This window comes from Rhinolophus sinicus, linkage group LG05 (assembly GCF_036562045.2).
Source record: "Rhinolophus sinicus isolate RSC01 linkage group LG05, ASM3656204v1, whole genome shotgun sequence".
NCBI classification, from domain to species: Eukaryota; Metazoa; Chordata; class Mammalia; order Chiroptera; family Rhinolophidae; genus Rhinolophus; species Rhinolophus sinicus.
Genome location: NC_133755.1, coordinates 7,084,421 through 7,156,509, shown reverse-complemented (window position 1 = coordinate 7,156,509; position 72,089 = coordinate 7,084,421).

The following is a 72,089-nucleotide window of genomic DNA, read 5'->3' as shown; positions in this document are numbered from 1 at the left end:
TGTGGACCATTCAGTCTGTATTTACAGAGGTTCTGCTCAAGCCAGACTCTGGTATACACTGATGCTGCAGGTAATGTGTCAGAGGTAAGGCCAGGAGCTGAGGGAGCAATGGAGGCAGCTGTCCTGGCCTGACCTTCTCAGTAGTCAGAGGAGGCATCAGTCTTACTGATTTTATTTCCATCCAAGTAATAATCCCAGGACCACAGTTAACTTGTGCCAATATGTGTCTTGGAATGAGTATTGAACTTGAGGTCTAGAATACTGAGTTCATGTCTATTCCTCTAATACTAATAGCTGGACGAGTCTTGGTCATTTATCTTCCCTACAAAGCAACTAAAAATAAAAATATATATAAAAAAAAAACTGTATTTGAAAAAGCACTTTCTAGTTCTTAATGTGCTTTTGTATGCACTGACTCATCCATCTTTATAATAGACCCATTTACAGTTGCAGAAACTGAGCTTTGGAGGTTAAGGGGCAGAGCTTGAACTTGAAGCTGGGATTTTCTTGTCATTTCAAGTCCCCTGTGTTTCATTTCACCTTCTATGCCTGATTTCTAAGACCTCACCTAGCTCTAAAACTCTGTATTCTGTGACTTGGGATTTCTTATTCTCAGTGAAGTGTTCCAAACCCATCCTCACCACATGTTGTAAATTCAAACCATGTCTGAAAGACTAATGGCCTTGACAGATGTCATTTTTATTTTGTTCTGAACAGATATAATGATGGTTCTTCCTACTGACAATGGCTCCTCTCCCTGACCTCAGAAACGACAGACTTCTACCCCCAGGAGGCAGAGGCCCTGCAGACATCTGTCCCCAGGCAGTGACACATCTCTGCTCCCTGCCTGTGCACCTTCTACAGCTTTTGAGATATAATAGTATTCTGTCGTGTTTCGTGGTGACATTTGCGCTGTAACCAAGCCTTTTCTTTGTGGCTTTCTCACAGGTTAAGGGCTTGTGCTCTTCGGTTTTCTTAATGGCCACATGTGTCTTTTGGTTTGATGTGTGTGCTATGCTGTGTTGGACGAGGATGGTAGACTTGGAATCAGAGGACCATGGTCTGGGTCCTGAACTGACGCCTTGTGACTTGGGACAATTGACTTAGCTTCTTGACCATCTGCAAAATGGGCATAATAATGTTTGTCCTGTTTGCTACTTAGTGTACTGTGATTATCAAGTGCTGTAGAAATGGTGCACAGTTATTATTACCGTTGTTTCATTCACAGCTGAATTATTGAGAAATCAGACTAATATATCTAGAACAGAATTAACATGCAGTACAATTAATTCAAGCCCACTCTGCAGTGATGTGATATAATTTTCTTAACATGCAAGTCTTAGCACAAGGTGAATCTGCCAAGAGAAATTCAGCCCCTCTTCTGCAGATTTCAGGAAGGAAGGAACGAAATAAACATTTATGAGGCTCACTGTTTTCCAGATGTGTGCTAGGCATGCGACATTTAATTCATTCTGAGCAACAAATGCTACAAAGTCAGCATAAGCGTCCCTGTTTTATAAGTAATGAAACATAACAGCAGAGAGGTTGAGGATCACACCCGAGGTCAGTTTTCTGATACTTAGTATTTCATATATTTTCCATATATGTGTTTCACCTTGTGTAAGTATCAAGATTGAAATCCAGTCCAGGCCTAGGAACTCAGAGCCCAGTGAGGTGAGGGAGCATATGGGCTGCAGTCAACAGCGATGGTTTTGGGTGCTGACATCTGTGTTTGGATTCCATCTGTCCCACTTGATTGGTCTGAGATAATAATGGGAAACTTAGACAAAATTTCTAGGCTTCAATTTCTGTATTTGAGACATGGCAACAAGCTAACCTCCAAGCATTGCCAGAATGCAATGTCAGGCTCGAGTCAGTAAATTAGAGTTTCCTTCTTCCTGGAGCATATGCATCGTTCTGGATTCACACATAACTTAGATCTTCAGATTAAACATTTGGTATGAATCCCTGCACCCTGCTGTAAACTCCTACAGATCATGGGCTGTGACTTACTCATCCCACATCTTCACACAACCAAGCACTGTGATGGAGGCACAATATGTAACTGGGGAAACCTGGCCAGAACATTGAACTTGGAACCGGAAAACATGGGTTTACATTTAGGTTCCACTTGGTGACATTAGGCAAAGCTCTTCTCTCTCCTGTGATGGGTTCTTCTTCCGTGTAACAATTCCTCTATCACAGGCTTGTTATGAAGATTAAATGAGATAAAGCCCATTGCCAAAGTCGTTTGAAAACTCTACATTTAAAATAATATTATGAAAGATTGAGTAAACTTTTTGTTGTCATCTAAAATAACGCAGCTAATTTAAATTCCATCTAATTAACACTATTTCCCTCATTTCATCTTTCCTACCTATCTTTTATCCCTCTGCCTTTCAGTGGCATGATAGTAGTTTAGTTCTGGAAAATACTCAGGGCTCCGTGAAACCAGTGACTAAGAGAGTTGACTATATAACTTACAGGAAACTTGTTGAATTTGCAGATCGTGTTTTCTAGATCTGATTACTTGCTGAATGGGTTCAACTGCTTTCTGTGTCGTGGTGTTATCACATATTTGCACTCAGCACTCTCACTTTCTGGCACCATGGCTTTCTACAGAGCCTACTTTCCTCAGTAAATTAGGGGGGGAAATCAGGTGGTAAAGATAAATGTTGAAGATATATTTGCACCTCATTGAAACAGCCCACTATAAGCAAAGGGGGTAGAACATTTGGAATTATCTTATAACCTTAAAATGTTAAAACCCAATACTTATGGAACAAATAAATTCCAATAGACCTTGAGAACCTATCTGCTTTTAGTAGGGATGGTGTGTATTTGTACTGAACTTATTTACAGGCTCCGAGAATCTCAACAAAAGAGTCATCGTGACCTACCTACATGTTTTATGAAGTTGCATTGAGATTTTGTCATTGAATAAGTTTATACTTGTCAATTATTTTCATCATCAGTTATAAACGATTTACTGAAGAAGGTAAAAAGCAATGGTGATTGCTTTTTCTTACAATGATATCCAAGAATTTTTCTCAGTATTATAATCAAACTTTTACATAACCAACAAATCAATTTTAGTGCTGTGTGCAAAAGAATGGATTAAAGTCAACTTTCTTCCCAAAGTTATAAACGTTTATAAAATAGAAACATTGCCTCAGAATAAAAAATATATATATACACTTCCTGAAAAATACAAGGTATGTGACCATCTCTTAGAGAATCAGACAGAATCACAAAAGGCCTCTTTTTTTCCCTTCGCTGAAGATTGTTCCAGAACACTGATGGAAATTTTATAATCAGATATAAGATACAGAATATGCCCAAATTTTATAGGTGAAGAAACAATTGGAATGACTTGGGAAGAAAAACCGAGTGTTTGTTCAACAGCTGCCATGTGTTAGACACATGGGTTTGCATGATACTGTCTTAGGTATCTGTAAATGCCTAAGTATGTATAGTATTTATGCCTAAAAAATCAATACCAATATTTGGGCTGTCTTTACAGATGAAGAAACTGTGCCCTGGAAAGAGTACCTGGTCTCCTAGGTCTGTGTGCATACTGTCAGAGCCAGGATTAGAATGCAGCTCTCCAACATCAGATCCATTACTCCTTTCTATATAACATCACAATTGGTATTTAAACAGAGGAATGACTTAAACACAAATTTCTTTAGGAAAAGCATAAAGCACATGGTTGTAAGACTCTGCTTTCGATGTAGCAGGCACAATATCCTTTCTTTTTTTTTCCCCCTATAGTATTTGTACATCAAGTGGTACCTGAATCCAACAAATGCAATTACACATTTTCCCCGGTGCTACCAAACATTATGTGCATAATTATACCTAATAATACTGCCATACACTCTGTTTGATTGTTAAACGCATGTCCTCATTTTGCATATGATCTGTTTATGCAGCCTGCACAGCTTCATGAGCAATCTGAAATATGCCTTTGCCTGTCCTCTCCTATGCACTTTTTTCCTTTCCACACTTATTTCTCTGTAATAATCCCATGCTTCAGAGGCCAACAGCTCACCTGCTGTAATTTGAGTATGAGATAAATAAAGTCAGGCTGGGATATATGAATCATCTCTTCCATCCCTTTACGGGAAAATTCAAACTAAAAACCAAACCCATTTGGCACTGACTCAGAGTGGGACTTCCTGAAGCAGTGAAAGGAAAAGGAAAACTATTTTAAGTCACACCTTCTAAAATAGAGTTTAAACCCAGTGACCCCATCGGCTAGATAAGCTGGAAACCTAGCCTCCAGGGCCACAGAACTCTTTGGGGGGTGGGGGGATCAAGACACGTGCCTAGCCTATCGGTTGTGTTATTGACTTTGGTTTCTTTTTGTCTATATATGTATTAGGTGGTCAAAGAAATCCCACTCACTAAAATAGATGGTGCCTCTTCTAAGCCTCCCTTTGAAAAAGGCAATGCAATCATCATTTGACTGATTCATTAGTCAGTCACTAAGTATTTACTGGGAAGTTACCACCCTTTGTTAAAGACTTACATAATTGATATTAACTAGATGATGCTACATATTTAATTTTACCTAATTTTAATGGAAATTAGTACTTCTTTTAGATTCCCACTAGAGAACACAGGCTTCTGTTTCCTCTGTTTATCAATTTAGGATCAAAAAATTCTAAACAGAGGGTTCCACGAAGTCTGCTTATACTCAGAGTTTCGCATAATCCTGGGCACATAATTCAGACTCCAGGAGACGTCATTTCTGTTACCTGAACTTTCATTCTATGGCATCCTCTTTCCATTCTTCACTTTTCTCCTGCCTAGGATCTTGCCAGAGAGAGACCTCATTGAGATGCAATCCCTTTTTTGGATATAACTCAGGACAAAATTTCACTGACAAGATATAAAACGCATGGAGCTTATTAATTCTATTATTCATTACTCAAAAGGAAACTCCTATAAAGCCATAGAAGAAATCCTAACTTCCATTTATAGAACACTAAATAATTAATCAAGTACCTTTACAAATACTACCCTAGTCCAGACAAGACAGGCCGGGAATAGAAAACCATCTCAACTTGCTCTTGCGTAGGGCTAGGGAAATTAGTAACTAACACCAGGTGTTGGAGCCATCCTGATGCTTTGAAGGGAGTTATGGAACCCCTTACCCCACAGGAGTAAGCAAGAAGAGGAGGATTCAATGCCCGAGGTAGTTGCATCTCATGTCAAAACTTTACACTGGGTTCATTCACTGCTGAAAGCTCTAGTAGCACAGACAAGGCATGACTCCGAGCATGAAAAAGGTTCTAAAGATGCTTCAGTCCATGAAAAAGAGCCAGTTGTGAATTGTCTGAAAAATCCAATGTGCTGGGCATTTGTTTTTCTTGATTCCACAATGTTGATCATACATTTTTAATGGTGAACCAGACTTGAGTGTCACCTCTTCTCTGAGACTCTTTGGAAGTCTGTTGAGCACCTCCCTTCTCTGTTCTCCCACTAATATCTTGCACATAAGTCTCTTCACCCCTCATCGCACCCCACTTCTTCACGAGACCATGATGAGTGCCCAGTGAGGGTCTCCCGTTGTGCTGGGCACTGAGGATGCAGAGATTGAGGCGGGGAGTGCCTGCTCTCAAGGAGGTTGCTCTCTGGTGAAGGAGCCTGCAATACTGTTAACCATGGTGCTGTCAAGTCCAGAGAAGGGTCACGAATCCCAGCCTGGAGGTCAGCCAAGACTTTTTGGAGGAGCTGAGGCTTTGATGGCAGCTATGAGTGAGAAGAATCGGGGAGGCACAGAGGGCATTCCGGGTGGAACATGAACGAAGTGTGGAGAAACGGTAGAGTGCAATTATAGGGCCTCCTAAAGTACTGTAATCTTGGGAGCACTTATCATGTCTGGTCTAATTCTAGGACCTGCACAAAATATTTGCTAAATAAATGATTAGTGAATGAACCAATGCATGAATGACTCAATGAATGAGAAATTGAATAAGCCTCATATGTGGACTATAAAACAGAAAGAGAAAAATGAAGAAACAAAACAAATAAACCCATAGACATAGATAACAGTATAGTGGTTACCAGAGGGTAAGGGGCTGGGGAGAGAATTAAGAAGGTAAATGGGATCAAATACATGGTGATGGAAGGAGACTAGACTCCAGGTGGTGAACACACAATGCAATATGTAGATAATGTATTATAGAATTATATACTTGAAAGTTATATAATGTTATTAACCAATGTTAATAAATTCAATTTAAATAGGAAAGAAATTGAATAAGTCCCATGTATCAGTAGAATCCTTTGGTTGTGAGCATCAGAAATGTATTCTAGGTGACTTATGCAAAGAGAGAGTTTATTGAAAGGGTTGGGGGGAGCTTGTGGGATGGGAGGAAAAATAAAAACTAGGCCAGAAAGGGAAGAACAGGCTTCTCTGCTTGCCCGTGTACACAGGGGGAGGGTGCGAGCGCTTAGCTACAAATATCGTCTGTCTTTTGGTCACTCTTTCTCTTTTCAAGTTCAAGGAAGGGATACATGGTCAATAGTTATGTTGACAAATGCACGTTGACACCCAAGTCAGATTTTAAAGGATGATTAGAAGTGTTCAGGTAATAAAGGCCTGAAATGATTGAACTAGCAGGGGGAGACCATGAGGAGTGACATAAAATGATGGAAAAGCACAGAAAGGGAAGGCTGAGTTCTCTGCAGCTAGAACATAGGTTTCTGGGGTGTGAGGGCACTGAATCAGGAGGAAAAGGCAGATCCAGTGTCGTGGAAACTCTGTTATGCTAAAGGAAGTTAGATTTTGTTCACATGCAATGAGCGGCAGGACAGCTCGTTTGCTAGAGTCGCCATAACAAAATACCACAGACTGAGTGGCTGCCACAATAGAACTTCACTGTCACACAGTTCTGGAAGCTGGGGGTCCAAGATCAAGGTGTCAGCAAGGTTGGTTTCTTCTGCGGCTTCTCTCCTTCGCTTGCAGATGGTGTCCTCACGTGGCCTTTCCTCTGTGCATGCATGCCTGTATCCACGTTTCCTCTTGTCATTAGTGCACCAGTCAGATTGGATTAGGACCCACTCTAATGGCCTCAGTTTGACTTAATCACCTCTTAACTCCAAATAGGGTCAAGGTACTGGGGTCAGGACTTCAACATGAATTAGTGGCAGGGGTGGGTGGTGGGGGGCTAGGGGGTTGGGGGGGAAACAATTTAGCCCATAACAATAGAAGAGTCACCAAGAGCTGGGACTCTGAAGATTGACTGCCTGGGTCCAGATGCTTGCTTTCTCATTTAGCAGCTATATGACTTTGGGCAAGTTATCTGAACTTTCTGTTTCTCAGTTTTCCCATCTGTAAAATAGTATTATAACTCCCTGTTGGGTTCTGATGAATGAGAACAGTGCTGGGCATAACAATAAATAAAAAATATTCATTGGGGAGAGACATAATTAAAGGTCACCCCGGGGGCAGGAAAGGGGGTGGATGGGCTGGAAGTAGGAAGACTAGAGGCAAGGAGGCCAAAAGAAGAGAGATAGAATTGCATAACCTAGCTCATTAGTTCAGAGACAAGAGGGGAAAGAATTTAATATGGGTAGAGATGCTGTCATCACTGGGCTGGGGAAATCCATAAGGAAAGCATGTTTACAGTGGAGGGAGAGGAGCTCAGAGACACTGAGTGTGAGGCGCTTGGGATCCAATAGTCTGTCAGATAGTGGGACATGGAGGTCTGAAGCATGGAACAGAATTTGGGCCTTGAGAGTCATTAGTGAAAAAGTAGTAGTTGTATTTATAGACTGTGGATGAAACTGTCCACAGAGAGCAATCTTTGATAAGACTTTGAGACTAGAACCATAATTTGCCAACACGATCATCATGGAATATAAAACCAACCTCCACTTCTTTGCAAAAGGCTGTCCTATTGGTCAGAGCCCTGCTTAAAAACGACACCAGGATTAAGGTCTTGATGGCAGAGAGATCTGCCAGCCTTCAGCTTCCAGGAATGAGTGTCATGGAAGACAGGTGGCATGAGGACTCTGAATTCTAATTTCTTTTTTGTCTATCCTATTGTGTTCTGACTGAGTAAAATTTGAAGATCAGAAGTATCATTGATTTAGTGCACAGTTACATCCTAGGACTAAAAGACAAAGAGGATAATCAAATGCAATCTTCCTCAGAAACCACCGTCTCCACCATGTATTTGAATGTGACTTAGGGCAGGTATTCAGATCATTCTGAGCCAGTGCTTTTTTCTGAAAAATTACAGTCAAATCATGCTAGCCTTACCCTACTGCTGCCATCAGAGCGTATGATATCTAATATGACCGTGGTTTATAGGCCCAAAAGTTTATACCTGGGGGGAATTTTTGTGGTACCAATATTATGATTAAGCACTGACATAGCCATGCTCGGTGGTATTTCATTGTAAAGGGCTCCAGTGGAGCCAACATTTATCTACGGTGTAGCCTTTGAGTAACACGACTACCAGGCACATCCCTTGTCAATGTTCAAAGCAGCCATCTGGTGACGGCAAAGTGACAATGCAGAGAAATCTACTTCATCACAAACCATGTGAGGAGTCATTTGCGAAAAGACATCCCCTCACCCCAAGCATCCTGTGATGAAGGATAACATTCATTTCCATAGTATCCAGTCATGGGACCCAGAAGCTGAGAAGAAACTGGAGGCCAGTCTCCAAACCATCTGCCGATAAGCACTAAGGTCCTGCCTCATTAGTCACGCAGGAAACATCCAAGGCAGCTGGAGAGAGAAGTGACCTTGTTTAGTGAAAAGAACACCAGACTGAAAATCAGGAGACCCGGTCCCCCCACCACAAATAAATTGTCTGGTGAATTTAATGGCATGTGAACAAGCCATTTTTCCTCTCTGGATTTCAGGTCCCCCATCTGCAAAATGGGGAAGTTGAACCAGATTCTCTCTTAGGGAAAGGAACAGCCCCTTAACCAGCATCTAACATTTCCCAACAGTCTATGTATGTTACCAATGCTTAATGCACAATTGACAAGGTAAGTGTCATCACCTTTTCATGAATGGAGATGCTGGTGCTCAGACACAGTCACCTCAGTTGTAGCTTTTCTCCCTTCTCCTCAGCTACATGTCTCCTGTCCCACGCAAGGCCAGCTCCCTAAGTGCCTGGCTTTAGATGGGCTCTGGTTTAATGCGCTACTATCAAGTCTTGATATTCTCTGTAATTTTTGAAGAGCCTCACAGTTTCATTTTGCTCTTGTTCCCACATATTGCACGGCGGATCCTGCCTTGATACTATGATTCTGGCAATTGAGCCTCTTGGTGGTAGGTGCTCAGAGGAACAGACAGAGGTGTCTTCTGTAGCACTCATTTCTCATACTATGGACGAGCAGTGGTGTGGGCAAGACGAAGGTGACAGATGTGAGCTAATTAACACGAGTCAAGTACTTCTGGGGCAAGATACAGGGTCAATAGTTATGGAAAAAGAAAGAAACTCTCATGATTTAGGGAGAACTAGCTCCTTGCCTTCATTTATTCTGACACGCTGGGGAAAAAAATGATCTGTTATTGATTCAAGAAGTGGGAGCTGTGCGTGTGTTCAGTGTGGGGTGACAGGCTAACTTCCTTCAAACTTTTTATTTCTCTGAGACCTCAAGCTAGTGATCACTTGGGTAGCAGACGGAAAGGAAGACAAAAGCGAGACTCAGTTGATCACAATCGACCCTAACTGCCACCAGAGTCCTTCCATTGTGAATGTCTGAGTTCCCCACAGATCACACCCGCTGTCAGCCAGGGCCTCTCTCCTGCCTATAGAACAGCAGGAGAGCCCTGTGCTCTCAGCTGACAGCATCAGACCCAGCTGCCCACAGCTGTCCAGGATTTCCAACGGGCTCCACACCTCCCAGGATGAATGAGGAGGGCATGGAGCAGCAGCTCAAGAAATGTACCAGTGAAACATGTCTCAGCAAATCACTTTCTCTCTCTGGTCCTTGTGTCCTCATCTACAAATGATGAGCAGAGGTTGGGCAGCAGAGGCAGTGCAGCTTAATAGACCGAATGTGGAGTATAGAGTCCAGAAGTTCTGGGTTCTAATCCTGACTCCACCCTATCTATAGCTGTGTGATCCTGGGCAAGTTACTTCACTTCTCAAAGTCTACCTTTCCTAATTAGCACTTTAAAGCAGGGTTAATAATGTCCCTTTCACGGAGTCACTGTATGAAGTTAATAGGATAAAATGTGTCCGGGTCTTGCACATGCAGGTATTTAATCTTTGAAAACAGTTACTATTTATGGAGGCTTTGCGGCTTTCCTGGGGATTTGTGCCTATGTGATCAAATGGTGTTTGTCCTGGTGCCAAGAAATGGACAGCAGGACCCCGAGAGGGAGAGCTCCTGTAAGCATACCTGGGTCCAGTGCATATTTGGAGACATGGCAGTACAGTGGGCAGTGAGCCCCGGGGTTGTGGGGAGTACCAAGCACTCATGGGAAAAGGGTGCCCCAAGTCCCTCCTGCCTGGACCTGTCCTCTTCGGTGCTCTCCCTCTGGTTGGCCAAGAGTAAGCAGACCTAGATTACAGTGTTCTGTACCCCACAGGTCCAATCTGGACTCCGTCTAGACAGACAGCTGGAGAGTGGCAGCACAGGGTGCCAAACACTCCAGGGAGGAGGAGGTGCCACCGAAAATGTTCTCTTCCTGTTTCCACTGACTGCTGGCTGCCAGAAGACAGTGGGAGTAGCCGAGGTCTACTGTGGGAGCCTGGGCCCCCATCTATAGATCAAGGAAGATGTCTGGCTCTTGGTGATTTCTCTGCCTTGCCCACCAGCCTCCTAGGTAACAGGCAGGTCTGCCTCAGGTGTGTCAGGTCAGATGGCTATGGTGACACATCATCCTAAGTGTTCCCAGAACATGGTCCTGCCCTTCTCAACTGATCTTCTTATAGCCACTCGTACAATGTATCTCAGGCATCAGGAACCTGTCACTCAGGTCCAGCTGGACGTTCACCTTTGATAGCCTCAGTTGGTACAGAGAAGACTATGACCCTGCATACCTACCCCATTGTCTTTTCCTCTGCTTCCCACCTCACACTTTATAATTTGGAAACACCAAGTTTCACTTAGGCCTGTCCCTCCTTCTAGGCACCCACGCTCCCCATCTTCATGGCATCCTCACATACCACCAGTTGGACTGAATCCTTTATTCCCCCCCTAGGTACGGACTAGGGGCTACTTCTCCACACTCTCATAACCCTGAGTCTACCTCTGTTATGGTACTTGTCAAAATACATAACTCTCTCCCACTAGTCCTGAGGACAGGATATGAGTCTTATTCCTTGAAATCCCATTACTTAATGCATAGTTGGATCTCAGAGTATATATTTAAATGAAAAAAGGGAAACAGAACAAAACTTATACAAGTTGAATTCAATCTACCTTGATTCACTCTAAACACATTCCCTTGCCATTCATTATCCACAAAGTAGTCTAGTTGTTCCTTCTATGACCCACACCTGTGCCACTTCCATGCTCCAAACCTTCCACTAGCTTTGCCTAGCCCTATGATAAAGTGCCAAATCCTGCCCATGCCCTGTAAAGTCCTACTGGAGCTGACCTCTGCCTATTTCAGTCTCAAGATCCTTGTCTATATTCTTGGTTCCTCTATCGTTTAATTTGCTGCATAACAAACTACTCCAAATTCAGGGGCTTAATACATAATCACTGGTCTCCTCTGAACTTACTCATGCATCTGCCTCCAGGTGTGGGTCAGGTAAGCAGCTCTGCTGATCTTGTCTGAGCTCGCTTACATGTTAAGAAGCCAGCTTGCTATAGGCTGGTCGAGGATGACCTCAGGGGGACAACTGGGCTGTCCTATTCTCCAGCGTGCTTGCCTGCTTTTGTCTCTATGCTGTGGGCAGGGTTCTGACAGACAGCGGAGCACACACTTCTTGAGTCTCGAACGCATAACTGGCATAACACTTCTACCTCATTGTGTTGGCTAAAGTGAGTTGCAAGGCCAGCCCAGATTCAAAGATGGAGAAAGACACCCCCTCTTGATGGAAAAAGCTGCAAAGTCATACTGCAAAGGTCATAGACTCATTAAAGGGTGAAAAAGACAGCCATTTTTGCAATCGATCTACCAGAGTTCCCATCTCCAGGGTCCCTGATTCAATAATTGGAGGTGAGAATCAGGCATTTATATTTTTAGCAAGTATACCAGATGATTCTGCCAAGTCACTTAAGGATCGTCCTTGGAGAGAGAGCACTACTCATCCTCAAGCCACACCACCTTCATTCTGTCCTCTAAACATACCCTGCTCTTTCCAGTTCTAGGGTTGTGACATACAGGGGTCGTGCTGCCTGGCACTACTTCCCCTATCCTAGCCCACTGAATCCTTGCTCATGTTCTACATCACAGTTCTCTTGACTTGTCAGATTAGCTTTGCCACAACCACTCCCCTTTTTCATTTCTATAACACCCTTCATACTTTCTTCAAAATTCTGTTCACAGCGTTAATTGTTTGATGACTTCCATGATAAATGGTAGAGTCCATGAAGGCATTGGACATGCCTAATTTGCTCATCACTGTATCCACAGAATCTATTAGTGTCTAGCACCTAAGAGGGACTCCATAAATATTTATAAGGAGCAGGAAGGCTCTGCTCTAAATCTTGTATTAGAATCACTGTCAACTAAGGTAACTCAGAAGACACTTCAGGAATTGCTGCTTTGGACCCGTGGAGTCAGTGATGTTTCTAAGCCAAGGGAGGACAAAATTAGAGCAACCAGGGCATTTGTAAGATGGGTCGCAGGGGGAATGTTTAGGTCCCTGAAGGAGCTTGACAGCCACAGGGGAAGGAGAGGAATAGTCCCATGGGGGATGCCAAAGTAAAGAGTCGCACTGGAGATTGTGGGGTGTTACCCAGGTGGCTTACCCAAGAAGAAAACCCAAATGTGAACAGGAAGTGTGGCCATGGGCATCAGAAAAGGAGGGAAAGCGAGGCTGGGGTGGGAGTGCAAAACAGATGGGAGAACAGAGATCTAGTGAGGTCTCCATAAATGTGTTGACTGAATGAACTGATGATACAATAGTCAGGAGGGTTGGGAGCAGATCAGGAGCAGAGATTCAGGAAAAACAACAACAAGATACAATCAAAGGTGTCAGAGGCCCCTTTTCTGCCTGGGGTATGAGGCTGGACATGGATGCCTGGAAGAAAGACCAGCTGGGAGGCTGCAGTGAGAAGCCAGGAGAGAGCAGGGCAGGCAGGACTGGGATCTCCTCTTCTGAGACGTGCCCCGTCCTCCTGTCCATTGGGACTTCACCGACATTAAAAGGACACATGTCAGCCGCACATCTGACACATCTGCATCAAAGGCAACAGAGCCACATGTGGCCTGTTTTCCCCTGTACCCCATCTTCTCCCTCCCTGAGCACCATCCCACACAGACTCTCCTGCAAGTGATTAGAAAGAGGGTTTCTGCTCTCACTGTGCTGTGAGTCACAGTAGACGTCAATTAGCAGTGCCTCTTGTCACAGGGGAGCTTTGGCATGTTCTGGGGCTGGCGTGGAGAGTCTCCATTCCCAATACCATTCAAGGCCTGGTTTCTCTTAGCAACAATAAAGAAATAAAGGAGCAAATCCCTTCCAATATTCCCCAATCCCTCAACCACGATCTGTACATCCAGAGAGCAAAGAGCTGCCAACATCTGCACCCAACACCTCGCTCTTCCAATCCTGAGACTTGAAAGATCAGGATACATTTGCTTTTGACCATTCAATTATGAAGGGAAATCTTAGCTTTTTTTCACACTCACTCAGCTTGAATACTTTTCACATGTTTCTCCTTTTCCAACTCCCTTTCATCTCCCAAAATAGCCACATCAATGATGCATGTTTTCTTAAATAAACTGTCTCGTTGTGTTTTCATTACCTGCCCAGAGGGCTGAGTCATGGGGGATACATAGCATAATTCCGGGTCACATGTCCAGGTGGGGTGCTCCCACCTCCTCCCCATGTTCAGGCTGCCCCCCTTCAGCTGCCCTAACCCCACGGCTCTTTTGTCCTTCCTTGACAAGCTGAGTTTTCAGAGGAACCAGTCACATCCAGAGGCAGCACTAATTAATAGCTGGTCTCCAGTGAACGGTGAATGCAGAAATTGCCACAGATGAGGATGGCTCTGTCTGCGCTTGTAGCCAACTACTTTCATCTCCTGGATATGAGAACAGGAAACATCCACCAGCCAGTCCCCCCGTCCTCGTTTGAAAGAAATCATCTTAACGCTTAGTGTTTGAATTGTCCACAGGATGTTTGGAACTGGGACAAGATAGAACTAGATGGCTGAGGCTGGCAGACAGCATGTCACAACAAAATCTATTGCCAGAAAAATGGAATAAGATAATCATTTCACCTAATTTCACCACAGAACCTTTCCCATGAATTCTAAGTGGCCTGAAGGACTGGAAAAACACAGTGAGCCAGGAGGCAGTAAACCTTTGTCTACATTTTAGCTCATCTCCTTTCTTCATTATATACTTGGCTGGGATAGCATACATCCCCCGGCCTCAGTTTGCTCACCTGGAAAATGGGGCTAATAGTATTTACCGCACTGAGTGATTGTCAGGATCAGATACACATAAAGCACCCAGCATGGAGTCTGCTCACTAAACGTTGGTTGAATGTGACTCTAGTTGAGACGGGAAATGGATGATGGCAGGATGGATGGGGCCGTCCTGTGTGCGCCCCGAGGCGTGCCTAAGCAGATGCTGCCAGACGTTCAGGAAATGTGACTGGTCTGAATACTTCTGAAATTAAACTTTTAGTATCTGGAATGATGAAGCAATTCAATGCTTGAGTTCATTTGTGCCCTAAGAAGAAGATAATTGTAAAACTTGAGATGATGAGACAATTAATGGTAAGTCCTGAAGAAAAGAGATGAATGCAAAGCAGGTGGTGTATTTGGGGAACAGAGATTCAGTTTGCACAATTGTAAGGAGTTAATAACTATAAATGAGCACATGGTACAATAACTTACAACACTGGGTGAGAAGTTTTACATAGTGCGCCCTTGACATTAAACTCAGATATGAGAAGTGCACTTGGCATATTAAAAAAGACATTGGACCCTGGGGAATAGGAGACCTGGGTTCCAGTTCTAAATTGCTGTGCTAGTTTAAGAGTCTCTCTCTCCAGAATTTTGTTTGCCTTCTTTGTTGAGGGGTTACAATGAGGGCCCTTAAAGACCTTTTCCAGTATGACTTTCCATGATCCAGTGTGGGTCATCCCACTGTGCAGACAGCTGAGGTCTCAGGCGCTGGCAGCACCACAGAATAACAGATATCAGGACCTTTACGTTCCAACGCACAGTAAGAGGCCTGGTCAGTGAGGAGATTGGACTGACCAGGCAAGAATGCGGCCATTATCTGTGCAACTTCCCTCTCCGCGTGCCCCTCTGCCCTCTTACCCCAACTCCTTTTTCTGGTCTTCACTTATTTAAGTGAAGCCCATTCTCTGGGAAGCTTCCCTGCCCCTCTACACCTTTCTCTCTTTCTTGTTCTCATAATGCTCTCTTCTGCATTTCTCATTATGCTGACACTGGCTGGCAGCTTCTTACCTATCTGTAGCTCTCTCTCGACTGTAAGCACAATGAGCCCGGAGGCCACGTCCATCTCTCTTTTCCCAGCATCCGGCATAGTGCCTGGCACACACTCTGTCTTCAGTGTGTGTGTGTGTGTGTGTGTGTGTGTGTGTGTGTGTGTGTGTTGAATGTAAGCCAACACCTTGGTTCAAATCCCAGCTCTGCCCCTTACCTGGGCTCACTGACTGCCTGTTTCCCCATCTCTTCTGTCTTCTCCATGCCTATTGCCAATTGCTAGTCCAAGTCCTCAGAATTCTTTACCTATTTTGTTTCTAGAAACTTCCTTTGAGTTTGCTCTCCCTCCTCCCAATGCTTCCCTTGCTTGCTTTCAGGTAATTTTTTTTTTTTTTTTTAATATTGGTAAATATTATCTCTCATTTAAAAAAAAATAACAACTTAGGATTTGCATTAAAAGTTCCAATGCCTTTCAAGCTTTCAAGGCTATTTACCGTCTAATCTCAAACTGCTTCTCCAGTTATTCCTCACATGACCCATGACTCATCAGCTTCAGGCTGTTTGCCATTTCCTGAGTGCCCCATCAGCTGTCACATGTCCAGGTCTTCAGTGCAGCTCTTCTGTCTGCCTAGGCGGCCTCCCCCACTCCCTTTTCTACCTGGAGAAATTCTCTGGGATCACAGAGACCATGTTCCCTCTCTTCCTCCAGCAATTACCACATTGTTATAATGGTGACATTAATGTCTCCTTTCTCCCTTCAACTGCAACTCCCTTCAGTAGTGACAAAATGTCCTTTCACCTTTTTCTCTCCTGCCGGACTGGATGGAATGCCCGCACGTCACCACATGGAAATTGATCTTGGCTTCTACCCACATGGTGTTTCCTCAAAGTGAAATAAAACTGGGCAAGTTTTCTGGGGTTGGGGCTTTAGTGGTCATGTTGAAGGAAAGCTAACTCCACCTGACACTGATGAAAGAGGCTCAGAGTAGGTCGGCAGCTATCTCACATGAGTGGGCTGCAGCTCGTGGTTACCCCTCGGTTTGCTGCCTCTTTGCCCGAATGGCTGGACCTCGTGAAGCACTCTCTCCAGGGCAGGCGGTGTGTGATGTCACATTCCTGTACTGAGAAGCCCAATTAGGAAACACTTAGCCTCGGCATTTTCCACCTTATCTCATTCCACTAACAGCATCTTCTTGACTGCAGAGCAGACTGTTCTGTTACCCAGCCCACGCCAGAGCACTTAATCAACTTCATTTTCAGGTGACGGACAGTGTAATGCAGTAAAAAGAGCAGGGGCTTTGCAACCAAATGACCTTCTACCAAACCCCACCTCTCTCACTGAGGAGTTGTGCGAGCTTGGGGCAACTTTTTGGAGGCTCAGTGTACTCAGGTGCAAAATGCGAACGTACCTTTTACATAGCTCATCTCAATTAACAGCAGGGTTAACCAAACGCTTACTTAAGAGTATAGAATGGTAGCTAGCATATGGTAGCCATCTGATATTCCCCTTTTCTCTGTGATATCTTGAATCACTACATTTTAATATGGTTTGTTTTAGCTTTTATTGTAATGGTGAGCAGTCGCTAACATTGAGGGATTGCTAGTGCACTGGAGCTGAAATGTTCTTTGAGTCTCACAGTCCACACGTTTTCACTTTACAAGAAAACCACTTCCCTGAGATCACATAGGAAGTCGTGCTCGAGACCCCAGTCTTCCTGACGCCTGCTCCCCACTCTAGAGAACTTTGTGCCTGACAGAGCACTCAGGCACTGAACTTTCCTTCAGGCAGGGTCACCATGTTGGTTTCAGGCCGTCCTGGACAATCTCTAGTTCACCCACTGGACTTGTAACTCCTCTCTCCTCCTTCGTCAGCATTCCCAGTGCAGACTGTTCAACTGCCCTTGGCTTGTCCCTGCTGACACATACCTATCAAGTTTGCTTCCCCAACCCCCTGGACCCAAATGTCCCTTTTGAGGTGAGTATCCCTGAACCCCAGAATCCATGGCTCCCTGTCTTCAGAGAACTTCATTATACAAAAGATTGGCTTTTGTGACTGAATGAATACAGTAGAAACACAGACTTCACCATGCAAGACATGAAAAGGACGTGGTGCTAAACAGCAGCAACTTGAACTTGCAGAAAGCTGTTCTTCCACGTTTTAATATCTGCCTATAGCTCAAAACATTGAGGTGGCAAATAATAAGAGCCTCCAGATTCCGTTCTCGCCTTTCCAGTATCATTTCTGCTGTTCCTCCCACTCGTCTCCCCAAACTGCCAACAACACGTATGCTACCTGTCCTCTGAGAGAGAGCCTCGCGCCTGCACGCCCCACGTCCTTGCACAGGTTTTGCTTCCTACCTGGAATGTTTTTCTCACGTTTCCTACCTGGAAAATTTTCACTTGTTATCTTAGTCCAATCAGACCGCTATAACAAAAGACCACAGACTGGGTAACTTAGAATCAACACTACTTATTTTTCACAATATTAGAGGCTGGGAAGTCCAAAAGCAAGGTGCCAGAGACTTGGTGTGGTGGTTCCTGAGGGTCCCCTTCCTGGTCCCCAGTCAGCACCTTCTCGCTGTGTACTCATGTGGCAGAAGGGGCGAGGGAGCTCTCTGTGGTCTCCTTTATAATGGTACTATTCCCTTTCCTTAGGACTCCACCCTCCCAAAGGTCCCGCCCACTAATGCCATCATATTTGGAAGTCAGGATTGAACATATGAATTTGGGGGATACGTTCAGACCATAGCATTCATCTATCAAAACCTACTTAGAACATCACGTCTCCAAGAGACTGTTCCTGATTCTCTACCTTTCTCTTCTTTGCTAACTCCATATTTTGTGATTATCTTCAAATATCATACTTGTCCCATAAAAGTATAATTTGGGCTCTTTGCACTGGACTGTATTTCCCCAGGTTGCTGTGGGAAATCATCATGGGGAATAAACTGGGAGTTTATTCCCAGTTCATTAGTCATTAAAAATTTGAGAAAGCCATCTTAAAGTGAAGCTGGTTACTTTACGGGGAGGCTTCTCCAACACTTTAATAACAGTGGCCACATATTATGTATCTCCCTGAAGACGGATAAAGAATCCAACATTTTCTGAAACTTTGAGACATGACATACCATTTTAATGATTCATCTCCAGGACTGACACTCTATAAACACATTCAAGGGTATTCTGCACTAACCTGTACGTCCTCGGAGGGAAGAGCCTGAGTCAAAGTATTTATCTCTTTCCAGGGTCTCTCATTGATCCTGGCAGTGAGTAGAAATTCAACACCCATATATGTTTTGAGGTGCATAAAGTGAATTACATTACATTGCTAATTCTCCACCCCAAGACCGAGAGGAAAATCTGGAATTGGGTAGCAGAACAAAAAGGGCTCTTTCCTCTTTCCAAGAATTGACTAATTCTCATCAGTAACAGGCAAGATGCTCAAGCAGCAGTTACTCTCTGCAGCTGCCCCCTCACTCTGACTCACGGCAGGTTCCCAGCGCCTCTCCCAGAAGAAAAAAAAAGATGTGACATGTTTTGGCTGGAACTCAATGACCAAGCATCTTGCCACCTGCCATACTTTGGGGGGGGGGGAGCTATTAATTTAACAATATTCCTTGTTTTTTGTTTTTGCACAGACTGTCTGGGTTGGGAAGAACCTGGCCCCAGCAGAAGGAAGTGGGGCTTTTGCAAATAGTTTACAGCACGGATCCTGTTCTCAGCCTGGCAGCTTTCACATTGCTGTCTCTCAAAGTAACCCGAAGCAGATATGCTACGCGACTCCAGCATTTTCGAATTGTACTCTTGGCTCATAGGACCAGCTGGAAGCCCTTGAACATATCTCCAGGGTTGAGTTTGGCAAACATCCCCGTCAGAAGATGCTGAGTTCTCTGTTTCACTTGGCCAGGCTGCTAGGGGCACTGGCTAAAGTAGAAGTTGCTAGAGATGGAAGTCTAGTGGCTCTGGGCTTTTGGCAAAGTCTCTGGAAGGATTTCTTAAATATTCTGGTTTCAGCTGAGGCCAAGTGATATTTCAGAAATATGTGCCCCCTTAATATTGAAACTCACGTGCATTTCATGGGAAATTCAGTCCATATGTTTCCAGGCTATTTATCCTTAATGTACTCAAATGCCATCTTATAAGAAAAATTTGATTTCAGGAAAACACTTTGAGCAGTCTATAAACCCCTTTTCCTTGAGTCGAAAATCAGCACTTTTTGTTAAATCCCCCAAATATCCTGCAAAGGACTCACGTTTGCTTCCAAGCTCTTGACCCTGATATTTCCAGAACAAATATGCTAAACTCCTCTGTATTCTGAATTCTTCATCCTTCCTGCTACCCCTATTCACCATGTAAATTGTAGCCACATCATCACCGGAAGCAGAAGAAACCAAATGCACGTTGCAATGAGGCTGGTGCTGGAGCAATGTGATAGTGGTCCAGGTTTCATCTGGTGAACTCGTGATTCGCAAAACATCATTTCTCTGTTTCTTTTCAGATTTAGAAATGACATTGTTCCTTGAATACAGACGCATTACATTTGTATTTGGGATTCTTATTATGTTTAAACATCTCCGAGATGTATAATTTTGTGCATTTCAAACACAAGCATGTACCACCATGAGCCTACCACATGACAGTCACTTGGGAAGCCGTATGCCTGAGATATGGCCACTGGCGTGAAAACCCACGATCACGCTGTAGACTTTCTACTAAGCAGTCAGAAACACACAGCCAGGGATGGCGGGAAACAGGAGGTCCAGATCCAGATTGGTTTACGGAGAGTGAGATTGGTGACTGGTCGCATAATGACCGAGGGACTTCTTAAAAGGAAAAGCTAGCAGACATAAGTGGACCTGTCACAGGCTCAGAAAGCACATACAGCAGAGTCACAGTCCTAAATCAGACTCATAAAGGATTGGCCAAGGGTATGAGCTCTACAACCAAATGAACCTGACTTTGAACCCTAAATGAGCCACTTGCTCACTGTGTGACCATATGTACATTATAAAACTCCTTCATGCTTCAGTTTCTTATCTATAAGATGGATGAATGGTAGGGGGATTAAAATGAAATAAAATAATATGTAGTTCTGTGATCACTTTTTTTTTTCAATAAAAAAGATAATTTTCAGAATAATGCCTGAGGAGAAATAAGTGTACATTGGAAAAATATATAGAGAATGTCTAATGTTGGATGCAAACAACTACTACAAAAAATGATTTACATTTTATGTTTTCCATTGAAAAAGGAGTTGGTGTTCTTTAACCATGGCAGTCCTAGGGCAATGTAGAGGTAGTTGAAATTTTGGAACTTAAAGAGCTGTTCAAGGTTACCTAGCTTCGTCCTCATCCTTTGGTTGTACGTATGGAGAAACAATCCAAAGAAAAGAAGGGGCTTAGGCAAAACGACAGAGTATGTGAGACAGAGCCTGTCCCAGAACCCAGGTCTCTGACTCTGAGGCCCGAGTTCCTTCATAGTCACAAGCTACCTTCGCCATAATCTCCTCCACCTTCTGCATCTCCAGATCTAAATAATGGCCATTGTCTTTCAGAATACTAACCAAGAGTCCTCAAGACCTAGTAGTGAAGTTCTTTGGAAACAACAAATGTATGAATAGGGGTAGTCATCAGTCTTTTCCTAGCTCTCACTCCTGAAGTCCAGACAATTAGATCATTCATTCCACGGTATCTTTATCTACAAGGGTTGATTTTTACTCTTATCCAGAAAACAAATAACAAATAATCCTGAAGGAAGAGTGTTAATGAAGCCTTCTCTTCGGGATGACTATATTTCTCAACTCAGGCTGGTGTCTCTCTTGGGGTTTGCGGCCACGTACCAGGGTGTATGCAAAGCCAAGCGCAAACATGGTCCCTCTGCTGGGAGGGCCAGTTCTGGAAATTTTGGAGAAAACATTACTTTCTTTAAAAACAGAGACAGATATAGAGTAAAACACAGGATTGCCTGAGTTAAAATGAAACCTGGAAATTACAATTTTGTTTTTAAATGCTAGCTTACATGCTTTGAGCCCTTATATAACAGGAGCTGTGCTAAGTGCTCAAGATACATTAACTTATTTAATCCTCAGAGTAGCCCTATAAGGAAGATAAAACCATGGAAGCAGACAAGAATTAAAACCAAGAAAGAAGCAGGAAACTGCCCAAGCCACATAGCTCCTAAATGTAGCAGGATCCAGACACAGGACTGCCCACCTCCAGAGCCCACAAATATAACACTCTTGTTAGTTACACTGCCTCTCATTCTGACATTGACTCGGGAGGGCAGTGTTAGCAAGAGGGTATTCATTCACTCTCTCCTGTTGGCTTTGAGCACTGGGTGGAAAATTTTCAGAAGCCTTGGATTCTTGCTCACCCTGTGGCTGGTAGCAGTTATATAACATGCACATCAATAAAAAAGCTGAATTGCAAATAGTCTACTAACCTGGAAGGAATGTCTGAATGACTCCCACACCACAGTGGTGCTAATTCAGTTGAGAGGGTTTTGTGGCTTTGCTGTGATTTTTATTGAAATAAAGGGTTTGGCTATCATAGCTAGTCACTGGAGTGTGTCTTTTGATCCATGTAGAAATCGCTCAGCTAAATGACATTTACATGTTATTCTTAACTGCCTGTGGAATCAGATAATCCTTTCCCCAGAAGGATGTCGACAGCCTCCATAATTTGTGAAGGAGAAGCATCCGGGAAGGAACACGGTGTCGTGTGTGCCTCCGGGGAAGATCTCTGGGTTGATGATTCACATACTTTTATAGCTTTGATTTTAAAAAGCAATTTCAATGTACATGGGCTTTCTGAGTGTGTATGCCTTCTCAGGGAAGCTCTGCAGCCTATTTTCCGCCACATGTGCAGGAGCTCAGAATGTGACTGGGGCGATGGGTGATCTGATTGACTTTGGTGACAGAAAGTCCCCATGTGATTGAGGCGGGTGGAACCGCCTGTTCCAATATGTTAGCCCCACATGGTGCCAAGATGAACAGACCAGGAAAAAATATTGTGTCATAAACCCAAACCTTGAATTCTCACCAAAGGTCTCACCAAATGGTGTAGGGCTGAGTCTGAGGGTCAGAGTGTTCTGTACAGGATGTGAGAGACCACTGTGGATGAACTCCAGAATGCATGACTAGCCTGAAGTCAGAGGAAAAGTACCACGCAGGCCGTGATTCACTGTACCCCAGGGTTCTGTTTGCAAAGGCAGTGGGAGCGACTCAGAAATGAAGAGATGTGACTGACACAGGTGTCCAAGAACAGCAGGAACAGCCACTGCAAGGAGTGACCGAGCTCATTGGAGCACCCCAGGGCTTCTCAGGGCTTCAATGCTGCCTGGGCATGACTTGAGTTCCACCTGCTCTCCACCCCACCCCCACCCCCTACCCAGCACTCGGCATCTAGTTGGTAACAGTCAGTCTTGCTTCCATTCCTCAGGCCCAACCTCTCGCCACCACCCCTGCATTCCTGGATAACAGCAAGAGTCTCCCACATAAGTCCCCGGCTACCTGCTCAGACCATCTTACACCCAGCGCCCACAGCCATCACTCTCCTGTGCATTTTGGTTGTGTCTTTTCCCTGATGACAAAACATCTGATGGCTTGGCATTACAAAGCGTTATCATCCAAATTCCTGAGTAGGCACCCCTCCCTCTGAAATCCTTGCCTTGCCCACCAACCCTCCCCACACTCCCCGCCCTCTGCTCCACCAGTGTACACAGCTTCCTAAGGACTGCATCTGCGCTAATCCTGCTCCCTCTGCCTGGACCGTGGTCTGACATCCCACCTGTGCTGCTCCTTGCCTGCTGGTTAATGTATCCGAATCCTGCACATCCCAGCTTTCATTGCTGCCCCAGAGAAAACTCCTGGTTTCCCATAGTCGTGACACGCGCCCTTTCCTGTCAACCCAGACTGTCCTGTCTACCTCAAGCGTGTGAATGATCTCTGTTCCTTGCAATTTTTACCTGACTGCTTCTCCCTCCAGACCATGAGTTCCTCAAGGGCCAAGACAGTACTTTATTTGTCACTGTGTCCATAACACTTAGCATAGCACCCAGACCCAAGTAACTTCTTAGTAAATCTTCGCTAAAGTGAATGGAATTGAGTTGGCTTTACACAAAATTGAAGGGCAGGAAAAATTTTAATGAATTCTTTCTCTTCCAGACCACAGGTCCAAATTCTGCAAAAGGTAAAGGAACCAATTTGTGTGTCTGCGTGTGGTCGGTGACATTTCAACTCCCAAAGGGCAGTACTGGGGCATCACTGTTCAGCCTTTCCATGGCTGTCCCTTCCAGAGGGCAGCACTGCAGGTAGGCACTTGGCACATCCAACCACCAATTCATTTGACATCTAAAAAAACATCTGGACAGGTTTAAAGCAGTATGCCATTCGGGACAATTTGTATGGCTACACAAACATAATACTGCTTTATTTCAAAAAGCCAGATTTTCATTAGCTGGCCTGTCCTCCAGCTCTCCAAAGTTAGCTTCTTTGTACACAAATCATACCTAAAGTTTAGAGTTTGAAAGGAGAGAGAAGCAGATTCCCTTTGCTTATCTCTTTGCTGGCTAGATAAGCAGATATTTAGAGGACAAGTTAGTTTATCCAAATTCTCTGAGCAGCAGACTTCGACCCTAGGGCAAGTGGACCCTATAACAGGGCAAGGGGAAAGTCATATCTATAAATTCACTTCTGTTAGGCTCAGTTTTCCAAGATAGAGGAGACCTCCTATTTGCAGGAAGACTTGCTCAGCATCCTGGAAGAAATGAATGAGGTAGCTTTGAGATCGATGGTTAGAAGCAAGGGAACAAAGTCCTTCTGGAGACAGTGCCCTGGGCAGGCAAGGAAAGAAGCCTGAGCATCGTGACACTCTTGAGCTTTGTAGCACAACTACCAGCCTGCAACAGCAGACAGGTACTGCACTGGATGGTCTATAGGGACACCCTCTAATGCAGCTCTAGAAAAACATGGGCCAAGTTCCTTGTTTTATGTCCAGAGGATGGCAAAAAACAGAATGGTTGATGACACGGACTGAATGTGTTCCCCCTTCCAAATTCATGTTGAACCCCTAACCTGGAATGTGATGGTATTTGGGGTGGGCCTTTTGGAGGTGATTAGGTTTAAATGAGGGCATCGGGGTGGGACCCTCCCTCGTGATGGGATTATTGCCCTTATTAGAACAGGAAGACAGAGAGATCTCCTTGTCTCTCTCTACCTGCACACACAGAGGAGAGGCAGTGTGAGCACACAGCAAAAAGGTGGCTGCCCACAAGCCAGAAAGGGAGCTCTCACCAAGACCTTGATCTTGAACTTCTTAGCTTCTAGGACTGTGAGAAATAAATGTCTGTTGTTTAAGTCACCCAGGTTATGGTATTCTGCTATAGCCCGAGCTGACTAAGACAGTTGGACTAACCTATGGTACAGAATAAAGGACCTTAAACTTGGAAGCGTATCATGGTTTGGTGGAAGAGCACGGAGAGTGTTTGTAAGGCGACGGGTGATGGCTCCTTGTTTCACCAGCGATGCAACCCTGAGCAACTGGCTCATTTTCTCTGCATTTCAGACTCCTCTCTGCAAAGGGGGAGTGACAGCCACCCGTCGGGCTGGTGTGCTTATTAAGTGTGGGAGCATAAATGATAAGCTGGAGGAGCATGTGGGGAGGGTGGGTGCTGAGATGCAGCCGCAGGAAGAGACAAGGAAAAGTCGAAGCAGCTGCTGTAGCCTAAGGCTGCAGGGAGGAAGTGAAAGACCTAATGTAGCAGCCAGAGGGGGGAAATCCAAAAGCCACTGAGGCACAAAGTAAACCATCTGAGACCGAATGGACAGCAAGCAACCTGGAGAGACTAGGATCCCTATTTCTGCCCTGTCTGAGGGCTTGGGTCCAAAGCCAAAGACAGTTTCATAGGTGTTTCCCCTGCCCCCTCCTCCAGCCGGATGAAGTAAGAGTTTCCTTTCAGGAAGGAATTTAAGCCCTGTCCCCATGACACCGAGGCAGAGGGCGAAGTCAGTCCCACTGCAAGGACTCAATGGCCCCTTGTTTTGCCTCTTACAGAATTTGCTGAATGCCAGACTTAGGCTGGATGTTTTATGGAAGGGAAAAGAACCTAGAAGACTATATAATGCAAATGGGTATTCCATACATATCCACTTCCTCCCTCCAGGAAGCTGGAGAAAACTCAGCGCCTGAACACAGAGGAGCTAAACAAAGAACTCCAGCATCCTGTGGTTCTGACTTGTGCAATTCCAATTTGAATCACGCCGCAAATGTAAGATGACTTCATTTTCCTGTGCCAGATCCCCTGAGGATTGCAGACTTGTTTGTGCCTCTTTGAAATGAAGCCCAGCCTAGCCCGAGTGAAGGAAAACACGTCTATAGGCTGGAGGCTGCTGGAGCCCAAACATGAGCCGACTCCTCATCCTCCTTGGACAACGCTCATCTTCTCAGAGCAAAGGAACTGCGGTCCCTAATGTCCCAGGCTCGGCAGCACAGTGAGGCTGGCGAGATGTCAGGGTTTAGAACCCAGCGCTCAGACATAAAATGTAGTGCTGGGACCGCAGAGCATTCACCATACTCTTGCCCAGAACTCTGCTTCCAGTATCACCTTAACCCTAGTCCTTGGCAGCCGTTATAAACAATGAGATCAGAAGGGAGATGCACACACACAGTATGATTACATCTCATGAACGGTAAGAGGTCCCACTTGTTGGTTCACTGGGTATCAGTCCCACCCTTGAAGAGCAAATCGTGCCAAACAGAGCAAATCTTTACCAGTACAGGTATTTGTTGATTAAATAGTTATTGACCATCTACTGTATGATAACAGACACCAAAGACACAGAAAAACAAATAAGCAAACATAGTTCCTGACCTCCTGTTCCAAGTTTGAGGGACCCTGCAGTATAAGTTCGTAACCAAGGCTGCCTCTCCTATATGCGGTTTCCCTGTCTACAACACGGCGCCCACAGTTCATAGTTTAAAACAACACTGGGGAGATTACATAAGACAACGGCTGCCCAGAGCCTGTGCAAATGGCCCTCGCTTCTTCATACCGACCCCATCCCTGTTTAGATAAATATGTGAGGGCGGCTCTATATCCCCTGCCTTCCATTTCAGTGCCCTTGAAAAATAAGTGGAAGACAGTGGGCGTGAGCTGAGGAGCTCTGAACCAGTGAGAGAGAGTTGGGTGGTGTGCACCCTCCACGTTTAATTAAGCAAAGTTGGTGTGCAAGGTAGGTTGATACTATGAGAATCCCAAATCATAAATAAAGATGGGTACATGTTAGTATCCTATACAGAGAAATAATTTTTTGATACATTAAACTAAGCAATTGAAATGCTCCATCCTAAGAATCTTTAAATGTAAATAAACTCGTAATGTTTATTTTCTACCCAAAAGACTTCATGAAAAAAAGCATAGAAAAATAAATAATAAAGGCTGAATTTAGAGCTATCATAAAGGTTGTACAGAAGATCAACTCAGAAAAGAAATGACCACATGTCCCCAGGCGGAGACGGCGTTGGAGAGGTTTTCGAAGTGGCCAGGAGGATTCATTTGATCAGACTCATAATGAAAAGTCAAGGCCCTTTCTATTACTCTAAATTCTTGCGCATCAACTTGTACTCACCAGAACGAGACTTTGGGGGTTAGTGAACTACTATTCCCTTTTATAACTTAGATGTGTTTCTTTAACTACTTTCTGTGCAAGAAATGTAAATGAAAAGAAATGTTTGCAAAAGACAGTGCTTCCTCCTCCAGTGTTTCCCAGGCCCATTGTGTGAATGTCCCTCTGAGGAAGACGAAGCAGGGAGGTTGTGATTCCAAACCAGTGCTGCACGAGGCAAGGGGTGGAGGGTGTACAGGGGAGCAGAAGCAGCTGTGGGACCAAGAAGCCCTAGATCCCAAGCCCGACCTGCATTTACTCACTGGGGGACCTGGCCCCAGAGCACGGACACGTATTGGTTCCCAATGTAAACCAGCCAGTCTTACAACTGTTCTGTGATTACAAATTAGTAACTTCATTTTGCAAATAAGGATACACAGCATCAGAGATTTAAAAACTCTCCCAAGGTTGCACAGAACTGTCTGACCCAGATACCAAGCGCCTTCCACAAACCACTCTTAAGGCCACGTCTTCTCTTCAGCCCTTGGCTTTCCCAACTGAGGACCACGCTGCCTCTACTATTTCCTCCAGCTTTGAAAAAAGCGTGCGTGAGAATTCTCAGTAATGAACACTCATATTTCTCTAGAAAGATGCAGAAGAGATATAAAATGCTGATCAAGCATTATTAAAATACAAAGAATTTGAGTGCCAAACATATACAAAGGAAGAAGCTAGTGATTGAGAATTTTCAGTTGAAACATTGCAAATATGAACAATTTAGTTCATATTCTTTATTTTTTGAAGAGTGAACTAAGCATGGGGGCTGAGGGGAGGAGGGAATTAATTAAAAGAAAGGGAAGTCATAGAACCTTGGTCTCTCGGCTGTCTTCTGAAACTATTCCATTGCCCTGAAATTTAAAAAATAAATAAATAAATGTATTCATTAGGTCTTTAAGCAGCTATTAAACCTAACCCGTGTTAATTAAGAGAAGGGAAGCATCTAAAAAGATTGTCACTGCCTTTAATAGTCATTTTACAGTTTATCAATAAAGTTCACATCCATAATCTCATGGCCTGCTGAGATACACAAAGAAATTATTATTATCTTCAATAGATACGGAAAGGGATGCTTACTAAATGTGACTTTTCCGAGTTCAAATGGCTGCTAAACCTAAAACGAAGGCACATTTCTTTTATCCTACTCTGTTATCTGTCTCCCCCGTGCCTAGTCTTACATATGACAAATAGTTGGCACTTAGTCAATTTTTTAATGAATGAACACATTTCCAATCAAAAAACCTACCCTCATAAGGATGCTAAAATTGGTCCTGTCTTTATACATAGGTTGAATAAGCATCTGTTTGCTGGTTTCACTAAAATTGAAGGTTGAGTTTCCCTAGGAAGGCTGCCTTTTCCTGAAATCATACCTTTAGAAATATTTAAGAAGTACTCTTTTCAATGCCCACAGAAGAGAGAATATGTTTACCAACAGATGTGTCCAGTAACGTTGAACAGTAAATAAATAAATAAATTGGATAAATCACCATAATTACAAAACAGTTAATGAGCAACTACTATGGGCTAAGCTTTTGACAAGTGCCAAGGACTATCAAGGTAAATGAAACACAGCTTCTGTCATCAGGGAGTTCACAGTTTCAGGGTGTAAAAGAGGCAGCTAGAAAACAGCTCGAGGTATGATGGTATTACAATGGTGATATGATCTTTCAGAGTTAAGTAAGGAAGCTGAGAAGGAAATCCTAAGATTGCATCTGGAGGCAAAGAGGTACCAATGAGTAGTCTTGGGGCCGATATTAGATGATCTGTAGGAGTTTGCCTTTTTTAAGCTGAGAGGGACTTTAGGATCAATTGGATTGAATCTCATCTAACTCGAGAGGGAAACTAACGTGCACAAGATCTCATGGGGGTTGCTGTCAGTGGTAGGACATAGGGCTCCTGGGGATAATACCAGTGTTATTTCTCAGGCCACATGCACGCAAGGAAGCCTGGGAATGAAGGACGTTTCCATTTTGCCTTAGGTGAACAGTCCCCAGCCCCCGGCCAGGTGAGGTATATATGAGCCCAGTTATATAGAATAGAGTCAACACAGTTAACCACCTAGTGATGGACGTAGGATTTGACCCCCGACCTGTGTTTCTCCAAGCTGACTCCTGCAGAGGTGTGAGAACAAAGCCATCAAAGTATGGGATGGAAGCTGGACACCCCTGAAGAACCCCAACTCCTCATTCCTTTTACAAAAGGATGAAAGGGTTCGTTACGCTGAGCTCAGAGACACAGTCTTCTAGAAGTTGCAAGGTCATCCACCATCACACTCAGCACTGACTAGACACTTGGATGCGATACGGTCCAGTTTACAAGCCACAGGACGTGAGGTAGGTGGCAGCTCACAAGTCATTCCATAGAGAATAATGGAAATGACTGTTGTGCTCTGGGCCCCGAGAGCCATTAGCAGCCCTTGGTCAATGACGATTTCATGACAGTCTTGTCTAAAGGAAGAGAATGTGTGAGTGACCTCTCGTGGCTTCTCCATTCGCAGGCCCGTCACATCGTCTTGATTGGGTTGAGGCGGTGGGAACTGAAATATACATCTCGTCTGGGTGATTTGTTTTGTATATATTTCAAGATTCATGAAGCAGATTGTTACAACAGATTTTTTTTATTTTCCTTTTTGTTATGTTTTAATACTATAGTGTATGTAATGGCATAGAAAGAACTGTTTGAAATCTGCTCTACCCCTCTATATTTTCAACTGCCTCTCATCCACACATATCTACATATGGTGCTTGTGGCATTGACATAAGTAAGTAGGCAGCATGAAACCTCAAGCAAGGGAGGGGGAGGGAGGGTCTCTTCACAATACTGCAAATATCTTCCCCAGGGCTCTCCTATTGCAAATGAACGTGGATGAATATGATCTGATCCTGATCCTTGTACTTTCAATTTATAGCAACAATTGAAGTTCCATTTCACAGCGTATTGGAATGTGTAGTAAATCACACCTTCCTGCTACAATCCATGTTTATACATTGTAATTTTATGTCGTGAAAATCAGTAAGGAGGTTATATGTGATTATTGATGTATGTTTAGGCTCTTGACTTTGCGTCTTCAGTCAATTCAGCTGTAATAATTTAATTTTTTTTCTAAACACTTGCTAGATGAAAACAAGCTGCCCAAGAACTGTGGATAAATCTCTGACCTACAGAAGCTCACAGACTGGTGGAAACCAAAAGTTCAGAAGGGCGGAAGATTAAACGTGCATAGACGTGGCAAAGCAAAAGGCCACTGAACCACAAGCCCTGTACTTAATGTAGCTGGATTAGGCACCCCAAACAGCAGAACAGAATAAAGGCAGAATAGACCTTAAATTTCAGAAGGCTGCTCAGTATCCCCTCTGAAGACATTTTAATAAAATTGTAGATCGAGGAAAAGGAGCCAGTGCCATCTGCTGAAGTCCAATATCCTAGCCCTCTTCCCTCCCTGCGGGGCAGCTGAAGGACTCACCAGAGACTGATACCACCCTATCCAGCCGACCAGCCCACATTCGATTCAACTGTACAATACTGGGCTACCAGCCATTCTATTTGCAACTACTGCTGTCCAGAGAGAATTAAGAGGGAGAGCAAAGTGATGGGAAACCAGTGCAAAGATTATGTCAAAAGTTAAAACGAAATAAAAAGAGAGACATAGAGTATAAGTAATCTTTGTAAAAAAGATTCTCCTCCCCGCCCTCAGGGAACAGGAGCCAATTTTCAATTTAGTGGTTGTTCTCTTCAAAAACATTAAAGAGAATAAGAATGTTAAGATCAGATCAGAGATAAGGTGAAAAAAAAAATGAATGATTCATAGTGTTAGCCATGATAAAGAAAATAACAAGGAGAAAAAATATAATACCACTGCAAAATTTTTAAAAGAACATTAGAAACATCAAAAAATAGAACTGATATGACACTACAGAAAACTAAGACAGTGACATAGAGGAAAGAATGAGAAAAATTCTTTAGAACGAGGAGAAAAAAGACAAAAAATTAAAAATGAGTAGATATGAGTAACAGGAAATGTAGCCATCATTTTTGCATAGTTAATATTGATAATATAGTAAAGAGAATGCATTAAATGGGGTAAGTCTTCAAATTTGTAAATGGAAAATTTCTGGATATGAAAGCCTGTTTCTGAAATCCTAAAGGGTGTGGTAGGCTCAGGAAGAATTCATGAGAACAACTGAGATATACCATATTTTGATGAGATTACTAATCCTGGGGGATAAAGAATGCTATCAACTGTCTGGGCAAAAAAGTTCACCACAAAACTGCAAAACAGACTCAGAATTTACTACAGGAACATGCGATGATAAAAAACAACAAAACAATTATTCGTGAACTTTTAAATGAAATGACTACTTGCCACCCTAGAACCTTACACACAGACATAGTCCCAGAAATGTAAGGATAAAGGGAAAATAGTCACAATATACTCTTCTTGAAAAATGGATTTGAAGATGAGTCCCACCCAGTGAAAAAATCTTATTTTTTAAGATAACACACATGGTAATTCACCTGTAGATTGCACCAAGGGTTAAAGAATTGGCTGTGAACATTTAATCATTCAAAAGGAATTATGTCTGAAATTTGTAAGGCTTTTGATACCTACTAGCTAAATTATTTTTATTTAGGTTCTATCAACATATATGCCCCCGAGCAATATATATGAATTCTGCTCTGCATTAAATTCTGCTCTGCATTCTTGCTACGATGCCATCATGAAAAACCCTGCTTATTGTTTGTTGTATTTTTGTACTGACGAATATGGGAGGAAAGCTCCTTTATGTGTTTACCAGCCACCCTTAAGTTTCCTAAGGGGTCATCTTATTCATCCTGCCTCTGAATAAAACTAGCCCACACCACCAGGCAGGAGAGGATGCAAGGAGAAAGGAACGCCTCTGCAGACTTCCGGTTTCTCACAGCAGACACGACAGGTACCTACAGAACTACTATGGGTCCTTTGGGAGGCCTCACCCCACCTGTGGGTTGTGGGCCACGGTGAATTATTCCCAAATCAAGTACAACACACAAGAGTAGGGGTACAAATCAACAATACATCTGATTCAAAAGTCTCCCAGGAAAGGTTGGAAAGGAGAGAAAGATATGGCTGGTGTGAACTGACAACCAAGAGATGACTTTTATTGGGGGTGAGTTGTTTGCCTGCAGCAGAGTCTGGATTTGCCACTAGAATTTTCTACCTATAGTCATGGTCTCAGTTATGTAAGGATCAAGGAAAAGTACCACCAACATACTGAACGGACACTGCAAAACTATTTTCAGAGGCAGGTGAATGGTACCTCCCTGATGACTCCTCAAGTACTTGAAATGTTGTATATTTTCCAGAGAGCTAAATTAAGTAACCCAGGAGAAGGCATCTGGCAGAACACGTGGCACTCAGTGAAAGTTCCTTTTAGGCCCAAACAGCTGTTTTGATTTTGTGACACAGTCCATGAAGGAGACGCTGCATCTGGCACTGACCACAAATTGTGAAGTCTCATTGCCAGAGTGAAGGCCATGCTGATACTGAAAATATGGAAAGCATCCTTAAATGGTTTGCATTTCCTTGTGTTCTGACATAATTACATGAAGGAAAAGGGACTTAGCACTTGATGGCAGGTAGATTAATTCTTTTCATCCAACAATTTCTAGCTTCTTTGAAAGTCTAACGAGCTCAGCAAGAAGGATTCCAGAGAGTTCGGCTTACAAGGAATAAGAAGTTCCTAGTTACGGATGAGGGGGCCAAGGCCCAGAGGAGGAAGAAAGGAGCCCCTGGTCACACAGATGATTCATGACTGTGCTGGGGCTGGAACTGTCACTTCTGATCAGCCGTGGAGTGGGCTTTCATTAGCAAGGAATTTTGTGATGTGCCAAGAGAGCAATAAGTCAACTTTATCCTCTAAAGGCATTTTTTAATGGACTTTCTCAAGGTCAAATGCAAAGGTCTATTTGCATTTGTGTCCTCAGTACCTGGCACAGGGCTGGGCACAGAAGAGGTTGTCAGTAACTGTTTGCTGCATTGCTTGGACTACACTGGTAATGGGGGTTCCTCTGGCCACCCGTGCTCCACCATGACCATGCTCTCCTTTCCGTAGCACGCACCCCTTCTCTGCCTTCCTTCGCGTCCCCACCACCCACTGCACCACAAAACCACAAAGCAACAAGGCAGTGGGGGGCGACGCTGTGGAAGTGCAGACACATTAAAAGACCCCGGGTCTGTTTGCTTTTGTCTGGAGAAACTTGACAACAGCTTCAATCTATTTATCTTGAAAACCCTCAAAGATAATACGAACAGTTAGCAGGAGGGAAATTAGTCATAGGCAAACATGTTTTCCTGATGTTGCCCCAAGAAAAATACCCCCCTTCAAAGTTCTCGGGTTTCAGCATCGCCTATTTTATAGAACATTAGGTCAGGACCCTGAGGTTCTGATTTCATCAGAAATTCTGCCATGAGAAGTTGCTGGGCTGCTCACACCACGCCAGACCTCAGAGGACCCTTGAACACTTCTCCGCGTTTCCTTCTTAGATGAATGGAAATTTCAAATATGCCAGACACCCCCATGTCCCATCAGGATTGACATGTTTCAGAAAAGAAGTGTTTGAATGACTAAATTTACATCCCATTGTTTTTTCACAACTCTGTGCAGTATGCAATATAAATGAAAGTTCTTGGATGCATGTATATTGAAATGATAATAACCTAACTGGTAACCCTATCTTCTCACTTGATTACTATTTAGTGAGCATCTATTACGCCACTAAGGATAGAGTGATAAATAAGACACCCCACCCCCACCTCACGGAGAAGGCAGACGTGAATGAGGCAGTCTGGGCTCTGACAGAGGTGACCCAGCATGTCCCAGGCTTTGAGAAGGGACACATAACTCAGGCTGGGTGTCAGAAAGCTTCTCAGAAGATGCGGAGTCTGAAGCGTGTCCAAAAGGGTGGGAGGAGTTGGCTAAGAGAATAGAGGACAGAACAGAGGGGCACTGCAGTTTTATTACCAATAGGGATCATTTAAAGTCTGGTAAAGCATTTTAGATCTGGAACCCAGCAATTTATCTACCAGGATGCTAAGGGTTGAGACATTAATCAACCTGCCCAATATAGGTGGTATGTCTGTGACAGGCCATGGATAGAACACAGGTGTCCTGTCCTGAGACTCCCATATATGGAGAAAAGGACAGCAGCCATGTCACCCCTAACCTCCGCAATCGGCCATGATAACCCTGCTTGGAGATGGGCCAGGGAACCTGATGGGGTGCAGACTCAGTGACATCCACTCCAGCCTGCTGCCTCACTGCCACCTTAGGCCGCCATGAAGTGCTATACACATCACCCCCTGGGCTGTGCAGGGAACGTCCTGCCAGACTGTACATGACAACCTGCTGTCACTAGTGATTTCAGCCATTATGTCAACTGGATTCTCAGCTTTTGTCTTGGTTGTCGAGTTTGCATCCCAATGGCATCCTTCATTTCACCAGTTTTTATTAGGATCACTAGATAAATCACAGCAGGTGTCAGGATGTCTGTGACCAGATCTGTGCCCTTAGAAGGCTTCCGTGCAGTGCTTGACCTGCTCAGGTGCCCAGACTCTCCAAAGAAGTGGAAGCCGGGAAGCCTGTTAGGTGCAGACATTTATTCATTCACATTCACACGTTACCTTCCCCAATGCCTGGTAGAAAACCCTTCCTTCTTCAGTGCACGGCAGCCCCCAGAAGTGCGCTAGCACAGGCACATGCCACTCTGGCTGCCCTTCTTAATTCATCTATTTTGTTAAAATATCCAAGTCACAGCTCTTCTTAATTTGCTAAGTTTTCACTTTGTGTCCTTGTTTTATATCCTGCTGTTAAGCTCCTCCTCCCACTCAGAGTCAAAACCAAAGTACTTTCTCGCTGGATTCCAACCCAAGCTTCCATGACTCCAACGCCAGTGCTTGTCCTGCTACATCACCTCTCCATGAATGATTAGTCTCAAAGTTTCATTAGCCCTGATCCAGACGGAACTTAAAACTCCCCCCCACCCACTCAGTTCCACAGCCCCACCAGCACCTCCTTTATGGCAAAGCCTTTTGCATGTGTGAGCATAACCAAGTGGGTCCTAAAGGTGGACATACTAAACTACTAAACTTTCAAAGATCTAGGTGTTTATGAACAAAGTTTTCTCTGATTACAAGTTTGGACCTATTTTTTTCTGCTGATCACTGGGTAATAGAGCTTCTCCAGAAGCAACAGCAGACCATCTGATTAAAGTGCATTACTAGAACATCTCTCTCTGATGTATGATTTTATCCAATAGGAAATAGGGAGCCATTGAAGGTTTGTGAGGGGGGGCAGGCACATGAGCAGCTCTGTTCTTAAGAAATAGTGATGTGAAGGATGGATCTGTAGGTTGGCACCAGTGCCAAGGGGACCACTGGGGTGAGATAATACAGCAGACAAGCAATGGAGGAGAAGTAAACACGTGCAGAATGGAGAAGAACGGACATTGGGAGAGAGATTCTTGCTCGTGGAGTATAAGCTCCACATGTCGCCTAGTTCAGGCCTTCATTGCCTGTCGCCTGGACCCCTGATGTGACCTCCCTGACATCACACACCCCAGACACAGCCCAGGCTGAAATGATTGCTCTTTTCTCAAACACAGTTATGGTTGCGGTTACCTCCTACACAGAATGATTCTAGCTTTCCCTTTTCTGAGCAAAAAAAAAAAAACACACCCTGTTTCTTGACTTACCACCCAAGGCCCTCCGTTGGCTCCCCTACTCTTGCCGTTCTACCTCATTTCCCACTGCCAGCCTTACATAGCCTGCTTCTACTAACCCACTCTCTCTCTGTTTTTCATACATCCTCTCCCTAAATCCTCCCGTAAGAATGGTGTTCACCATCTACCTAACTCACCACCTGCCCTGCAAAGGCTTCCCTCAGTCCCTCCTTTGCCTACTCAAGGGAACTTATTTGAAACCCTTTTATGATAATGATGAATTTCTGTCTTGTGCTATGATCACCACGCACATGTCTTATTTTTCTTATTAGACCTTGAGTCCTCTAAGAGAAAGATCTGTATTATTTTTAACGCTCCAGAGGCCTAGTCCTTTCTTTGACCTAATTTTTAATTCAGTAAAAGGAAGTGAGTAAATGAGGGAATATCTGGCTTTAATTATTACATAAAAATGAGTCCAATACAAACAATGCCCTAGAGTTCCTGGAAGTGGGTGGCCAGGGCCTGGGAGGAGGTTAGACCCCATTCTAGCTGCAAAAATATCCTGGAATCATGACATGACTTTTTAAATAGAAAGTGTCTAATTGTTTCTGACATGAAAGATTGCAAATGGATGTTAACTGTAGACGATAAAGAGGAGAAGAGCAAACACGTGATAATGAAAAGCTGGAACAGGAAATACAGTGACCATCCTCCAAGAAAACCACGAGCCTTCTTGCTTACAATGTGTATATAGAATTCCTGTGAGACTCTTGGTCCCTTGTGGAGCACTCCTTGCATAGAGCCGTGCACTCGTAGGCTAAGCACCGTCACACCACCAATGGTGAGACTCAGAAACAACAACTAATAACAACAAGGACAAACATTTAATGACCACTCTATGTGCTCAGTATCTTTTATGTGATTTCCATGTACTGATTGGTATCTACTGTCAGCCTTCAAATAACCCTCTCAGTTAGATAAAATCTGAAACACAGAGAACTCAATAACTTTCCTAAGACTGCTGGTCTTTCCAGGGAAGGTAAGAATACTCTAAGTTAAACCTCTCCTCATATTGGATTCAGAGAGATGTGCCTTTGCCTTAGGAACTTAACAAGAAGGAATCCCCACCGCCTAGTCTAACGGCCATCCAACGGTACGTGATGGTTGCGTAGAGCACGGAAGGAGGTTCTGAAACTCAAGGCCACTCGCTCTTTGGCCCGACTTCAAACTGAGCATTTCTATTTGTGTGTTTTTTATAACTTGGACTGCAGGCTAAGACTTCAGTGGGAGAAAATGTTCCACTACTTTAAAAAACAGTGTGAATAGACCCATGTAAGTCCTGTGCATAACACAGCACCTAGAGCAATTGCTTTCTGGAGTAAGTGAAAGAGCATGTGAATGCAGCACGTTTGCTGCACACCATCACGATCCTACAGATCCTGTGTGCCCATATCATCCATCGAGTCAGGGTTCAGCAGTCAAGATGTCTCATGATTGCAGGGTCCTGAATGCTGTGGGAGCCACCTGAGCTCCTGTCACGTGGTGACTCATGTCTACCTCAGGTTTCAGTTTTAATCTTCAGAATCAAAGTACTGTTTCTTGAGTTAACTCAAATCTCAACTCAGCCTCAATTACTTGTATTTGCATCATTTCCCCCCACTATTATTAACGCTTTCCTTGATTCAAGATGCTGAACACGGCTGTTCACAGTGGCATTTCATTAAAGCATTGTGGTAGGTCAATAATGGCTCAGTTCCCCTACTTCCCAAAGCCTCTGATATGGAACCTGTGTGAGGTACCATCTCCCTTCTCCTGTCCTCAAGGTGATTCTGAACCCGGTAAGTATTAGCAGACCCTGATCCCTAAAGACCCACGGTACTGCAATAGCTTTTAAGGGGTTTACTCTGAGAGAAACTGTAAATAAGAAGTCAAAGTTCACTTTCTAATGGCTCTTGTCTGTTCATTTGTGTGTTTGTTTTTAAAGCTGCTTGCAGTACAGATTTTGTGCTAAACAATTCCAGTGTAATAATGACTATTTTTCATTCAATCGACAAACGTGAGTGTCAAACAGGCAATCATGAATTAAAGGTACAAAGAGGAAAAAGATTTAGGCCTTGGCCTTCGAGTGGCTAAAAGAACAAACAAACTTAAACGAAAAAGAAGAAAAAAATAACATTAAAGTGAGATGAGCACAGTTCTCACAGAAGATCAAACACATACCTCTATTATTATAGTCTAATAATCTGTTTACTTGTAAGTCATTGTCACACTTAACTGCTGACCCTGGACCATTCTGAATAAAGAGAAATTGTGCTTATGAAGATTTGTATGTGATTATTTCAATTACTTTGTTTTAACTTGTCAAGGCTTTGTTATTATGGCTGTTTATTACATAAAAGGAAAAATAAGGCAACAAAAAATTGACCTATGATTCAAAACCTAGATTCCATTCTTTGTTTGCTAGTTCTCGTCTCTGCTCCTGTGACCTGGACCAGCAGGACGGCTGCTGTGGGGCTGGCAGAACAGATAGCTCTTGTTTTTATTGCTACAGCAAGAGTCAGAGGAAGACTTACGAAGCTCTATTTCTCATTTCAGTCCTACTTCTCTCTCCAAGTCAGACTGAGACTCAGAAGAAGTTAGATGAAAACGGTACCTGGAGATTATTTATTCCAGTCCCCTCTTTTATAGATTAAAGGAGACTGGTGCTCAGAGAGGGGCAAGGTCATGCGCCAAGCGATACAGTGATTTTGGCCGAGGCATTATGAAGGCAAACTCATGTCTTCTTTTCCCACATCCTCTTACCTAAGAAGAACAATAAAAAATAATAGGAAGAATTTTGGAGTGATGGATATATGCTCTAGATGGGGCCATAGGAAAATATTTGGGGTGCTTCATTTGAAAACTGAAAAATGGTAGATGAAGTCCACTAAATCATGAAGAAAATGGATGAGGCAAATTTGAACTTACTCTTTTCTATTTTTTAATCCGCTGAACCGTAGCCCCAGATCTATGTATTCAACTACCTACCAGTCATTTCCACCTGTAGGTTTCTGAAACATGTTCCAGTCTTAGTCATGATCTCCACACCACACCACCACTAACCAGATCTCTTTCAGGGGATGGAACCACTGCTTGGCCAATGGCCAAGGCAAAACCCCGCAAGTCATCCTGGCCCCTTTCTCCACCATCTCTCCAGTCAATCCAGTCTCCACACATTAATAAGTCTACCTTCAAAGTGAGAATGATAAAATCACAGTGTGTTGGAATCAGAGGAAAAACTCATGACTCTGTTGCTGAAATTCAGGACAGAATGCTTACTACTATTTCATACTGCCCCTCTTTGACTTGTTCCACATGGAACACCATTTCCATCCAGCAAACCTACAATATGTCTAACCCAGGTCCATCCTGTTGTGTTTAAAGTCATATGACCTTGTTATTTCCTAATTTAGTAAAGCAGAGACACCAGAGAGCAAAAGGAAAAGGTCAAGGTCATGAGGAAAGTAATGTGAGTGTTTTGCTATTAGAAGCTTGCAAACCATGGGAACCCACTCATGAGTAACCACAGTTTGAGAAAGAGTTTCCATGACTGAGTTCAAGGAGCCAAACGACGGGAAGCACTGAGGACAAAAATGGGGAAATATTCATTTTTACTGAGAGTTCAAGATGGGCTTCAGAGAAGAAGAAATGCTAGGTTTCAAACTTAAAGTGTTATAAGAATTTCAAAATTTGTACAGAGGATAAAAATCATATTGGGAGAAAACAAGCAAAAGCATGGTGTCAGAAAGCCATCCCACAGGTTTAGATCATCAAGTAATGTTTGCCTTATCATGCGCTGCTCCTAGAAAGTCCTTCCTTCTTTCTCATTGATTATTCATAAGACATCTGCTAGAGGGCTGGGAAAGCTCTGCCCACTCCAGGCTGGATACAGACCCCTTCCTCTGTGCGTCCATGTCAACCAGTGTTTCCCCAAATTATCACACATTAGCATTCTACCTGATTACTAGTCTATCTGCCCCAGTGGCCTGTGAGTTCTTCTCTGACAAAAGCCAAGTCTTATTCATCCTTGGGTCCCAAATACCAAGCAAAGGGTTTGACTCACTGTAGCAGAAAGTTGCTGTTTGCTAAATACATGAATGTATAAATAAACACAGAGTAAACACCTTGTACCTAGGTACAAACTTCTGTAGGTTGGGGACAGGGAAGAAGTACAAAGCTTTGCAAAAGTGGTAAGAAAGCAGGGTAAAAAACTAGGTTAAGAAGGACAAAATGGTTGATTATATATTGTGACTATTTATCATATGTATTATATATAAATGTTTATTATATATGTATTATTATAAATTATATATCCGCATATATTATAATATATGTAAATAATATTGGCTAATCTGAAAAAAATGCTAAGGAAAAAACTCAGAGGCCAAGTGCCGTATGGAGCCTAAATACAGAGACAAGAACTAGAGCATCAGCTCCCTGGGGGCATCTGTGATGTTCCCTGAAAGAGCACACCCATCTTAACAGGCTCAAGGGGACAGAAGGCAATGCCCAGGGCCTATACAAGGAAGGTGGCTGGATGGGCAACTCCTGCAGAAAGCCGGGATAGCCAAGAACAAGTATATCATTAATTGAAAAAATGATCGAGTACCAAAACTTCACCTCAGAAAGAGAGTGCAAGGAAACCTGGCTGTTCACCTTGGCTTTGAATGCTGTGGGGGAGGACAGAGGGGATATCCCCAGAGAATTATTAACCTCAGGTACCTTTGGTGTCTAACATACCTGTGTATTCCAAAAAGGTCAAGCCAAGTATTTTCTGTGATCATTGTAGGTAGTATTCTTAGGTGCCTAGCAGAAGCAAAAGAACTCATTCTATAGAGTTATTTGGGAACTCAAACCTGCAGTCCAATAATTTGAACAGATAATATTTCAGAGAACACTAAAACAACAGGAACAAACACGCACACACACACACACACACACACACACGAAAACTGAGTACCACGATGAGAGTCAGCCAAAGAAGCCAATATGTAATAAATTCTGCAAAGAATTCATACACTGAAATTCATATGAGTATAAATGGTTACACACGTGCTAAAATAAAAGAGGAAATTAAAAGTAGGATTAAGAGATTCTGTAAAGTGACCAGATAGATTTGAAACAACAACCAATAAATTTTCTAGAAATTAACACTATAATAATTTAAAGTGAATTGGCCATTGGATTAAACAAGCTGAAGACTGATCTGAGGTAATTACCAGCTCGACAGATTCTAGAAACTAAAAGGCACTGAAAACAAAGAACTTAAAAGTATCAGAAAGAAAGGACAGATTTCCTACTGAGAAAGAGTAATTGTCTGACAGTAACTCACTACAGGAGAGTAGTATCTGAAATGGTTAAAAGACATTAACTGTCAGCAAAATATCTCTCAAGAGTAAAAGCAAAATTTAAAAACTAGCCTAAACCAACCTAATCATGTTTACTACCCATAGACACACACTAAACAAATTCAAAAGTATGTTCTTCATAAAGAAATAAAATGACCCAGGAGGAATGTCTGAGAAGGAAGTAGACCTGGAGATCAAAGAAAATGGGGATATAAAGTACAGCATAGGGAATATCGTCAATAATATGGTAATAACTATGTGTAACACTGGGTGAGTACTAGACTAATTGGGGGGATCACTTAGCAAGTTACATAGATGTCTAACCACTACGCTGTACACCTGAAACTAATATAAAATAATACTGAATGTCAACTGTAATTGAAAAAGAAAATAGTATGAGTACATCTAAACTGTTATTGATGATAAAAAAATGATAATCAGAATAAAAACACCTAATTCATTGGGTTAAAAAAAGAAAAACTAAAATAATTTAATAATTATATTCAGAAGAGGAATGATGGAAATAAAAATTAAGAGCCTTATGTTGTTTGAGAGAGAGGTGAAACTATTAATTAACTTCATACTCTCAATTTAATTAGCCTTATTATAATTTCTAGGCTAATTAATAAGAAAATGTAGACTGTTTAATTTCCAAACCAGTAGAAAATATGGAATGAGGAATAATAATCTATCCAAAGGAAAAGTAAGAAAAATTATTTAAAAAGGAAAAAACATGACAAGTTGAATGCAGAAAATAAACAGAATTTATAAAGTAACTTGCAACGTATTAGTAACACAGGAATATGTCAAAGTTATTAGAAAATAATTTGAATAAGAAAAAACAAATCTATTCCCAATGAGTCCTACCTATGACACAAAGATACAGAAATATTTCTATGTATGAAATACACCTTTTAAAATAAGAAAAAGAGAAAGTAAGCTGAGTACAGACTGTAGGCCCCTGAAGTTACTAATGCTGAGCCTGATTTCTGCAATTTTTCCTCCTCAGTCATTTCCTCCTGAAGAGAAATGTTTTTTTGTCACTTATTGCTCTGTGTGCATGTGATCTGTTTTTCTTCACTGACATCTTGTGTGAGGCCTCAGGTTCACTGTTTTAGCTGACCTCTCACTACCTTGAAATGTCCTACATGTTTCATTTCCTCATGGCAGTAATGTCACAGCTTCCCTCTTCATCTCCCCTCAGGGATGTCAGCAGCCACAGCTCCTTTTATTATGCCCTGGAAGACAAACATGGACTGTGCTGATCAACTGTTTCACCAGGACCCCACATTTTCCACCACTGTGCCCGGAGACCTCACTTTGGACTCTCAGTGCCCTGCGAACACCTCGGTTCCAGCTCTGTCTCCGGACATGATAGCAGTAGCTCTCAGAAGCAGGGCAGGGAGAGAGCCCTAGACCCTAAGATCAATATTCTAGTTTTGACTCTGCCTTTCATTTTGCCTGAACTTCCTCAACTGCAGATTTCTGGTGAAGGAACAAATGCCATCAATGGCTATGTCCCACCCAACCCCCTCAAAAGCCCTATGAAGTAGAACAGTTTTGTTATTTGCTATTTCCCAGGTTAGGAAATGAGACTTGGTGAGAGATGCTGTTTTTCTAAACTGACACAGAGAGGGAAGGATACTGTTGAGCTATGAACCTGAACTTCTGAAGCCAAAACTTGTGTTCCTGCTCTTGGACCAAGGTGCCCCGTCTGCCCACACCAATGTTGGGAAAGCAAGAAGAAATGCAATCAGAAATGATTCTGAATTCATCAAGCCCTAGACAAATAACCGTGGTTTATGATTCTCCGATCTTGCTTGGCCCTGAGATGAGTTCTACACAGGCAACATTAGCCTGTAATCAGACCAAATACACACGGTCTGATTCAGGGAGGCATTCTAGTAAGCCCTCCTTTCCTCCAATGTAAACACCCTCAAAAGGCTGATGTCAACAAGACAGTAATTTCATTGTCTGGACACTTTAGGGCTCTATTCCAATACAGGGAACCAACGAGGGGAGCCACCCTTTAAACTATCTCAGCCATTTAAGTTTAGGACATTTTTATATCAAGATGTTTGCCAGCTATAGTTTGGTGGAAGAGAGAAAGGAGAACCTTTGTTCTTGAGTCATTTGTCCGGGGTGCTGTCAACAGTGATGGGACAGGATCGAAGATGGGTCCTGGAAGCCTGAGCTGGGGTCCCTTTTCCATATGAGCAGACTGTCCCAGGCTGTGGCCATGTGAGTAGGGGGCGCCCTGTCAGGCTTCTCCAGCAACTTATTCTGTGGTTTAACTTGTTATTTATCTTACCGGACTTGGTGAGATTTATCCCCTGACTGCTCAAAATAAAAGTGCTGTCAAAATCAATTGATTTGAGAGAGAATAGAAGATGGATTTGATAGTTATAAAAGTGTTTCACAAATAGTATTAAGTAATATTTATCCAACATGCACTTTACTTAAGCCAGACTATCTCATTTAATCAATTATATGTTTAGTCTTCACAGCAACCTTCCACTAGGTAAATACTATTGTTATCTCCATTTTATAGATAAGGAAACAAAAGCCTAAAGAACTTACACAACTTCCCCAAGGTCAAGACTCAAGCCCAGGGTTGCTTCATCCAGGACGACCTATGCTGTTGTGCTCTCCTATCCAGTGTTAGCTGGTGGTTACACAAGAGACAAATCCTTATCCAGGTAGGTGGCTGTTTCACGGGTTCTCAAAAGACTTGTCTATTGGTGTTTGCCTCGACAGCCTGGAAGGACCTGCCAGTGACTGGTCCCCATGAGCTGGACACCTTCCAGACTCTTCAACCTCAGCAGGGTGACTCCAAACTTTATCTCCATAGCTGTTTGTTTCTTTTTGTATAAGAAATGACACAGAAACTGGCTTGACACCTTGAATCACATCAAAAGTTTAACAAAGCCTGATATTGGCTGCAGGTACAAACTCTTAGATGGTTGACAAATGGAAAATAAAAAGTAAAGAAAGGGGAATACAGAAAAAATACTTCCTTTAATTGGCAGAGACATAATAGATGAGTAACAGGAAATGGTGGAAGGCAAGGTTAAATGCTAAAAAGGGGGCATCTCAGGAAAGGTCTTTATCATAGATGACTTGCTTCCTTTCATTTTGGGTTCTGAAAGCTAAAATAAGTAGCCTAGCCTCCAAAGGCCTGTTTTCCTTAAAGGGCAAAGAGCAAATATATGAAAGTGTTTTGGTGCCTTTGGTAAGTGATCTAAAGGGGAAATCCTACTCCTTCTGAATTGATATGCACATATGTACCATCCAACTGGATCAAGGGTCCAATTTGACTTCATTAATTTTTTAACTTAAAATAAGGTAATGCCTTCATATGGTTGTCGTGAGGAGGAAGTGAGACAATATGTAGGAAAAATACTCTAAAGAATACTTGTTACATAAAGGATTGGTTGCAAAATTTCCTTTCCCTCTTTTGGGCCCAAGAGTTAAATATAGCATCAACTCTAGAATACAGTGTGGTAGTTAGTTTTTTATATAGTTTAACTTTTTTAAAGACTGTGTCTTAAATATTTCAGATTGTCAGCCTGATGTGCAGATACCAGCCCAGGCAGTCCTACGTAACTTTCATTTGCTGCAATATGTCTGGCTGGTTTTATGGAAAGTAAGGAGACTGACCCAGAGAAAGTGGGCTTTTCTTTTAACCTTCCCCCTTAGGAAAGAAATATGTGTTTCTGGAAGCAGGGGTCTCTTGAAAGAGGCAGTAAAAGCTACAGTTCAGGTATCACACCCAGGACCAAATATGTAACTTGTGGTGCCCCGTGAAAATTGCTGTAACAGGGTCTCTTACTCAAAAAAGCAGGATGAAGGAAGAACAGGTCAAGATACTAAAATATATAACTTTTTCTTTAAAAATATTTTATTAATTATAAGACATGGTAAAGATAATAGTGATATGTGACTTATGATGCGACTTATAAATCGCAAAAAGAATATTTCAGTGTCACACTTTTATGTAATATAAATAATACTTTATTAATATGATGTCGTCATTGATCATAATATTTTTATGCCTTGCTTTTCCGAAACTTCATTTCTTAGGTCATCAAAATGTACACTACTAGTAACTTCATTTTCAATCTACATAATTAAAAGTGGTATCAGTCACTCTTAGCAAACGTAAAATCGCGATGATTTTTGATGATTTTTATTTTTCAGCAGAATATTTCTGCTGATGCAACTGTTCCTAGAGCTGTTAAAAGTACTTTATAGGTTGTGAAAATACTGACAAATTATTTCAAAATATAAATTGTAGTATATCTAGAGCTGATGATTCTTACACAATTTTTCTGAAAAGATTTAACTCTTCATAAAATCAGTTTTCACTTATCATCAGGAAAATGCAAATCAAAACCGCAAGGAAGTATTACCTCACAGGCATTGGGACGGCAATTATCAAAAAGACAAAAGGTAACAAGTGTTGGCAAGAATGTGGACAAAAAAGGGTCTTTTGTGTACGGTTGATGGGAATGTCAATTTGTACAGCAATTATGGAAAACAGTATGAAGGTTCCTCAAAAAATTAAAAACAGAACTACAATCCTACTTTTTAGTATGTATACAAAGGAAATGAAATCATTATCTTGAAACAGCATCTGAACATCCATGTTCATTGCAGCATTTGTCACAACAGCCAAGATATGGAAACATCCTAAATGTCCATTGATAGATGAATTGATAAAGAAAACGTGATATATACGTGTGTGTGTGTGTGTGTGTGTGTATAATATCAGCTTAAAAAAGAAGGAAACCTTGTCATTTGCAACAACATGGATGAACCTAGAGGACATTATGCAAAGTGAAATAATCCAGACACAGAAACACAAACACTGCATGATTTCACTTGTACGTGGAATCTAAAGTAGCCAAACTCATAGAAGCAGAGAGTAGAATAGTGGTTGCCAGGGGTAGTGGGGGGAGGAGAAAATGAGAAGACACTGGCCAAAGGGTGCAAAGTTTCAATGATGCAACATGAAAGAGTTCTGGAGATTTAATGTACACCATGGTGACGATAGTTCGCATACTTGAATTTGCTAAGAGGATAAACCTTAAATTAAATATACACACAATGGTAGATACCACCTCACCCCAGTCAAGATGGCTATCATCAATAAATCAACAAACAACAAGTGCTGGCGTGGATGTGGAGAAAAGGGAACGCTGGTGCACTGTTGGTGGGAATGCAGATTGGTGCAGCCACTATGGAAAACAGTTTGGAGGTATCTCAAAAACCTGAAAATGGAACTACCTTATGATCCAGCAATCCCACTCCTAGGTATCTATCCGGAGAAATCCAAAACTCCAATTCAAAAATCTTTATGCACTCCTATGTTTATTGCAGCACTATACACAATAGCCAAGACCTGGAAACAACCGAAATGCCCATCAGTAGATGACTGGATTAAGAAACTGTGGTACATTTATACAATGGAGTATTACGCAGCCATAAAGAAGAAAGAAATCTTACCATTTGCAACAACATGGATGGACCTAGAGAACATTATGTTAAGTGAAATAAGTCAGAAAGAGAAAGACAAATACCATATGATCTCACTTATATGCGGAATCTAAAGAAAAGAATAAGTGAATGAACTAATCAGAGACAGTTTTGGAAACATGGAGGAAAAACAGAGGGTTGCTAGAGGGGCGGGGAGGTGGGGATAAGGGGAAGGTGAGAGGTTTTGAAAAATAGTTGGTAACCACAAGATGGTCATGGGGGTTTGAAAATTAATTTGGGGAATGTACAGAGGGATAGTGGATGGGGGGAGGGGGGTTCACACAGTGTGAGGGATATAAATGATAAACGTCTAAGTTTTGCTTTGTCTTGTGCACCTGAAACTAATAAAATAATAATAATAATAAAAATACACACACAATGGTAACTATGTAGAGGTGATGGATGATTTATTTAGTTTGGTTGTGGTGATCTTTTCAAAATGTATATATAGTTCAAAACATCAAGTTGCACACCTTAAATGTATACCATTTTTATATGTCATGTGTATCTCAATAATGTTGTTAAACAAAGTAAGATATTTAATTTTAAGTAATATAAGAATATTACTTCTATATGGACAGATCATTTATAAAAAGAAGTATTATTGGTCATTTCAGTGATTGTAAAATGGGACAGTAAACAGAAGGGTGACCAAGACCCTTCTGGTTTGCCCAAGACCATCCATCTTTTAATCCTGCACAATGGGAAACCTCTTGGTTCTGGGTAAATTGCATTACTTAGTAATCTTAGGAAATAACATAATGGTCCTACCCTGATAGCTTTTTTTGATGTATCTCAAAGAGATTCTTTTAGTGGAATCCTGTTAAAATAAAGCATAATTCTGTTAGAGTTTTCTTGAATGAATTTAATTTAAAATATAAGATTATACAATGACATTTGGATATTTCCTCTGACATTTCCTACACCTCGTGGAGATCATATAAGAAACTGAAAGTGGCTTTCTCATTTGTATATGATTTAAAACATCTGTCAAAGCATTCTATCACTGTATCTCTAATAATGAAAAATTAGTTTTAAAATTGTCTTGCTTATCAGTAATTGGTTCATTTGAGCTTCCTATAACAATAGTGTTCTTTTCTATCAAATACAATAATCATTAAATTTATATTTCTAGGCCTGTGGATATTTGCTTTCCTATGCTGCAACAGTTTTCAAAGGCAGACACTCTAAACTCTTTGAAGAATTCTAATAACTGCTTTATGTCTTATTGCAATGTCCATGTATATAGTTTTTAAAATTGAAGTGAAATTCACATAACACATAATTAACTATTTGAAATTTCACAATTCAGTGGCATTTGGTGCATTCACAATGTTGTAAAACTACAACCTCTCTCCGGTTTCAATAATTTGGGTCACCCCATAAGAACACCCTACAGGCCACTTAACATTTATTCTCTACTCCCCAGCCCTAGACACTGGAAACCATCAATCTGCTTTCTGTCTCTGTAAGCTTACCTATTCTGAATACTCCATATAAAAGAATCATGCAATACGTGACCTTTTGTGTCTGGTTTCTTTCACTTAGCATAATGTTTTCAAGGTTCATCCAAGTTGTAGCAGGTATCAGCACTTCATTTCTTTATAGGGCTGAATAATTGTATGTATATCACAATTTGTTCATCCATTTATCCACTGATGGGCAGTTGGGCTGTTTCCACCTTTTCACAATGTGAATAGTGCTGCTTTGAACGTTTGTGAAAAAGTATTTGAATACCTGTTTTCAATTCTTTGGGATATGTACCTAGGGGTAGAATTCTCTTCCTATTTTTTCACATCCTTGTCAATAGTTATTTTCTATTTTTTAGTGGCTACCCTAGTGTGTGTGAAGTGGTCCTCCTTGTGATTTCAAGTTGCATTTTCTTAATGCCAGTGCTTTTGGACACCTTTTCAAGTCCTTGTTGGCCTTTTGTGTATCTTTGGAGAAATGTCTACCCGAGTATAAATCCCTAGTGAAGAAAACTTCTATTTTCAGCAATGCTAGAGTCGGTAATTCGAACTAACTCCCACGACCAACAACTTGACAATTAGAAAATGTCCTTGAAAACATAAAACAACTCAAAATCATGATATAATAATGAACCTTAATGAAAATACTCAATATAGTAAAGACGTAAAGCAGTCACGACACTTAATAAAATTATCTACAAGTGTAATTCAATTCCAGCAAACACTCCTTTTTTTCTTTGATATAGAGAAACTAATTCTCAGTTATTTTTCAGATGATCTGTTCTAATCCATAAAGCTGACGAAGCCACTGCCTGCCGCACACGGTTCAGTGTCGTCCCATTTCCCTCAAGTTGTGGTGTGAACGCACACCTCAAAACGGCTCTCCTTACTGGGTTCTGCCTCCTTCCTCAGTCTCCACTTGCCTTTCTGTGTCAGGAAGTGGCAGTTCCAGGCTTTTGTAGAAACTGTTGCTTCTTTCTGAGCATCGTCCCTGTACCTAACCCTGAGACCTCTTCACTGGTCACTCAGAGCTCAGCTCAGGTGTCACCTCCACACAAGGCAGTTTTAGCAGCCCTTCCTCCGAGAGTCATGGCACCCACTTACCCTCTGTACTGTTAGCATTCACTGACTGCTCTGTCTCCTGCATTTGACCGTGGGCTCTCTGCGTGTGCCCAGCTGGCACAGCGCCGTCACATAACAGCCACTAAATAATTATTAAAAGGGTCAAGGAGTGAACTAATGAATCAATCAAAGCAACAAAAATATACGGAGTTGTCTCTATGCCCACTGAACACAGAAATGTAGAGAAAGAATGGTATTGTGCTACCCGGTTAGCAGTCTCATTCCCTTTTAAATTTAAGTTGGCTAAATTCACTACAAGATGTCTGTCTTCCATCTGTTCATCCCTCCAACAAATATTTGTTACCTGCTATGTTCCACATATGTCATTAGATTGAACCATATGAAATTGTTGATATTAGGCAATGTTTCAACCATTTTCATATGATTCAACCTCCTCTAATCACTGTAGGGGAAACGTGCTTTTCCGGTCAGAGCCTAGTGGGAAACTAGGCTACATACACAAAAACAGTTCTGATGTATACGTAGTAAGTACTCCTAAAATGATTCTCTTTTTAAAGGTATATCAAATAATTTGCCAACAGCTCTTGAATCCATAAAATGTCTGCTTTGAGTTCATCTGTAATCAATTAGTTTCTAAATAATGGTTATTGAAAAGCCAGCTTCACCCAAGGCCAATATGGAAAATAGCAGTATCTATAAACCAATGGAGAAAACATCTGCCCAGACCTGCCTGCTGAAAAAGAGAATGCTGGTATATTTTAAAACTAAAATACTCTAATATTGTATTGAAAATATAATGAGTACTGACAATATGACAGATGTTTTACGTTGACTAAGAGCAGTCTGGGTTCTGTAGACATTGCAAAGAGATGATAAAAATACACCAGAGGGAAGGTAGTTGCCTGGGATGAAGAAATCCCAAACGGCTTCTATCACAAATGGGTCTCCGGGAACCTCAGGACTGGTTTCGGTACAAAGCCAGCAGAAATGAACTTAAAAAGGTGTTTTTCTTGTTAAAATCCTACCATAATAGCTCTCTGAATTTCCTTCCAGGCTTCTACCTCATGCACACAGCTGGAAGCCTTGGAAACAGGTCTGTGTGCCCTCTTTTTATCCCCTTCATTCCCCACCAGAGTGCTATGAAAACTGAATTACGGGTTTAAAAAGGCTGTTTTTCTTCTAGTCTAAGTAGGAGGTGAAGCAAGCCAGAACACTGTTCGTATTTAAGGACCCTGGAGGAATTATGGGGACAGAGCTTCCGCAGGTATAGACTGCAGTTGTCTGGACACACGCCTGGGCACATCCAAACACTCAGTGGACTATTTTATGGTTGAAATATCAGAAGTGGGAAGTCGAGAGTTTGTGTCATGGTGTTGTCATTAAAGCATAGTATGTAGCGTCAGAGTCCTAGCTTCAAATTCTTGTCCTGACAATCATCTTATGGCCTATATCTCACTGGGCTTTACGTGTTTCTTTATTTGTTTAATGTGAAAAAAATAGTGAATACTACCTACCACAAATAGTTGTGAATATTAAAGAAGATAATTATCTTTGAAACACTCAAGCATAATACTTACTGTGCTGTAACTGACGGAATACTCAGTCTTAAATGTGAACTGAATTCAAATTTAACAAAACTGAACACATATCTCCCTGGAATAACTGTTCCTCAGCTCAGCAGCTTTCATACATTCATTCCTTGAAGCTCAGTGTGTGAGGTGTGACAGGAGTGACAATTACAATGAAAACATTCACCTGACTTGGGCATGAATCGTTTAATAACTATAAAGGGTCTGTGAGCCCCATGTTGCAATCTTTGGTGGGCAGAAGGCTTGCCTGGTGATCTGAAAAGTGCTTAAAATCGCTCCTCAATTGCATCCATAGTATTAGGTTATTGTTATGAAATTCTTCACGCTCAAACATGGTAACTGAAGGTGGCACTACCACAACATCTGACACAGGGGTCGTACTGATACTTGGCTCTCACTTGCCTCACTTGTAGTTTTTCTCTACACATAAAGTTCTGCTCCTGACATACATGAGCAAGTAACAAAACCTCTCTATGCTCCAACTTTCCCACCTAAAAATAGATATAATGATAGAATTATAAGGGATAACTGGGAGAGGGTATGTGAAACCCTTGGAGTGATTGGCACATGTTCAACACTCAATAAATGGTGGTTGCTATTATGGTACTGAAGGTAAATGAATCTAAATACAAAGTCTGCCTTCATAATTACTAGCCCTGCGACACAGTACATAAAATTTCTTCTGAGCCCCTGTTTTCTCATCTGTAAAATGGGAGTAATGATAATAACTCCACAGGATTGTTATAGAGATTAGAGATCAGAGGGAGAGCCCCGGCCTTCACAGGCTTCACAGAGTCTTATTTTGTTTTGTTTCCTTTTGCAGTCCCCTGTCCCAGGTGGTCTGAGTTTATCATCCTCAGGATGTGCTTGACAGAGTGACTCAGCAAAGGGAGTTTCTCAAGGAGGCCCCCGTGACACAAAGGGGTTCAGATGAGGATAAACCATTTTCCACCAGAATAGCAGAGCCCTGGATATTTGTGTCCTTTACTTATGAGCACGTGTGTGTTAGAGGGGTCAGTTCACCTTTGTGTCTGCCTCTCCGCTATTCTTCAAGCTACCAAGGTCTGCCTGAGGGTTAGAACATAATCCTAAATGCTGACAGTTCCAGGAGCGTGCCCAGGAAAATCTCCAGAGCAGGAAGGAGAGAAAAGCATCAGAAGGGTGCAGATGGAGTTTGCAGCTGGGTAGAACATTAGCATTAGACACAGGGAAATGTTGACGAAGGAGCCCATTTCCCTTAACGCAAAGGTCACCATCGCTTCAGTGTGAATAAAATCATGTTTAAGGTATGACGTTGCTTATGCAGTTTTATCATTCCTCCATCCTGACAGGTTTTCAGCTTGGCAGTATTTTCCCCTCCACTAATCCAACTCTTGGAAAATGTCATTCTGCTTGGATTTGCATAGCTCTGCCCCTCACTCAGACACCTGGGATTTCCAGATCAAAGCTGATGATCCAAGGAAACTAGGAAACAGTGGGTGTTGAGAAGCAATTCATTACTGTGGGTGCCTAAGCACTTTGATTTTAAAGAAATATCAACCAGTTTCTTTTCTGCCTGCTTCCTTTGGTTTGCTTGTTCTTTCTAAGTAACCAAAGAAGTCTATCTCTATTGGTTTATCAAGGGCTGTCGGCTCCCCTGTGTGCTTCACCCAGAAAAGGGCTCGGCTTACAGCTGCGCTTTTGCAGTGGATGAGGGATATAGGGTGGGACCCAGAAAGTGCCTGATCACCATGTGCTTCGTCGTCGTGGAAAGGACTGTGAGATAAACTGTGGAAGAGACTTATTGGCAGAGCTTCTGCTCTCTGCCAAGCTCTTCATAGGCATGACAGGGTCAATAAATTGCTTATAGGTAGAGTACGGAAGTGAAGAAATGTTCAAAACAAGCCAATTTAAAATCTCATTCTCTTTTCCTGGTGCCATATAATCAGGACTGCATGGGACAGAATGTTTAGGGACAATATTCTGGTGACAGAACCGTAATTTAAAATACAGTGTAATCTCGTGAAAGTCTACCCATCTTGATGTCTTTTGCACTTAGGTCTGACTAGTAGACTCCACAAACCTGCCTATCTGCCTCAGGATAATTGTGTGTTGAGAGGAAACACTCACTTTTACACAATCTGTTATTTCTGAGATTCATGCACGCACTCTTTAATGAATGCTCTGTAGTTTGCTGAAGGCATTTACAGAAATTGGGGAGGAGGAACTTTTACTAAGAACTCTAAGGACCATTTTACATAACTTAGAGATCCTTTTGCAATTGGTACTATTTTGTAAAGAATTAAGCCATTGAAGAGAAGTCACATAAGGAGGAAGAGAAATGAGGGATTTGAAAATGAGAAAGGAAAGCGTTATTATTCAAATGCAAGGAAAACAGCTGAAACTCATCCAAAGTGGCTCAAGTGGTGGGGAAGGGGGGAGAAGCCTGCACCCTCTATCACAGTCCCTCATCAGATGTTGCAGCTTGACTGCTTTTCCTTCACTTGTGCCCTTTCCTACCCACCCTACTCACACTCACCAGATGGGCTTTGTAATACACACACCCGACAGAGTCACTCTCCTTTTTATGCTGTCACTGGGCTTCCAGTAACTACAGGATTGTCCGGGGCAAGAAAGATCTTCCCAACGCTGCTGGCAGCCTTCCACCCCCATCCTTCTTACAAATTACTATAAATTATACCCCAGTCCTTATGACAAATTTTTATAAATTACTTCTAAAATAAACTTAATTAAAAGTAAATAAGCATCTCAAGGAGACAGATGATATCAAGAAAGGAAAATGCATCTTTGGTGCCTGTGTCGTGTTGGAAATTTACCCCTCGGACCTTCATTCTCCTGCTCTGTACAGTGAGGCACAGATTACAGGAGCATGTTTAAAAATTAAATGTCATATAAATCTCGTTTTTGAAAAGTGTACTATGATTGAGTAAGTCTTGAAACTGCATTCCCTTCCCCAAAATGCACCCTGTACTTTTATTGTTTAAAGGCTCAATAAACCAATAGCTGTTCCACGGATTACATTTGGGAGTGAAATACTTCTCAAGCCTCTTGAAACTCTAGTTTCTCATTTTTCTAGCAAGACTACCAGAAAGCATGCTAAGTAGTTTCATTGCTCTCTGCAGGAAGGCCTACGAAATCTATTTCTGGCTTACATGTTCCCTGGACTTAATATAAAATTCTCAAAAGGGAGAGAGAAAAAAACATCCGCTGGCAGTAAGTCTATGAAGTAGCACCGTTCCCATTTTTTCAGTTGAGCATACTGAAGCTTCGAGTCTAAATCACTCGCTCAGTGGCAAGAACAGTTGATAAAACAGTGCACCTGGAACTCCAGTTGGAGAGAAGCACTATGTGCCCAGCCTGCGACTCTGGAATCCCATCCTCGGTGTCTGTGAAACTCTCCACATTCCCACTCTCTTGTAATAAGATCCCTGAGGGTATATTCAGAGGGACATGGGTTTCAGTGAGGGGGTCCTTCTCTGCTGTGACAGCACATGGCCAACGCAAAAGGCATTTTGCTGAAAGGCAAGAGGGCTCAAGAATAGATTCGACCCAGGTTAACCAACTAACAACTAAAAATTATAGTAGAATCCACGAGGAAGAAAGAAGCAGTAAGCCTGAAAGTTCCTGTTGACATTAAGTCGCTGATTCCAAATGTACAAACCTCCCTCCACAGTGGCTAAAACCTTGTGTTAATAAAGGTACTAAGCATTTTAGTTAACTAAATTTAGGTTTTATAGAAGGGAAAGAAAACAATGGTTTGCGTGTTTTCTAAGTATTGTTCACTTTTCAATATTATCTATTGTATAAGAAGTAGGATCATGGAAATACCGGTCAGGATGAAAGGACATTTATTATGTGACAAGCTTTACGCTCAATACTAGAGAAAGAGAAGTTTCTTGATCTCATGTAGTCCTTGATCTCAAGTAGTATGGATGGTAGATCAGCTCTGTGAATAGAACTCTGTGAGCCATCCTGGATATACAGGTTCTGCATTAGCCACAGGAGGAGGAGGATCTAGCACAGAAATGTGAGGGAGAGGAAGGTTAGGGGAGGTAGATAGTGATATTTGAACTTCATGCTGAAGAATGGATACGTTTAACCACAAGAAAAGTAGGGGGAATACTTCCTGAGCAAACCGAAGAGTATCAGCAAAGGCACTGCAACATGAAATGCCATGGCAGGCATCCTCCAGGATTTCAGGTACCTGCTTAGCCATCCACCACAACTGCTGCTATTCCTACTAGCTTTGCCCTAGAGGCCAGGTGGCCTCCATCCTGCTGGGGACCACAGAGGAGCCGCAGGGACTCCTTCTGACCTCCGTTCTAAGGCACATACCATGTGGCCCGCTTCTTCACTCCTTCCATGGATCCAATGCTATCTTGACCTCAAATATTTAGCGCCCGCAAAATTAGTCTTTCTCCCTAAAAATAAATGTGTACTCTCCCTCTATCTTTTCTCTGGACCTCAACTTTATCATCTAGGAACCATCTAACAGACCCCCTTCCCAAGATGTGAGCAGCTGGGTTGGAAATGCCGCCAGGTGACATGCTTTTATGTAATCCCCTCCCATTGAGTGCAGATGGAACCTATGACTTGTTCCTAACAAATGGTCCCCAGGGTTACATTACATTATATAAGACTCCTCTTTAGCAGACTGGAGAAAGCCTCTCCTGCGGGCCTTGAAGAGGCAAACAGTCATGCTGTGACCTGTCCATGGAGAGACCTTAGAGCTCCGAGCGCCTCTAAGATAAGAGACCTCCAGCCGACCACCAATAAGAAGTCACTCAGCTGCAAGTAAGTGAATTCTGCCAACAATTTGTATGAGTGTAGATGTAAATTGTTCCCTCATTGAGAGTCCAGATGATACCTTAATTTCAACCTCATGAGACTCTGAGCAGAAGACCCAGCTTAGTCATTCCTGGAATCTTGATGCTCAAATTAATAACTGTGCTGCTTAAACTATTAATTGTGTGGTCATTGGTAACTCAGCATTAAAAAGAAATAACCCCAATATAACCATCCAGGTCTATCTTAGAGCACCAAGCACCTAGAGATCTAAAAAATGACCAATCCCCAAAAGATGACGATATATGCTCTATGTACCTCCGGCCCTCCTCAGACTGGTTAGCTTTTTCCTTTAGCTGATCCCATTAGACCCCATTAGAGTTCTCCTTCCATAGCAACAGAGTGATGGTGGTGGATGGGAGCATTGAGAGTGATTAGCATTTTTCCTACACAGAAAGATGTAGAAAATGGGATAGAAAGAGACAGAAAAAGGATTAGTATTCCAGAAGAACAGAAAGCAAAGCTGACAAAGGTCAGATGTGAAGGTCCTGAGAAAGGCGGGGGACAGACCTCAAAGGGCTGGGGTCAGTTTGCAGCACACTGGCAGCTGTTTAATAAAGCATCATTACTCATCCGAGTTCAGTCTTTTGTGCTTGGGTGGAGTGATCTGCTAGACAAGGCGCAGGAGAGTGATAATGAGACACTCTGATCTCACAGACTTCGATTTCACAGGGACAAACAGAAGATGACCCTTCCTGTGGAACAGTAGAGCTCTAATGCTCTCCACACCCGTGGGAATTGGAACAAAGTTTCTTTCAATGTCTGTCTGTGTGTATGTCCTATAAACCTCTTGATATTTTGCGATCTCTACATTCTCAGTAGAAGGGAACTCCGATACACTGCCTGGAGTCACACAGCAGGTAAGTGATGGATCCAGAATTGGATCTAGATACTCTGACCCCAAAGTCTGTGTTTTCTCCTCCAGCACAGTGATTCTCAACCCTGTGGAACCTTGACAAAACACCATCCGGGCCTCACTCCAGACCAATTAATCAGAATTTTTGAGGCAGAGGACTGAAAAGTGGGGTTTTTGTTTGTTTTGTTTTTTATTTTTTATTTTTAAACCTCTCTGGGTGATTGGAATATGGAGCTGGGGTTGAAAGGTTTGCTTTGTACCATGTGACCATGAGACAGTAACAAATGTAAAAGTTCACAGTGAAGTCCATTCCAAAGGGTATTTGGGGGACACATTGATAGAATTTGCAAGTTTTCACATTCTTTGCCCGCTACTCTCTAAGGTTCTCCCCACACAACTTTAAGGAATGCTCACTCACGTAGACACACTCATATACATATTTTCCCTGAATCTGGCTTACCTAACACTTCTTTCCCCACTTCTGCAGTTTCTTTTCCAAGCTTAGATCATAACGCAGGCCAATATATCATTAAACAATAAATAAAATGAGGATTCCTTCAAGGCTTCTTTTCTTGACCAAGATCTGACACTAATAATTGGTGTGATCCTGGGAAAATCTGCCTCATCAGGTTGCATTTCCAACTCTGTAAAATTAGAACATTGGCCTTGATGGTCACTAAAGTGTCTCCTGCCTCTGAATTTCTGGTAATTCTATATCTTTAAAAAGTTTTAAGTGATATAGATATGATGTAAATATGTGACAGATAATTTCATAAATAGGAAATGTTTCCTAAAAGATTTATTGCCAAAAATTATATTTGGATTTTGTGTGTGTGTGTGTGTGTGTGTGTGTGTGTGTTTGCACTTGCACTTCCAGCACAGTGGTTGTGAACTAACTGCTCGTGGAAGCTCCATATAAAGTACAAAGACAAGGGCTCTCGCGTGCAGGCAGCACCCAGCTCTGCTCTAACATGTGACAACATCATGGCCGTGTCAGGTTTTAACCTTTCCTACACTCTGGTCCCTCGTCTATAAAACAGGGATAACAATTCCTAACTTAGCATAGTGTGCAAACCCAGTGAATTAAACAGTAATTGCTCAGTATAATGGCTAATGCATAGTATGCAGTCCATAGGTGTTAACAGTCATTATGTGAACTTGCCCGAGATCCCAGGACCAGTAATAAGGGTACAGAGGCTAAAGGTGACAATGTGAGAGAGGCAGAGAACTGTTTGCTAGAAATGTTCTTTTAGTTTTTGTGTTGCCAAAGTCTCCGAGAATTAGTCTACTTTATCTGGTAAGAAATATATCTAGTCGGTGTGTTTTCTGCAGTTCCCAAAACATAAAACATGTGTACAAAGAGGCATTATTTACAGAAAAAAAGTCTTGATTTTTCTCAAAATCATTAGAAAATGTAGCCCAACAGTTCCCCAATTAGACTATATATATATATATATATATATATATATATATATATATATATATATCCTGGGATCCCTGGGATCTCTTCAGGGGGTCTACAGGTCAAAACTGTTGCCATGACAATATTAAGGCATCATTTGCCTTTTTCACTCTCATGATGTCATTGCTCTGGCAGCCAATAGAATGTGTGCCTGTGTATTATTGTAATTTAAAAAACAACTTAGCTTTAATTCCTAGTACAGTAAATATCAATAGCGATAGTTATATAAACAAAGTCACTTTGGAGAGATCCAAGATGGCAGAGTAAATAAACATTGTGCCTGCATCCTTCCGTGAATACATGAAAATTACAACTAAATTATAGAACAGTTAACCTGGGGAACCATCTGAAGTCTAGCCAAACAGAAGTCTTATAACTGAAAATATAAAGAAGCCACATTGAGACTGGTAGGAGGGGTGGAGACCCGGAACGGGCCCCAAATCTCCCTGTGGTGGTTAAGAATCAGGAGGGATATCTTGGCTACAGAGATTCCCCCTGGAGGAGTGAGGGACCCCAGCCTCACACCAGCCTCCCCAGCCTGGAGTACTAGTGCTGGGAAGAGAAGTCCCCACATCATCTGGCTGTGAAAAACAGTGGGGATTCTGACCACTCAGGTGAGCGGGAAGACTACAGAAAACACAGACGTCTCTTAAACAGCCTGTGCACAGACTCACTCACTCGCAGGCACTCATCTTTGGTTCCAGCAGAGAGATGATGACTCGGGGGCCTCAGAAACACATGAGAGGCAGATGGAGGTGTGTGGTTTCAGAGGCAGGACTGGAGAACAGTCCAAATTTTCCCAATGAAGGGTCCTTCTCCCATGTGGCTGCAGGAAGGTGCCATTTTTCATACATTTAGCCCACCTCCAAAGGCCAAAATCTGAATCTGATTGGCCTGCTGAGCTCCACTACTCTCTCCTGCTGACTCACTGGGAATCCACGCCATCCAACTCCCCCAATGCCAGAGGCACTTTCTCTGAGAGCAGCCAGCCCCACTCACATTACACTCTTTCTTGAAAAACTTTTGGAGTCCGGCAGACCCCAGGCAGGCAGCAACTGGCCTCACTGTGCTCTGAGACTTTTGGTGGGTCACTCCAGGCTCAGCACTGGCACCAAACCAAAATTTACATTAATATGGTGACCACAATTATTCCCACTTTAGTGACTCTCTGAGACCCTGCCTCACCCAGCTCTTGAACTGCATGAGGCCTTATCAGTGGCTGAACCTTAAGAGAGCTGGCAGGTAGCGGCAGGCATCGGGGTGTCCAGGCTATTTGCAGAGCTCCCCCAGACCCAGTGCTCATGGCAGCCATTCTCAGTGCACAGCGTGGCCTCTCCCATGCACCTCCAGTTCCAGCACAGGCAGTGAACAACAGTAGATTGTTCTATAGCTTCTACCAGGTAGCCCCCAGCCAGTCATAGGCAGTGGGTGACCTGGGCCTGCACCGGAGCTCCTCTCAAGAGGCCCCAGAACCAACAAACTTGGAGATTGGCTTCAGACCACAGCAGAACACCACACAATTAGCCCCACCTGCAGCACACACAAAGGGCGGTTTCAATAGACACCAGAGCCACTGGGCCTCATAGGACACCTGCTACATAAGGCCATCTGGTCAAAACTGGAAGACATAGCAGATCTACCTAATACATAGACACAAACACAGAGGAGCAGCTACAATGAAGAAATGCATTTCAAATGAAAGAACAGGAGAAAAATCCAGAAAAAGGACTAAACGAAATGAAGGCAAGCAACCTACCAGAGGCATAGTTCAAAACAATGGTTATAAGAATGCTCAGAGAACTTAGTGAGAACCTCACCAATAAGACTGCAAGCAGAGAAATAGTCATACAAGCCCAGGAAGTGCAGAGTCCCAAACAAGATGAATCCAAATAGGCCGACACCAAGACACATTATAATTAAATGGCAAAGGTTAAAGACAAAGAGAGAATCCTAAAAGCAGCAAGAGAAAGGTGAATAGTAACTTTCAAGGGAGCTTCCATAAGACTGTCAGCTGATTTTTCAACAGAACTTTGCAGGCTAGAAGGGATTGGCACAAAAGATTTAACATGATGAAACTAAAGGACCTACAACCAAGGGTACTCTACCCAGTAATGCTGTCACTTAAAATTGAAGGACAAAGAGCTTCCCAGACAAGACAGAGCTAAAGGAGTTCATTACCACCAAACCAGTATTGCAAGGAATCTTAGAGGGGCTTCTTTAGACAAAAAAAAATAAATAAATAAAAATTATCCATAAAATGGCAAGAGCTACATATTTATCAACAATTACTTTCAATGTAAACCAGGGGTGTCCCAACTTTTTTCAATGTTTTTTACCAAGGGCCATATGCGGTAAAATACACAAACAGCCGATCCACTGACTAGAGGTGAAGTACGTATTGCCTCACCTGGTTTATTTAAGTAAACTAAATATATTTTTTGAATTTGCTGCAGGCCAATAAAAAATGGATTGTGGGCCGCAGTTGGCCCGCGGGCCACCGTTTGGACACCACTGATGTAAATGGATTAAATGCTCCAATCACAAGACATAGGAAGGCTGAATGGATAAGAAAACAAAACCATTACATATGCTGTCTACAAGAGACTCACTTCAGATTGAAAGACACACACAGACAGAAAATAAAGAGATGGAAAAAGTTATCCCGTAAAAATGGAAACAAACACACAAACAAAAGGCTGGGGTAGCAATACTTATACCAGATAAAATGGACTTTAAAACAAAGGTTATAACAAGAGACAAAGAAGGACCCAGTAATCCCACTTCTGGGTATTTGTCCAGCGAAACTCAAAATGCTACTTCAAAGGGACATGTACATCCATATGTTCACTGCAGCATTGTTTACAATGGCCAAGATGTGGCGGCAGCCTGGGTGTCCGTTGATGGAAGAATGGATAAAGAGGAGGTGGTACATATATATGGTGAAATATTGCTCAGCCATGGAAGGGAATGGGTTCTTGCCGTCTGCAGCAGCATGGATGGACCTGGAAGGTATTTTGCTGAGTGAAGTGCCAGACAGAGAAAGAGAGATGCAATGTGATTTTGTGGAATCTAAAGAACAAAATAAACAAATAAACTCATAGATACAAAAAAAAAATGTTTTGATGGTTGCCAGATGTGAGGGGGGTTGGGATGCAGATGAAAAAAAGAGAAGGGATTAAGAAGTACAAATTGATCGTTACACAGTAGTCATGGGGATGTAGGATATAGCATAACGAATATAGTCAATAATATTGTAATAACCATGTATGGTGCCAGATGGGTACTAGATTTGTTGGGGTGATAGATGGGAGAGGTTTGGGGGCAGAAGGAAAAGGGGAAGGGATTGAAAAATACAAATTAGTAGTTACCAAATAATCATGGGGATGTAAAGTAGAGCACAGGGAATATAGTCAATGACATGGTAATAACTATGTATAGTGCCAGGTGGGTACTAGAATAGTCAGGGGGATCATTTCTTAAATAATATAAATGTCTAACCACTAAGCTATCCACCTGAAATTAATATAAAATAATATTGAATGTCAACTATAATTGATACATTTAAGAAGGGGGAAAAAGGGAAGGGAAATAAGATAAGAGGTCCAAAATCCTGATATAAAACAAATAAATCACGGGGATGTAATGTACAGCATGGGGAATATAGTCAATAACATTGTGATAGCATGGGATGGCGTTAGATGGTTGCTGGACTTATCATGGTGATCACTTTTTTAGGTATATATTGAATAACTATGGTGTACCCCTGAAACTAACATAATACTGTATGTTAGCTATATTTTTAACAAACATCTTTCAAAAAGGCACTCTGGAATTTTCAGTTCATCAAATAAAGTCCACGTTAGTATACATTTTAGGACAGCAAAAGAAATCTATAAGCCAGGCTTCTATATGTTACCACATGCCTCCCCGAAATCATTCCGGTGAGTGTGTCTCAGCCATGATCATTCACTGTAATCGCCAGGGAGCTTTAAAACCTCTCGATACCTTAAATCCACAGCCTCTGCCCCAGACATTCTGATTTAATGGATATGGGGTTTTGCCAGGGGATCAGGAGTTCTAAAAGCTTCCCAGATGATTCCATTAGGCAGCAAAGTTAGAGAACTACGGTCCTCAAACGGGTGATCTGATCCTCGGAGCAAACTCTTGGGTGGACAGGAGAGGGAAGGGTCTGTCACCTACCCACCTGTTTTCTCAGGACTGACCTCAAGTGGAGCCAGGCTATTTAGATTGTGGACTGGGAGCCACTCTGGGGAATTCTTTCAGAACCTGTGCCCTTGGACTGGGATATGAGCCCAGCCAACGACAACCTCAAATCTGGATTCTAGGAGTGGCTCACCTTGGACTCCGCCCCACACACTTTCTCAGCCTTTCTTATGCTTACAGTGCTGTGGACACGTTGCCCATTTGTAATCCCAACCCTCTCTGCTGTGCCCTCTTCTAATCTAAATTGATAAATTAAAACATGGAACAGAATCTTTTTTCAGTCTGGTAGGCCAGCACCCCTGCCAAGCCCAAGTGGGCTGATTCACCCTCTGGCAGTCCCTAAGTGCCACTCCCCAGATATCACAGCCAGGCTTGCAAACGTGCTGTCTGTGTGTCAAGAGACAGAAGACACCTGGGCCCAATCCCATGGTTGTCATGACAGCCAAGTCGAAAATAGACTTTTAGACACAAGAGCTGTTTGGCTGACTCTGACCTACATGTAAGCATAAATATTATTCGTGTTGGAAAGGAAGTGGCAGATCTTCTATTATATTCAGGGAGATATTTAGAAATGCAGGCTGTGGACTTGCTCCATGGGGATTTTAGAGAGTTTGAAAACAGCTCCTAAATTGTGAAGATTGTAATAGCTTGTACCTTTTGTAATAATGTCCTTGTACAAGATGATACTAATGTTCCCTTTGCCACCTGGTTACATGTTATGTATTTAGTCTGAGAAACCCAACGTTCGTAAGCCTTGGGATGCAAAGGTAAACCCTGTTATCAATACTCTGCCTTCTGCCACCTCTATCCAGTTACAAGGAAACAAGAACATAGAGAGCTGGGAAGGGGGAGAGGGGACATTGGGAACACGAAATAGTGAGCCTAAATAGGAGAGTTTTTATCTCTCTGGAAATAGCCTGGAATTAAGAAATTCCAAATCCTTCATCTCTCTTCATCTTGTCCCAACTCTTAATTTTGTTATGGTTCCTCTATCCATTAGAGTTCTACAGTTATCTATAACTTTTTTACACATGATAATCCTGGCATTTTCCTCTAGAAGGTTCTGCTGAATATTGTATTGGGAGAACGCACAGGCTCTAGACCTGGGATGTCCAGTACAGCAGCTGTGAGCCATTTATGGTTGCAGAGCACATGAAATGTGCTGGTGTAAAAGATATAAATCTATCTTTCTGATGATTTAATATGAAAAGTAATGGAAATCATTGCATTCATATTTTTTATATTGATTACATGTTAAAAATATTTTGGATATAATTGTCTAAGTAAAATGTTATTTACATTAATTTCACCTGTTCTTTTTACCTTTTTAATGTGGTTACTGCTTGTACTAGGGTTCTGCAGAGAAACAGAACCAATAAGAGAATACATGTATATTATTAGTCATAGGAATTAGCTCATGCAGTATGGGGGCAGAGAAGTCCCACAGTCTACCATGTGCAACCTGAAGACTCAGGATGGCCAGTGATGTATGTCAGCCCCAGTTCAAAGAGCTGAGAACCTGTGGAACTAATGATACAAGTCCCAGTCTGAAGGCAGGAGAAGATGAGATGAAATGCCCCAGGTTAAGGGGGAGGCTGGAAAAAGAGGGCAAATTCCTCCACCTTCTGATTTGTTCTATGCAGTACCTCAATGGACTGGATGGGGCCCACCAACACTGGGGAGGGCAATTTGCTTTACTGAGCTCACTGACTCAAATGCTGACCTCATCCGGAAACAGCCTACCAGACACAGCCGAAATAATGTTTAATCTGGGCACTCCATGGCCAGTCAATTCGATACATAAAATTAACCATCGCACTGCTTCATTTTACTTTTTTAATGTAGAAACTAAAAAATGTTTAATTATATTTGTGGTTTACATCATAGAGAGATGGATAGAAAGATGACAGAAGGACAGACAGATAATAGTTGATGATGATGGGGTGGGGGCAAGAGGGAGGAGGAAAACAAGAAGATTCAAATATCTGCCTAAAAGTCACCTTCTCTGAGAGACTTGATTTGGCTGATCTCTGAAGTAGCTTTTTGACTACCTCCATTCATTAGTATCACATCACCTTTCTCTGTTATCTTCATAAAACTTCATGGCGTTTACTACTCTGAGATTATTTTATCTGTTTACATCTTTAACCTGTCTTGTCTCTCTAGGACATGACAATAAGGTGGCAGACCTTGTCTGAGCTGGTCATCTCTTCATGCCCAGGACTTTACAGATGTTCAATAAATACCTTCTGGATGGATGGATGGATGGATGGATGGATGGATGGATGGATGAATGAATGAATGAATTCTGAGACATCAGTCATGCCGATTCTTCTCTTAGGCTCTCATCCTCATTTTCTTCTCTTAGTGATGACTCATAAGTCATAAACACTTAAGTCTCCTTCCAGAACCCAACTCAAGCATTAATCTCTATATCACTTCATAGCACCCTGGCCCATCTGAGACCCCAAAGAATGTTGAGCCTAGCACCATCACCATACTTCCAGGTTATTTTATTTTCTGTTTCTTCTCCTTCACTGTGAGTTCTTCCAGGATAGGAACCAAATCTCTTACCTCTGAATTCCCATTGCTTACCATAAAATTTGGTATCCTAACTAGGGAGAAAAGCAAAAGATCAGGGTAGGGTGATCTTTGGCTTACATTTTTCATTAGCTAACTAGTTGAATTGGAAGGTGACTCATGGCATTTCTATTTCTCCATTTCCTTACCTGTGAGATGGAAGCTTCCCCATATAATTTTCTTCTAGGGTTGCTTTTGCTTTTATAAGCATGTGTGTATGTTCTTACTTTTTTTTGCACCAATGGAAACATACTATGCATATTTGCTTGTGCCCTGCTTCTTTCACTTAACAACTTGTAGTTTAATTTAGAGATCTGTCCATATCCATGGTATAAAGCTCCCTCATTCTTTTTTATGATTGCATATTATTTGATATTATGGATTATCCTAATTATTAACTAGTTTCCTGTTGATGGGCTTTGAAGTCATTCCCAGTCTTCTATAATTCCAAAATAAAGGTGCAGAAACTAATAGCCTTGAATGTGTGTGAAAGCTGTAGCTAATCTATCAGTAAGCTGAAATTTTAAAAGTGGAGTTACTAAATCAAAAGGTATATGCATTTTCATTTTGATATATGTTGCAAATTATTCTTCATAGAGTTGTACTATTTAAATTTCCACCAACAACTCAGAAGAGTGTATGGTGTTGCACGAACTCACCAACATAATGTGATATCAAATATTTTGATCTTTGCCAATCTGATAGGTAGGAAATGTTATGTCATAATTCCTACTTGAATTTCTCTTATCATGAGCAAAGTTGAATGTGTTTCGATGTATTTAACAGCCATTCATATGTATTTTTTTCTATGCATCATCCCATCATATCATTTTCCCATTAAAGTACTGCATTGTTGACCTTTTCTTATCAATACTTGGAAACTCTTTATATATTAAGGACATTTTGTCTGTGATATCTATACAAATATTTTTCTTGTGTTTCTTTTTTTGTTTGTTCATATAGTAAAATTTATGACTTATGAGGGTTTTTATTACTTGTAACGGCCTTCCCATGCCAAGATTTATTTTTTATTCTCAATGTCTTCTTCTAGTAGAGAGTTTTACTTTTTATGTCTAAGTCTTGGATCCATCCATAATTTATTTTGTTGTACATTGTGAAAGAACTACCAGCATTACTTTTTCCAGATGGTTAGCCAGTTGTCCCTACACTATTTGTGGGATTAATCATAATTCTCAAGTTTATTTTAGTCTTAGTTCTACAGTTAAATGGATTCAACTATCTCTGCCATTCCTTTTGTTATAGTTTCCTCCCTTCCTCTTCAGAATTTTTTTGAGGGTAAAAGTGAATGTCAATTAATATAGCGTGGGCTAGGTGCTCTATGAATTCTATCTCTATTGTTATTTTATTGTGCTGAGTTCTTTCATTTATTTCAGTATGTATTTAAGTTCCTCTATTTAGTTAATAGTTAAAGAAGTCTTATAATGACCCAAAGGAATAATTGCCACAGCATGTATTGGGCAGCTATGTAATTACACAAGTTGTGGAGGATTCACCTGAGTGACTCTCTAGATTCTGGACACGTGGCAGATCCTGAAATGAATGGGCCAGAGATGCTTCCTGCTGGGAGCTCAGCAGGCAAGGCCCCTGGCAGCAGTTTGACTGCTAACTTCAGCAGTAGGAAAATTGGAATGGAGCTGCAAGGAAAGCAGAGGAAGAATAGTGTGTGAGAAAGTGAGGGAGAACTGACTCGTACTGTACGAATTACAGCAGAACTCATGTAGGTCACGTCCTTTAGTCTGGACTTGAAGGAGAAGGAAGGTCATAATGGGTGGAATTAAGAGGGAAGAAGATTCAAAACAGCCGACCCTGAAGCCACGGCACAGACCTGGGAGCCTGCAAAGCATGGACAGACAGAAAGTAACATGCACTAATTGAAATACCTACTCCTCTGCTCATGTTGCTAGCAAAACATGTTGTGCCAGGTGAATGAGTTCATAAAGGCTGTTTGTCCAGGGCTGACCTGGCCCTTGGCCTTCGCTGCCCAGTGAGTCCCAAAGGATTTGGGGCTGAGGCGCTCCAGCTGCCCCAAAATTCATTCTTTAGTACCACTTTGAGCCACTTTACCCTTTTTAGCCTTAATGTTCCATTTGTTTTATAGTTTGATTCTGAGGAAGGTATGCAAAGTGTCTATCACGGTGGCAGGCTCACAGCGAGTGTATTAAAGTAGGTGATTGCTTAACCAAATTGTATTCGAAGGAACTTTTGGATACCCTGCTGGAGAAACCCAGGTGGAAGAGAGGCCTGGAACACATTCAAGTTAGGGATTAGAAATAAAGATTTTGGAATCAGTGGCATGTAGGTGACGTTTGAAGATTTGGATAAGATCTCACAGGAAAATAATTCAGAGAGCAGGGAGATGGATTCTAACAACACACCCTCTAAGGACACCAAAGTGTAAGGACCATGAATATTACCACACAAGGTACTAAAATATGGAGGTGAAAAGTATGGTCACCAAAATAAATAAATAAATAAATAAAATTAGAATATCTAGAAAAGCAGGATGAAGAAAATGAATTTCATCCATAATTTTATTAGCCACAGAGAATCACTTATAATATTTTGACATCTTTCTCTTTTTTTCTATGCATATTATTGCTTTTTAACAAAAACTGGATCAAACTCTGCATAAATTTTGTAATATATGGAATTCTGTCTGAAAATGTTCAACATTTACTCAAACATTCATTGAACACGTATATGTTCTAGGTGTTGGACAAAATGACAAACTAGACAGAAAATGTCTTTGCCCTCAGAGGGATTACATTCTAGTGGGGAAGACAGACAATAAGGAAATAAATAAGAAGAGCTATGACAGCCAGGGAAAAAGTGCAATGGAATAAAAGAAAGCAGGGTACGGGAATGGAAACTGATAAAAAGGGTGCTGGCTCCTTTGTACAGGATGGTCAGAGAAGAATACAATATTAGAGTGAGCCCCCAAAGAAAAATAAATAAATTAAAATATGATATTATTTTTCTGAATTGTATGTTATTTGTAGTGTATTTTAGCTTTTTTGCTGTTTAACTTGTGAATTCTTTTTTTTTTCCATTCTAAATAAATCTTTGCCTGTCTCTAAAAAAAAAAAAAAAAACTGTAATTATCTGGTTTTGAAGACAACAAAAGAAACAAATGAGCAGACAACTCTATAGATCTATTGTAAGTGAAAAGACAGAGTGTCAGAGAAGCTGAGATGAGAGCAGGAATATTTAATTTAGTGAGATCTGGAAAAATATATTAGGTGACATCTAAATCAAACCTTGATCAACCACATAAAACAGGTGAAGAAGGATGCTGGAAACAGAATAAACAGGAAAACAAAAGTATGTTTGTGTGTGAGTGTGTGCCAGTAGTAGGGTGCTAAGGTAAGTGAGAGAAATAATATCTAAGAGGCCCAGCATACAGATTGGTGTAAAGAAAGAAGGGCATACCTAGAAGAGTATAGAGGTTAAGAGAAATTCTCTTCAAAATATTTCATTCTAATAATCATTTGCAATATTAATAAAGAGGAATGTGGAAGACAGGTGGTGTTACAGAACCTATGGATGCTAAAAAAGCACTGCTTGTGAGCCTATGAATATAGTTTTATAGGATGTTTTTTGCTAATAATTCTCTCTTAAACAACCACACACTTTTGGTTAGACTTCTCTTAACACCAAATCTTAGTGGCTTTCCTCTGTCCATAGGGTTTGCTCCACTTTTATTCATGGATCAATTTCTTAAATAAATGTTCATCTTCTCATCAAGTGCTTCAACTGCTGTTCAAACGCGTATTTCATCAAAGCTTTCTCATCTATTGAAACAGATCTTATATCTAGAGAAATAATGATCTCTGAATGGAAACTGCATAGAATTCTTGCGATCAATTTTGAGCTCTATCCCAGCTCTAGGACTTACTAGGTAGGTAACTTTGAACTAGATGTTTGAAATCTGTTGTCTCAAAGTCTTCAAGTGTAAACTAGGGGTAAGAATCCATCTTGATGTTACAGAGTAGTAGGAAGTCTAAACAATGTCGCGAGTGTGAAAAAACGCCTTGTGAACCGTGAAATACCATGTGCATCTCCTTTGATCTTGTAACCTCACCTCTCACCATAGCTTGAAAAGAGAATTTGCACTCCATTTGTGTCAATGTCTTTGTGTCATACATTCTTCTGAGTTTTTTCACTTATAATTTTTGTAAGACTAAATTCTGAGACCACCTCATCTACATCATGACATCGCATAACTGTACTATGTCCATAATCTTCCTGCTTTCAACGATACCAGGAATAAATTCACTGCTTCCATTTTAGAGTGCAGCTCTTGTTTGTGGAACGTTTCTGTGGTTCATCCTTTTGTCACAATTAAAATGAAATAGACTGCCCCTTTATGACAACAGTATGAGGTTTCTACTCTAAACTGTAAAGATGTATGATAATCTTCTGAGTCTTTTTTCTATCTCTCCTCATGGATCAGAAGACATGAGAAAAGTTTTTTTAAAACCATCTTGATTTTGATGATAATAATGATCATTGAGTACTTTCTGCCTGGGAAGCAGTGTATTTTTCTGCTTTATGTGCATTACCACATTTTAATCCCCAGAACAATGTAATGTGTTAGCTATTATTATTATATTCACATAACAGATAAGGTGCATAAGGCTCAGAGATGGTGAAAGATTTCCTAAAAGCCACACAGCGGAGAGGTAGCTTATAGGATATGAATATGATTTTTGCCTATCTGCAAGACCAGTTTGAGAGGGAGAGAGAGATTAGCATCACAGATTATAATAATTGAGAAATTATATACACAGAGTTGTATAGTTGCAAACACAGACTCTTTGAAATAATAGCTGGGTCAAAATTCAATCTTGGTCACTAATTGTTTGAACTTTATTTATTTAACCTCTCTGAGCCTACCTTTCACATCTGTAAAATGAAGATAATGTTTGCTAGTTTGTAGGTCCTTTCTTATCTGAAAATTCTATAATTCTGTGTTTCCTTAGGTGGTGTTGAATTTTTAATACCAGGAAAAAATCATTCGCAGCAGTGACCAACTATTAGAGAGTCAGATATCATTGTTATCTTTCATTTTTAAGAGTAAATTATATGTGAAACAATTAGAAGATTTCTGCTACAACAAATGGCAGGCCAGCTATTATTATTCATTTTTCAGGTGTGTCACAGCCCTTAAACTTCACTGTAAAATTGTATATCATGTCTGGAGGGGGCCTTAAAATTATATGGAAGCATTAGAGAAACACTACTATAACAAATAAATCCCCAAATCTCAGCAATTTAAAATAGAACTTTATAGAATGGTCTCGGAGGAGAGATCCAAGATGGTGGAGTAGAAAAACACGGTGCCTGAGTCCTTCTGTGAACACATTAAAATTACACTAAGTTATAGAACAATCAACCTGGAGAACCATCTGAAGTCTAGACAAACAGGAGTCCAACAACTGAAAATATAAAGAAGCCACGTCAATATTGGTAAGAGGGGCGAAGACATGAAACAGAACCCACACCTGCATGTAGTGGCTGAGAACCAGGAGGGATACCTCAGCCGCTTTGGTTCCCCCAAGAGAAGCGAAGCACCACAGCCCCTCACACCAGGCTCCCCAGCCCAGGGTACTGGTGCCGAGAAGAGCCCCTATGACATCTGGCTGTGAAAAACAGTGGGGATATCGACCGGTTGTGTGAGGCAGAAGACTGCAAAAACAAACCAAACATCCTCTTAAACGGCCCATGCACAGACTCACTCGCTTGCAGGCACTCACCTTGGGCTCCAGCGAAGGGACAGTGACTCGGAGGAACTCGGAGACATACTGGTGACAGACTGAGGAGTGTGGTGCTGGAGGGAGGACTGGAGGACAGTTGGCATTTTCTCCATGAGGAGTCCACCTTTCTGCAGCTGGCAGGTGGGTGCCATCTTTCCTGGGTTGGGCCCACCCCCTCCAGCCATATCTGAATCTGATTGGCCTGTGGAGCTCCACTGCTCTGTTCTGCTGACTCACTGGGAACCCGCCCCACCCAACTCCCCCAACACCAGAGACACTTTCTCCACAAGAAGCTAGTCCTGCCTGCATTGCATTCTTTCTTGGAAAACTATCAGAGCGCAGCAGCACCTGGCCTTGGTATGCTCTGAGACTTTTGCTGAGTCACTCCAGGCTATGCACTGGCACCAAAACAGAATTTACACTAACTTGGTGGTCACAATTCCTCCCACTAGTGACTCCCTGAGACCCTGCGTCACCCAACTCGTGTACTGCACAAGGCATTATCAGTGTCTGAACCTTAAGGAAGCTGGCAGGGGGCAGCAGGCATTGGGGTGTTCTGGTTTTTCACAGAACTACCCCAAACCCAGTACTGGTGGCAGCCATTCTCATCTCACAGGTGGTCTCTCCCACATGCCTCCAGATCCAGCATAGGCAGTGAACAACTGCAGCTCACTTTGTAACTCCTACCAGGTAGCCCCTGGCCAGTCATAGGCAGTGGGTGACCTGGGCCTGCACTGGAGCCCCTCCTGAGAAGCCCCAGAACCAACATACGTGGAGGTTAGCTTCAGACCACAGCAGAGCAATGCCCAATTAGCCACACATGAGGCACACACAAAGGGAGGTCTCAACAGGCACCAGAGCCAGCTGGAACAAATCCTACTTAGTGGGGTAAGGCTCCCGCACAACAACCGGTAAGATGTGGATATGGCCAAACCCATAGCCAGTCAGCCTAAGGGTCAATCCCACCTACTGATGTAACAAGAGTAATCAAGGCTCAATTATAACAGGAGGGAGGGCACACACAATCCATACAAGGGACACTTCTAGAGCACTTGGCTCAGGTGACCAGGGAGACTGTACCACTGGGACCCACAGAACGCCTATTAGGGCCACCCGGATAAGACTGGGAGACATAGCAAATCTACATAATACATAGAAACAAACATAAAGAGGCAGCCAAAACAAGGAAACAAAGAAATGTGTCCCAAGTGAAAGAACAGAAGAGAAACCCAGAAAAAGAATTAAATGAACTGGAGTAAGCAACCTACCAGGTAACAGAGTTCAAAATAATGGTTATAAGGAACTTAGTGAGAACTTCAACAGAAAAATATCAAGCATATAAAAGGACATCAAAACTAT